We start from the raw sequence: 71,815 nt of genomic DNA on the forward strand, positions 1-71,815 counted from the left end.
AGGCATCTGGTTAGGAACGCTAATAAAGGAACCCGTATTGTAAAGTGTTAGCCTCATCTTGTGAAGTTTAGACTTGTGTGATACCTAAAAGGCAGCCATATTGGATTTTAGGAACTCTGGCTTTTCAGCTGATTTTTTCCAACCGAATACTTTGAAATGTCTTTGTTTGAATGCAAATGGCATGCACAATATCTCATAAACCGTTAGAATGCTGTGAATTAATTTAAATGGAATTCTGCATCAGGAGCTATTTACTTCTGGGTCATCAGGCGTTGAAGTCCTGCTAGATTTACTGAATGACTGCCAAAATAACTAACACATAATGAATGGCAGTGTGAGCATTTATGGAGCAACATTGTATGAAATGTAGGAAACTGGCACTCTTTTGATAAAGCTGCAATAAACACTAGACACATCTGCATCTTAAAGGCCTCTTTAGTGGCAGACCCTGGCTTGAATGCGTACCACCAAGGCTGAGTTCCATTTTCAAGAGGTTTTGCTCTTAAAGTGAGCGAGCAGCTTTCTGCTCTGCCTCCCTGCTGGTTGAAAGTGGAATAACAAGTGTCATAAACAACCCTGCTGTAGCTAGCGCTATACAACGAGCTAACATTAACATGACTAATGCTAAAATAAACCGTAAAGGAAAACAATCCACACTGTTGGACTAAAATGTTATTACTTACAAGTCCAGTAGCAACAAAGCCAGGTCACCATTAGTCTGGGATTTTGTAGCCTTCTTGAGCTCCCTCAAAGTAGTGTAGGCCGTGCCGATGTTAAAAGTTAAAGTCCCAGTAGCTGTCACACACACTGATGTGTGTGCAAAATGTGTTCCCGCATCTGACCCATCCCCTGGTGGAGCGGTGAGCTGCAGCCACGCTCGGGAACCATTTGGTGTTTTAACACCCCAATCCAACCCCTTAATGCTGTGTTTCAAGCGGTAAGGCATTAGGTCCCATTTTTACAGTCTTTGGTATGACCCGACCAGAATTTGAACCCTGATCTTTGACACTCATACCACTAGGCCACTGAGCTGGTTCACTCTGGTTTTAGCTATTTGCTTCATCTCTAAAGACATTACTCTCTTACTTTTACTTCCAGGCGCCACCACGATGCAAACACAGAAAGCCAACTTCTTCATTTTCTTCTTCTTGTGCTTTTTATTAAAGATCGACAAACAAAAAATAGCTAACCACTAGCATTACAGGTAACAGCTTTAAACCAGGTAAAGAGTGCCCCCTAGATTACCTACCAGCTCTGCAAAACTATCAAGTGTGTTTTTTGGTCAGCAGAGGGCTGCAGAGTGGTGTTAAGTATGAAACCGGTCAAGTTTACGTCTCAGCAATCACTGAGATTAATGTTAAAGCTCTAGCTTTGAGTTTAAAAATATATCTGTTGTTCCTTTAACCCTTTGATGCATGAATTATGAAATCTTCAACCATGATTTTTTTGTTAAATTTTTTTTTCCATTCACCTTTACGTATGAATGAAGCAAATTTCAACTTTTTTTTGTAACATTTAAATTCCTAATAATTTATTACACGTCCACCTCAGCGTGCGTTCTGATCATGAAATGGGTTGGCTTGACTTGCTAGAGTCCAAATTGGGGGTGGGGGGTGGGGGTGGGGGGTCTCAAATGCGATAAAGTCTTCAACAGCTGTGCTTAATAGCAAAAAAGAAAAAAACAAACAATTTTGAGTAGCTGTCAACTGTAGTGACCATTACGCATCAAAGGGTTAAACCAGTATGTACAGGAGCAGAATTGGGATGCAGCCATGCAGCTCGGTCTTTTCAGCCAAAACGTGGCCTTCAGTGATCATTTATCAATGGTAAATGGCCTGTATTTGATATAGCGCCTTCCAGAGTCCTGGAACCCCCCAAGGCGCTTTACAACACAATCAGTCATTCACCCATTCACACACATTCATACGCTGGTGGGGATGAGCTACAATGTAGCCACAGCTGCCCTGGAACGCACTGACAGAGGTGAGGCTGCTGAGCACTGGCACCACTGGTCCCTCCGACCACCAGCAGCAGGCAAGGTGGGTAAAGTGTCTTGCCCAAGGACACAACGACAGCGACAGACTGTCCTGCAACCTTCCGATTACGGGGCGAGCACTGATTCCTGTGCCACCGTCGCTTTGTTGATTTGTGAACAATTGTAACGGCTGACAGACATTTCTATTTTTAGCTGACCATATTGTGCTTATGTTTGCATAATAAGTTGTTCTAGTTCTGAAATATGACACTTTAAGTTGATTTAGGGTCTGAAGGCTTTGGGGCTACTCTGGGATCCAGCTAACATTCATCAGAACTGATCTGAGGACGTCTACGACTAAAACCCTTTTCCGTGGGATCTGCGCTGACTGGTCTAAAGTTTTTAAAGCTGTAACACATTGTTGCGACTAAATCCTATAAAGTCATTTACCCAATTAGATTCCTGTTGTCGTGCATCGCAGCTGAGTGGGTGACAGCTTGGATGTTTCCTGTGTGGGCTGCTGGAAGGATGAACAAGCCTTCGTGTGTTTATTAACGCACAATGCAGCTCGCCCCATCCAACCCCACTGCTCACCACCTGAAACACTCTGACCACGTTCACCGCAGTCTGCAGACTCCAGCTTTCATCCCATCACACGCAGGCGTGCGTGTGTGAACCTGAACGCCCTTTCCCGTGACGTCACCGAGCTCCATGGCAACAGAGAGCCAAGATGCGAGAGGGGGAGAAGAACGAAGAAATGCCGTCATAGGAGAGGATGAAGGCGTTATAAATAGCTCCTGATGTTTTCTACGTGTCCGACGGCGGGGGTGGGCGGGTCCTCTCGTGGGCTGCTGAGGTGTTTTGATGGAAACATTGTGTCGTTGTCAAGTGGCAATTTTAGAGTGACGCAGTCATCTGCGGCCTTTGGGAAAGACTTCTTGTCAGTGAAAGGCAGGTTATTTCTGGGCTTTATCAAAGTGACAAGTGTAGCAGAAAGCACTGCGATGAACGAGTGAGTCACGGCAGGCACAGACACTCTTATTGGCTCCTTTCATTTAATGTCTTTCTCATTCTCGTGTCCTCAATCATTCCCCTTTCTTTATCCTTGTGATTAGTTTTAATTCCCCCAGTGCTCTCGTTTGTTCCGCCTCTTCTTAACTTCCTCTGATCCTGCATTTGAATTTCTGTCTGGAAGCATCTCCGGACTTTCTGCCGTTGATTTTTGAACGTGCATCTAATTGTTTAAACCAGTGGCACTCATCCTCAAACTTGGGTTCCTCCATGTTTTATGATGCTTGAAAACTTTTTATTTATTTATTGGTGTCTAGATTATTTTTAAAACTGGATTAATGAGCTCTTTTGTCTGTTTTTTAAATATTCGTTATGCCTAAAAGATTCAGTTTGGAACACTCAAAAGTCACAGATGTATCGATTTAATGACTATAAAAGGGATTTTTTTTGTTTTTTAGGTCCTGAAAACATTGAATCCAACATGGCTGCCCTAGCAGGAACATCCAGATCACTGTTGTCCTCCATGACTCTCAAAGGAGTTTCCCAATTGGCTTTATTATTACTCAGAGCAAACCCCGGCAGGACACTAACTGACTTTTTGCAAGTCACAGCCGTGTGATAGAAGAGATAACAGATTTGTTTTGTTTTTTATTTGAAAGCACAGCAGTCTATCATATTTGCTTCATTTTCTTTTGCCCTCATGGATAAAATACAAATACTTCTAAATGGTCCAGATCTGTTTGGTGTCTTCAGCTGATCAGATCGTTCTGCCTCAATGACGGATGCTACTCCTGCTGCCAAACCAGCTGAACCAGACTGGCGTAATTGCGATTGTGGGTGCCATCTTGCCATGACAACACTGAGACAGTGTGTATTCAGCCCGGAAAGGGATGTTCCAGTTTGAGTGATTTGTTCTAATAAACCTCTAAATGTTCAGGAATTATAAAATACACGGGCAGGAAAAGAGGCTAAGCTTCTCGGGCCCATTTCTGGTTCATTAATACAGCAAATTTCATGTCAATTTCCCAGGATTATTAGAAACATAGTATGTCTTTTATTTATTTATTTATTTATTTTTAACTGTGTCCTGTCTGGCTGTGAAGCAAGCAGAATTGATGTCTGAATGCTGGTGACAAGCCTTACAGATTTACTCTCAGGTGGAGCATTAAAGCGTCTGCTTTTAATGTCACGCCTGATACTTAAAACTTTATTGTCATTGTTTTTGAATGCTTTGTAATTCTGACCAGACACGGAGACAGAGGTGAAAGAGAAAGGAAAATAAAAGGTGGGGGGGGGGGGGGGGGGGGTTCCACAAAAATAAACAATAATGAACAAGAGTCTGCTTCTAGACCTGCAGAAAAAGACAAAAAAAAAGCAAAAGGGCAAAAAAATGGGACTAAACAACAATACAACAAGATCAAGCTATCACTGCGTCAACTTGATGAAGAAATATATAATCAACATTGCTTAACTGAAGAATCACGATAATAAATCACAGTGCATTAAGTGCCCACCACAGTCTTAAGCCCTGTGTTTAATGTGCCCAAGCCCATACTTTTGAGAGCACCATGTGAGCACCTGTGTGTGTACACGCGCTTGTTTATGTAAGGTTTCTCTATAGGAGCGTCCAACAGAGAGTGTGAGGGACCACAGATCTGCCCCCCAAAGATGCACAGGAGACGGGGGGAGCTCCAAGTCCCGGAGATCCAGGCGCTGCCCCAGAACACAGGAACCCAAAGGAGACTGCAACCAGAAAGGCCCCCGCCCCCCTCGAGAGGCGCAGAGGATCGCCCCGGGGGGCCACAACCAGCAGCTGGCAGAGTCCCGGGAGACATCAGCAGCAAGCCCTCAGGCCCGCCCGCAGCCTCCCACCCCCTAGCCGGCCGAGCCCGGGACCCAGCGACCCGGGACCCAGGGGCGACCACCCCCGCCGGGGACCCAGCAGAGCCCAGGGACCCAGACCCCACCAGGCAGCCACCGGGATCTATCAGGCAGATGCCAAAATCTTAAACCCCCAGACCCGGTTGCCACGAACACTCAGGCAGACCAAGGCACAACCCCTCACACCAGGTGTGGCAGGGGGAGGGGGGACGAAGATCTATATCATCAAAAGAAGTTCCAGGAGAGGGGAGGAGTCAAAGGCCCCACCTGACATATACAGTCATACACAAACACAGTCACACACTCCCTCCCTCATGCTCACACATGCACATACAACCCAAGACTTACAAAAATGCACGCCGGACACTCACTCATGCTCCCCATACACACCCTATTCACTCTGGTCCCGGTACTGCTGCACATTGGGTACAACCATCACCGGTAACCAGAGTTTGACCCTTTCTGCTGGGGTACTGATGAGCAGGCTCCCCCGCCCAACGCTGAGCACAGCAATCTACCACCCCAGACCCCAACCAGACGGCCAGATCTCCCTCCAAGCCTCCAGCCCCAGGAAGCCAAGCAACAAGAGAGGTGGCTAAGACCCCCTAGTCTCCCTCCGCCTGCTCCAATATGGTGTTGTGTGATCATGAGGTGTATTCCATGGCTGTGGTGAGTGGGCAGTGCGGGCATCATCCAGCCTATGCCAGCTGATGTCACCGCACCACCCCACTTACACCCTCAGCCCTCGGTGTCTAAGTGCGGTTTAAAATTGGAAGTGGGCACCGGCTCCCGGGAGGAGGTTGGGATATCCCCCTGCCAAATGCCGTTGAATGTGCTCACTCCCAAAAAAAAAGAAAAGAAGCATAGTATCTCGCTGTACTGAAGCTCGGATTTTTTTTATTTTTAATTGAACTATAAACTTTGGAGCCTTCACCAACTTCAGCTATCTGAATATTACCGGCTGAGACTAACTAAACTGTACCTATCCGCAATTTACCAATGTTAGTTGACTTAACTTGCCACCTTTAGCCAGATAAACTTTACTGACATCTTTTTTGTTTAAGCTTGTGTCAAAATTTCCAAATAATGCAATATAGAAACTCAAGATTAGGAGAAATTATTAACTGAAGCAAAATGTGAAGAAACCAGAGCTTTGTGGAGGAGCGTCTAAACGTCGAGATCTCTGGATCTGTCACAAAATACAACATAGTCTGAAATTCCACCGAGTATCATAATACTATGAAGAATCCTCTTGCAAAGGCTTGCGTCTCGGCCCAGCCGCTCCGGTCATCACAGGATCGTCGGCTAGCAGTGCCTACACCACGCTCAGGACAATCCAGACTCTTCTCATGCATCGTTCCACACATGTGGAATGACCTACAACGCACTACCAGAACAGGGGCTTCCTTTTCAATTTTCAAGAAACTCCTGAAGACCCTGCTCTTCAGAGAGCATCTTCTTAACTAGCACCCTCCCTGCACCCGTCCCCCCTCTCTACCGTCCAATCCTTGTTCCCTCCTCTCCATGATTGATGTCAATGTTGTTGTTGTTATTGTTGTTGTTAGCCTCAAGGGCAACATGCCAATTGTCACTTGTAAGTCGCTTTGGACAAAAGCGTCTGCTAAATACATAAACATAAACATAAACATACTAATGGTGCAGCTCCCTCCCTTTCCCTCCTTCCCTGCCGCATCATCATTGGCTTGGTATCTATGGTAACCAAGGTCAGCTTCCCTGTCAGCCTCCTGGACTCCATGGAGGACATTCTCTACCATCCTAAACAGTTCCTGTCCTTCCTAACATGAATTATTTTAAAAAAATAATAAATACTGTATATAATATTATATAATAAAAATATATAATATTATCCTTATGTTAATACAGTGTTTCAATTTATAGATTTACTTTAAACAATTTAAACCTGAACAACTTTGACTTAAGTACCACCACCAACTGACCAAATGTAACAGCTTTAGCTAGGTAAATGTACCTATCTGAATGTATGTTTTATCATCTTTAGAAATCCAAAATGTGTTAAAAGATCAACTTCACTGAAAAATCATTTCTTAATGATTATTTCTGTTTATAACCGGTCACACTGAGTCTTTCATGCATGCTGAACACAAAAATAGTCTCCTACACCTATCTCCTGCATTAGCTTCTGATAAAAAATAGACGAAAAGTGAAACTCTAGGATTAGAACATCCTGACAGACCTACGTCACACTGTCATCTAACTCATTCACTGCCAATGACGAATAAAGTCGTCATTGGCATTTTTTTTACTGTGTGGGCATCGGAACGAGCCCCCACACCGTGAGAACGAACATCTCAGCTCTAAACCTGATCTTCATCTGCATACGTCACACGTCACGTGATCAGGAAGCAGAACATCCATGTGTTAGGAGATCGTTTTCGGCCGCTGCTGTAAAAAAAAGTGAGGTGCGAACTAGAAAAGCTTCTGCCAATCACAATTCAACAACGGATTATGAAAGAACGGATAACGCTCGAAACGCGTGGATTCTTCCTGATGTAAGAGGTGAGTCTCCGCTTTGTTTTGGTTGTTTTGGCGTCAACATCATCCTAGCGCGCAACGTTCTGTGACTCTTAAAAAACAGTAAAAACAGTGAGAAACGCTGGCAGCAAATGAGTTGACAATTATGGACTCACCCATCATGGCGATCACGAAGGGAAGGTCTGTTATTGTTGATTTAGTGATCAGAAGACATCAGAGAATGTCTTGGCTAGTAGAAGCTAACCATTAGCATTAGCAACTTCATGACATGGCAGAACTCTTTTGCAGGCTTGTGTTATTTGTAGAGATAAAACATCAGTGTTGTTGTTAGCCAATCGGAGGAGACTGGACAGCGTCACAGCGTCACCGCCATATTGAATGGATCCCTCACTCTACAAACCCAACTGGAGTCAATGCAGCTATGCCTATTTTTTGTGCAGATGCAATAACCGGCGTATTATTGAATACAGATCATGAGACATTGAATATTCTAGCCTACCTACTGGGATTTTACATTTTTTATTTGAATTACATTTATGTTCTATTTATCATGCCACACCATATGTCTGACTAAGCATAATAAAATTGTGTTTTTTAGTTGGGTAAACATCTTCCTCGGTGGAAATAAAAGCACTGGTGGCATATAAAGACCCATCCAAGATGGCGGCCGACCACTACAGCAGCTTCAATAGGCGACGCCGGTCCACTGGGTGTCTATGATGTCTGTGGCAGAATCCTGCCGCCTAAAGCTCAACCCTAATCTGGTTTACTTCTATTTCCTGAAACAGATACTCAGGAGCTTTTTTTCCCCAGAGTACGACTTATAAGGCATTCATTCCTACTTGAGACCACAGCAAATGCACTGGTAATATGAGTAAACTTTATCTTTCATTTTATCAGCTATTTTAATCCGTTATTTCATCGTACTTCATAAAACTAAACAGTAAAATTTAAAAAAAATTATAAGTTATTCCAAAAAAATCATCAAATAAAGTTCACAGGAATAACTTGAGATAAATATAAAATTCAGCTTTTCCAAGCAAAGGTCTCACGTGCACATAAACCACACGTGCACGCATAAAGGGCACATGCACGCGGAGTTTAAAAGCAGGTTGCTCTCAGTCTTGTCCTCCAGTATGAACAGTGGCTCTGTGAGAGCGGCCCTGGAGCCTTCGGTTGTTTCGGATTAAACTGTTCATTTCCACCCTCTTAACATTCCTGTGCCCGCTGCAGTAAAACAAAAAAACACTAGTCACATGAACCTTTTATCAACAACTTCAAACATCACATTACTGACCCAAAAATAGCACGCTGCTTTCCTGCAGGGACTGAATTTGACTAATCAGCACCTGTCTGGGGTTTTGTAAACAGAAGGCGTTTGTGTTTAGTGAAAAGGTGATATTCGCTCAGCAAGCTCCGCCTCTGTCAGATCATCAACTTGGTTTAATAATGAGACACATTTGGGAGGAATTTATGTTCAACTTGTGAAACATTCTTCAGCTCTTTTAACTCCGGCCCTTCCTCCGCTAAGTCAGCAAGCATGTGGGCAGCAGCCCTCTGCTGGATGAATCACTCCTTATTCAACAGATCAAGTCATTACTGTTTTCTACTACTTTCTGAAGTTAATAAAAACCGCCCTCAGACCATCATATCACAAGCTATTTCCTTTTTTAGAAAAGCAAACGCTTTAAAAAAAACAACGAAACTCCTTTTTAAAAACATGTTTCTAGATAAATTGGTGCAGATTGTCAGTTTTCCATAATTCTGGTTCTCCTGAATGCAATTCAAGCACTCAAGGGTTCTATGTAGTAAACATGTTAATGTAGAGCTTTTAGATAAACGCACGCCCTCTGTTGTGTTTCTCAGCAAAGCGATATAATGGGACAAGGAGAGTGCAGCGGCGTGTTCAGACCTGCTCTCATGCATATTTAATCCTGTAAATGGACATTTAGAGACATTTCCAGAGGAATCTGACACCCAGTTACAGAGAGAGACTCCTACAGAGAGAGGGGGAGAGGAAAAGGGCACATAATCAACAGGAGTTATCAGCCACTCCCCATCTGGCTTTATCTTCTTTAAATCATTTCTACGTCCACGTGCATAAAAGATGCTTTAACCGTTATCCGAGTGCTGAAGGAGGGCACGGTGACCAGTGGACAAACCTGTGCTCAGTTACTGCCACATGAACAGACATTACCCTAATCCAGCTAATCACCTACACACGCCTGTCTTGATTGAGCCACTTTTTAAGCAGATGCTCCGGTTTAAAAAGTAATCTTGGGTTTCTCCTGCCGCTGCTTCCTTCCTTGGCTTACTCGTGGCTCCCTCTGGAGATCACGCAGCATCACTGCATCAGCTGATGACAGCTTGGTTCCCAATTTCCTGAGCTGTAAAATCATAACGGTCATTATATTGAATCGCTGTCACTTCCTTCATTTCCTGCTTCTGCAAGACACAGCTGTCACAAACACTTGGTGTCGACAAAGCTCTGTGTGACGTTTCTCACCTGGAAGTCACAGATGATCTCATGCATTGTGTGCATGTGTGTGTGCATACACACATGCCTCAAACACTGTATTAGACCCTATGACCCACATGCACATAAGATACTGTAAAAATTTCTCGTGCATAGAATATCAGATTTTTTTAATTGCAGCTTATCTAAAAACAATTTTAGAAATGTAAATAAAACTGAAGGTTTGTCAAAGCAAAGCGTATAAAATGAACATTGAGCTTAAATTGATTTGAGTTATTTTGCCTTTTGATAATTTGTGATTTTATTGTTTCTGACATCACTTCCTGTTTTACTTTGCCAGTTTCTGAATTTTCTGTTTAATGTTCTAAAACCAGGTGGTGAGTTAAAAAAACATGAAGGAGAAGACGCAGCAAGCCCGTGCAGCACCAGCTGCCCTTCGGTTTTGTTTCCTTTACTGTTTGTTGGTCAAAAATTCACTTTTTAAAAAAGTCATTCATCGTTTCTGGAGATTGTTTAAAATTCCTCTGCAACTAAACACAACATTGGTCCAAATGTGAAGGATTCAACATTCAGAGTTTAGGATTTTGGCTTCATACAGGACTTGTATGTTGTAAGACCTGACTTGACTTGTGACTTGCATGACCTGGGGGCTTGAACTCACACTTTCCTGTCTGAGGACTTAATATGGACATCTTTAGATTTGACTTGAGACATGCATGACTTTAAACCTGAATTTACACAACACCCGTATGTTTGTCTTGGAACTTGACTTGACCCTTTTGCGTCTCAGGACTTGACTCGCTCATTTTTAGATTTGACTTGACACCAGGGGCGGAGCTATGGGTGGGCCTGGGGGGGCACAGGCCCACCCAGTTTGACAGAGTGTCCACCCACCAGGGGCAGGCAGTAGCTTGGTGTTGCTATAGCAACACCAAGATGTGGCCAAGCAAGCAACTGTTTAGCAACCCCAGTTATGCTGTAACAACAATTACAATATAAAATTATCACTTTAATGAATATGTACTTTTTTCACTGTGTAATAAAAATACTTTAACTTTAACCCTCTGATGCATGAATTATGAAATCTTCAACCAAGATTTTTTAAACAATTTTTTTCATTCATCTTTAGGTGTGAATGAAACAAATTTCAACAAATATTTTTTGTAACATTTTGTTAATTTACAAATAATTTATTACATGTCTACCTCAGTGGACAGCGTGCATTCTGAACATGAAATATGGTGGCTTGACTTACTGAAGTCCAAATGGAGGGGCTCAAATGCAGTAAAGTCTTCAACAGCTGTGCTTAATAGCAAAAATAAAGAAATAACAATTTTGAGTACCTGTCCACTGTAGTGACCATTATGCATCAAAGGGTTAATATCTGGTATTAATTTTAATCATATTATGAATAAGTATTCCAGTTTGCTTATGGAGTTGTAATTTGGTCTTTTACATGAAAAAAAGCGAATTGGCACCTGCTTAATGACACTAAGCTGCAGAGAAAATATTCTGACGCCATCCCTGCCACCCAGTGAGGTTCATGATTTTTTTTTCTCAGAAGCGTCCTCCTGCCCTGGACTTCTCACAGCTGAACTGCAGATGACATCATTGAAATTGTCAGCCGTGTAAACTGAGAAAGGACTGGGTGTGAGGGGAAGACCGACGCGCAGCACGCAGCGGTCACGCAAGGACCTTCTCAGCAAACATTCAGACGTTTAATCAACGTTGAAAAGATGTCGGGCCGACTCGTCCCGTCATGGTTGAAAAATAGTTCCAAAATGAAAGTTGAACCGACGTCTTTTCTGGACGTGAATTACACGTAACAGTTACACATGTAACTACAAATCTGAGTAGATTTTTGGGAAATGTTATGTTAATTTATTTTTTAAATTTGGACCGTCCTACCGTGACTATTTTTGGCCGTGGACACGACGTTGCCATCGGACCAATATTTGTTGGGATGCTATGTTGAACTACACGTAATTAACTGTAGGCATGTACAAATGTATCTGAATGGATTTTTAAGACAAGTTTTTTACAAATTCAGGCCGTCCTACCGCGACCATTTTTGGACTTGGACACGACGTCTGTGTCGGACCAATGTTTGTTGGGTTTTATCTGATGCTTTTCCTCACACTTACGTTAATCCGGTAAAGGAAACGAATCGTTTCATCCGGGTATCTCGTCGGGTCTGCTTTATGGTAAATGGTAAATGGCCTGTATTTGATATAGCGCCTTCTAGAGTCCTGGAACCCCCCAAGGCGCTTTACAACACAATCAGTCATTCACCCATTCACACACACATTCACACACTGGTGGGGATGAGCTACAATGTAGCCACAGCTGCCCTGGGGCGCACTGACAGAGGTGAGGCTGCCGAGCACAGGCGCCACCGGTCCCTCCGACCACTGCCAGCAGGCAATGTGGGTTAAGTGTTTTGCCCAAGGACACAATGACAGCAACAGACTGAGCGGGACTCGAACCTGCAACCTTCCGATTACTGGGCAAGCTCTTAACTCCTGTTCCACTGTCGCCCAGTTCGTCGCTTTAGTCCTCTAAGACCATTCTATTTGGTTCTGTTCATTTTATTGTTGTTGTTAGCTGGACCGGGGTTCTGGTGGAAGATCCCGGAGGTGATGAGTCGTCCCGAACCGCGTCGGCTCGTCGCTGTCCGTGGTCCTGAATGAGGCCGAGCCCTTGAGAGCCGGTGAGGAGAAGGGGCGTGGTCGGAGGTGTATGCTGCTTAGTCAAGGTGTGTGTGTGTGCGTGTGTGTGCGCACGCGGGCGCTTGGATCGTGCTTGCTGATTATTCCCTGGTGGAGGGTGCAGTTGCTGAGAATCATCTGATCTGATCTCTGGTTTTTCACCACCTCCCGCTGAATCCTGAGCTATCTGGAGCATGAAGAACAGTCAAAAATGCTGATTTTTGAAACATGCGGTGACCTCTGGCAAGTTGCGGTCTTTTGGATCTTCAGCTCTTAGCTGATAGCCTGCAGCTAGGATGCTGAGACGAGCACGGCAGCACGTGCGCCTGGCTGAGAACCTGTCCAAGGTCCTAAAAGTTCACACGACAGAGTGTGCAGGTCTTGGCCCAGAGCGGGAGTCCAGCGTCGATAACAGGCCTTAAAACTGAAATTTAACAGAGATCCATGGAACAAGTATCTAATATATAATCTTCTATCATAGGATTATTTGTGGCTTGAGAGATTTTATTAAAACATGTAATTTTGACGTGCACGCAGCGCGCATCTCATTTGGGATTTGAAATTAATAATTTTTAATTATTAGATTTTTCTAGGCCCACCCATTTGCTACGTTCTGGCTCTGCCACTGCTTGACACCCAGATTGAACTTGACACTTCACTGTCTTAAGAGTTTACTAGTACATACTTGGACTTGACTTGAGGCTTGCATGTCTTAAAACTTGAATTGACAGGGGACCTGGCACTTGACTTCACTAGAATCCTTCGTGCCTTGGTTTTGACTTGACTCGATACTTCCTTGTCTCGGGACTTGACTTGAAATTTGCATGTTTTAGAACCTGAGTTGAATTGACACCGGTGTCTTTTGGAATTTGACTTTAGTGCATGTCCTGGAAATCAACATCTTGCATTTCTTGAGACACATGTTTGTGTGTGCGAGTGGAAAGACTTGTGACTTGTGAAGCTCTGACTTGATTCCACTCCTGGTATTTGTACATGAGTTGCTGCTGCCTTCCTTTCACAATCCACGTAGATTTCTGCTATTAAAAGGACACGTTTGTTTCACTCCACTCCCTCGTGCCTCGTGCCTCTCCCCATCCGGTTGGTTGCCCACATTGAGAATCACGTTGGCATATCTCCAAACACACAGAGCGATCATCGTTTCCAGACATCATTTGGAGTCTCGTCACGAGGATGCCCGCAGGCAGCTGCTGTGGAGGGAAGTGATGGGAGAGAGTTGTGGCTCCGAGAACATCTGAGAGAATCATAAAGCAAATTACAATGAGCTCCATTTCTGACACACTCCAGTAATTTTGAAAACATAAGTGGATTAAGCTGTAGACCACTCTGGCTCGAGGCGGGGTGGGGATGGGGGGGGGGGGGGGGGGGGGCTTTGTGGAATTTATTTTCAATCATCCTGGTGATCGATCACTACCGATGCTACCGCTGAGAAGAGACGGGGATCAATATCAGAAACTGAGGCATGAATCCCTGCTAGAGGTGAGGAGGAGTGTCTGAATCGATGAGACCGCATCTCATCCTCGGCTTTGGGCCCTCTGCTGTGTGGCTAACAACACAAGGAGGGTATAAAACATTTTGGAGATTAGAGGTTATTTAATCCTGTAGTTTATCACAACTTTAAGTTTGTGATGTCCTTGTAATTTGTGTCATCACCAGATTGTCGATGCTTTTTCCTAAACGTACCATGAAGGTGAAAGGAGTCTGTAATTAGTCTGTCCCACCAGCAAATGGCAGCATGGATGCTTTACAGTCACTAAATTCCTCATTTGGATTTCTGAAGATATTTAAATATCAGATTTGAGACAGAGCTTTTTCTATCTGTGTTTCTTTTTTGTATGTTTAATAATTCTAGCAGAAATCAAAATAAATTGACAGTAAATTTGCATATTTATAAGAATGATTTATGTATGAATCCTAACTTTCCCTTCACAAGCCTGATCTCCGATGACTTCTTTACCCCATCTGGAAACATGCTTTTTCTGAACATCACTGAGTTTGAACCAACCCTCTTCTACTCGAACACAGAAGTAACACAAAGCATTCCTGAAAGCTAATTTAGGATGAAAGTATTATTAAAACAACGTTTCTATTTAGTTTGTGCAAAGTAGTAATATTTAAAACATACCAAGGCTGTGCAATCAGCTGCATTTGTGTTTTAATGTCATTTTTGCTTCAGTTGATCATGGAACAATGTGTTCAACTAAGAAAAGATTCATGAAACTATGTTGTCCAAATCTGCATGCTTTTATTTTGTAATGCCCTCCAGCGTAGAGATGACAGGGTTGGTGGAAAAACATGCTTCCGTTTTCTGATCTACCGATTAGGCTCAATTGGTTGAGGTTTTCTAATGTCAGACTATTGCAGCATTTTATTACACTAACCTTAACATTTGTTATGATGGTCTAAATTAAAAATATAAAAGTCATTTTGCACTTACAACTTTTCCCATTTTTTCATTTCAACCGCCACTACACAGCACAACTCTGCCACCTGCTGGCATAAATCAGGTCCTGCAGTTTTAATAAATGATAGTATTTTCCAAATCAATCGTTCATTGTGATAAATGATCATAGTTATGATTTTTTTCATTAAGCAGCACTTTTATGGTTAGTTAGTTAGTTAGTTAGTTAGTTAGTTAGTTAGTTAGTTAGTTAGTAATGTTTTCAGTTTATTTCTGTTCTTAAATGAATGCCAATTTCTAACCCAAAGAACTGCACACTACTTCTCCTGCTGCTGCAAAACTCTTGGCCATAATGCTGCCACCACCATGCCTCACAGTGCTTATGATTAACTTGAATGATGGTGCTTAATTCTGGCGCTGGTATCTTCAGATTTTAAAAAGCAAAAGTCAAAAAGGTTACGGAAAACATGACAAAACTTAATTATATTTTTTTTAAGAAGATGTTTTTATGAAATGGAATGTGATGAAAATGAGATGTCATTTTTTTAAGGTGACTCGGAGGTTAGGAGTTTCCTCTGCAATTGGCGGGCTGCCAGTTCAATCCCTAGCTCTATTAACTATTTTCACTAGGTTATGGTAGGTTAGCATTGGTTATGGTTAGGGTATGGGTTAGCCATAGTGGAGACAGACGTGTGTGTGTGTGTGTGTGTGTGTGTGTGTGTGTGTGTGTGTTTTGTGTGTGTGTGTGTGTGTGTGTGTGTGTGTGTGTGTGTGTGTGTGTGTGTGGGCCTGCGTGCGTGCGTGTGTGTGTGGGTGGGGGGGGGGGATGATTTCGTTTTCAACCTGCTTGTCGACACTGTTTTTTCATGCTTCGCTGGAGCAAGACAGGAATGCATGTTCTCCTCATTGGAGCAACCCAGAAACTTCTTACACACACACACGCACACACACACACACACACACACACACACACACACACACACACACACACGCGCGCGCGCGCGCGTCAAACTCATATCTCTGCACTGAGTGCATGTCGTTGTTACTCCTTCCTCCTCCTCACTCACACGTTGTTTGGGAGGCGTTTGATTTTATAATCTGCCTCAGGCTGTAATGACTTTGTGATAAGCAGGAGTTACTTGTGTAAACAATATGGATTGCCCTCTGGAAGCAGTTTACACACTGCATCGCCTCTATCGGCCCGCCCGAGCCAGCTAATGTGCTGCTGGTTTCCAGTGGGACTGCCAGATGAATGATTAGTGGTGAATAATCATCCCTGCCTACAGGTAGAGGTTAATAGCCTCCAAACACTTCCTGATAAGTGGTCTACTTAAAATGTGAATTACACAAATTCCTACAGGCAAGTCTGTAGATTTCTTTGGCCTCACACTTCCCAGCTCTCACTGGAAAACCAAGAAAATTCCGGATTAAATTGTTACCAAAACAGCCATAATAAAACGATGACCTTCAATTGTGGCTCCTGGGCCTCACCTGACCTGATAAACCCTTCCATCTGGCCAACAAAGCAACACAATGTGACACCTGTTTATGGTATGATTGCTTCATTCACATGAGACATCCTGGAAATCCTGAGATTTTAAGTTTGAGTTTCCATCCAAGTGTCAGATTTATACAATCTCTTTTCTTTAATTCACCCTTCAACAAGAGAAAAGGCAATTAAAGTGTTTGTTTTTTTTTGTTGCCTTTTTAATTACTTTTGTGCAATGCATGTTTAAATCAAGGAAAGAAAAGCTATTTTTGAATTCTTCTGCCGGAACCGGAAAACCGTGATGCCAAAGGACACAAGATAGCGCTAAACGCCAGTCGCCATTTTCTAGGTCCAAATATCTTTAGTTGTCCGTGACTTAAAATGGTGTTTTTCTTTTTGGGACTCTGGCAGTTTGTCCTAAAGTAGAAGTGGTAGCAGCCGGCTGTTTCACCTTCTCTGATGTTATTGATTGGAGAACCTCTCACACCAGTGGTTTTCTCTTGTTAAATACACAAGTGTGTAACGAGTGGAGGACCCAGGGAACTGCAGCGGTTCAGTGAGGTCGACAACCAGATAGTCCAACTATTGATGGAGGTCTTAGACAAATGAGAGAGAACCACTTTATGATTTTATGATTAAAAATCTCCACAATACATTCACAGCTAAATGGTGTTAGAACGTTAAGAGGCAAGAACAAACTTTTTAAGCTTATTTGTTTTCCAAATTTGCCATTGTACTTTGAGTTGACATTTCTAAAGCATTGTGAATGTTGTCCATGCTGAAGAAAGTTGAGTAAGTCAAAAAGGAAATATTTATCAGAAACATTGATAATTAATGGCTCAACTTACATAGACAGCCCAGAAAAACAATTAAGCTAACCCCTTTGTTTGTGTTGTCCACATAAAGCCTTATCTCGAACCTCTAGCACATTTCTGACCCTTTTTACTATCAGGTGAGCTACATTGCTGTTGGCTTGTATCTTTTATTAAAAGCAGAGAAACAAAGCAAACCCCGGAGCAGCTAATGATTTTCTTTACACTTTGTACATCAACGTTTGTTAAAGGCGTGTTTTTGAGCTCTGCTGTTCGAGGCAAATTGAAAGGAGCTTGTGACCATAATTATCTCTTAATAGGAATATATTTATGCCTGAGTTTGGACCCGGTGTCAAGCTTAGGAAATCTATCTGCAGAAAGAAAGTGCACGTCATTAATCATGGTTTTCAAAAGGGAAAGGAAGTGTTCTCCTAAATCCGATGGCTTGCTTAATTTTCCAGTAGAAGCAGGAACAGCAGTCGCCCGTAGCGAGACTGACGGATGATCATGATTAGAATCAGTAATGGGCTTTCACACAGGGGCCAAGAGTTTTAGAAAAGTGGAAGCAAATGACTGTATCTGTGTCAGTTTGCTAACTCTCAGCTGTCAGGAAGCCTAAGATGAGGCTCTTTTATCCGTCCCTGCTGGTCCAAACAGCTGTGATATCAGTCTGAGTCACCCCTCTGCTACGGACTCCTTGCAATATGCGATAATCTCTGGATTACTGTTTCACGATTTGCTAAAATAGCTCACATCTTCTGCTGGAGAAGCTCTATGAGGGAGTGAAAATCTAACAGTGTCTTTATTGTGTGGGCATGGCCTTGAGTTCTCTTGTGACTGAATGAGGTTATTTTTTCTTGTCATCTGTTGAATCGGTCTTCATTATTACTGACAAATCACATAAAGCTGCAGCCTGCAAGACATCTCATATTGGCTTGGTTTCAAACTCGAGTGAAACATTAGGAACTGCTCACGTCTCTTTCCCATTTTACTTTGTGAATGTTTTAAACCCACCCACATCTTTCTGCATCTGACTGTTGGATTGAAACAGAAAAGGGTAGCTATGGAGATGGGAATATACGTGTTGGGTCTACCACTAGAGGGCAGCATAGGAGAGGAGAGCGTTAGGAGAAAGAAGTAGTAAAGGGAAGTTAAGATGGATGCCTGACTCTGCTACATGTGACGCAGGTTTGAGGAAAGCTTGGAAAAGGAAATCTTGCCTACTCGTGCCACGTACTGACACAACTGCCGACATTAACAGTTTGCTTTGAGAATCTGAAAATCTCATCTTTGTTTTTTTGCAGATGATGTGATTCTGTTTGTGTCTATCAGCCATGACAGTCAACGTGAACAGGATTGGTAACAACCAGGTGCAAATGTGGCAAAATGGGTCAGTACTACGTAGAATATTGAAAAGTTTAAATGTTGCAACAATGCCACCCTAGAGCTGGTAGACTCCAGGGAACTAAAAGGAAGTAGGTCCGGGGCACCCACAGAGGAACAGACTGGTTTTTAAATACAATAATGGCCTTTTTCACAATTCATATAAACACATACATACACTCAACAAGGGTTTCAGTAGATACCTAAATCATTGCAAGCAAGCAGTATTTTTGTGTTGGAGTAAGACCTTACCAACGTATGCCCATTAGGGTCAAAAAGCCCCGGGGAGTGCATACTTCAGCAAAATGACAAGAACTTCAGACTCCCTTCTTCACTGGCAACAAAAGAAGAGGTAAATTGTAAAGGTAATGTATAAAACAACAACGTTTACGAATGGGGAAAGTTTTGTAACCGTTTGTTACAAATCGGGAAATGCTTTTTGTCCTCATGGGCTCCTATAGCAGGAAACATGACATCTAATATGGTGTCACCCAGAGACTTTAGACCTGCTCCCATGGATTTTAGACCAGATTTTCATGGATATAATTTATTATTTTTTCAACAACTGGGCATCATTTACTTCATTTTCAACATGATTTTGATGGATGTTTCCAGAGATTAATGGTAAAAACTTCACATTGTCACGTTAAGAAGTTTTCTGTTCTGTTTGCTCTATTCTGGATGAGTCATGCATGTGAAAAACAACAATTGCACAAAACATTTTGACAATAATATGCATAATGCATTTTCTAACAAATGTACCCAAAAATAACTTAATATTCCACATTTTACTGTCACTACTTAGCATTCTGTATTAATTTACACCATACAGGAGGGGCTTGGAGATTCCCCTGGAGGAGCTGGCCCAAATTAGCCTGGCAAGCCAGACTAAATAAATGTATTGTTTAGTCTGGCCATGCTCCATTGACGGCTCTCGGTTGTGGGGCGGGTTCTACCGTTGTCTTTCAAATGATCTCCGCATTCCACTGGACAATCAATGTGACATACTCTTGTTTCACTCTGTTGCATCATCCCACCCACCAGGCATATAGAGGGCCCTGATTGGCCCACAAAGCAGATAAAGCTTTGTGATTTGTTCACTAAGCAGATAGAGCACTATGATTGGTCCACCATTATGGACCAATCACAGCTCTTTATGTGTTTGAAACCCCTCTAGAGAGCTGTGATTGGCTAGCCAGAGTCCTGGTAGGAGCTGCTGAGGTTCCAATGGAGCATGCCTAGACCATTCTTTGCAAAGCAAGAATTTGGTCTAGTTCACTAGGCTAGGCCCAAATGGCTGGGGAGAGGGAAGTCTGGGCCTCCCTGCTTAGGCTAATGCCTCGGCGACCCGACCCCGGGTAAGCAGCTGGAAATGGATGGAATTTACACCAGTCAAGTCAGGTAGGAATGTCTTAGCATGCCGATGAAATAACAGAGTGATGTAACTTAAAGTGGTGTAAAGGCTTATTAAATATTTGCTTGAAATTTTGTTGATTGGGGCTGTGGTTAGACACAGCATTCAGACTAGCCGTTAGCTCATCAATCTTGAATCATATGACACCTATATTACTGCTGAGGTGATGTGAAGGATCCCATAAAGATTTATGAACGACCAGTACAAGATCTCCTGGCCAACATTTACACCTACCATCTACCATGTGAATGCTTGTGCATGTGGGTGAATGACTGGTTATGTTGTAAAGCACCTTGGGGGGTTGTAGAACCTTAAAAGGTATTATATCAAATACAGGTCATTTATCACAAAATGTTAAAGTTAAAACATGTAATGTCAGAAATATTAAAAGGAAAAAAATAAACTATACTTTTTGTTTTTTGTTAAAGGGGAACTAAGCAGTATTGACTTGCTATTAGCAATTAGCTCAGGGGTGTCAAACTCAAACTCACACGGGGCCGAAATGAAACTCTGGGACGGAGTCGAGGGCCAAACTTAGTATTTTTTGGAAAATTGACGGCAAATTTCAACATTTTCTTTATCAACATATATGCAATTTTGAACCTTTAAATTTGGAAACAAACTTATTTCTGCATCAACACTGAATGTGGAATAACCAAATTACACACGAGCAAGTCAGTTTTAAATAAAAGGCATCAGTGGTATTCATTACTTGTGGTATAATCAGCATTTTTAAAATCTATTCAGGATTTATGTTTTCTTGTTTATTCATTTTTCTTATTTTTTATTCTCCTTTTTTTCTCCTGTAATACGTGTCATCACTGCTGCGACATCTAGCTTTCCCCACTGAGGAACAATAAAGGGATTTTCTATTCTATTCATCTATCTGCAGCCTTTCCACTTCCTGTTTACTGTAGGTTAAATATTTTCTCACGGGCTAACAACAAAATAAAAATATCATTTTATCTTAAATGAAAACGCAACATCTCACCTGTTGACTTTCATGTTTTGGAGCAGAAAAAGAGCATAAAACCAACATATTTAAAGCTCAGTTTGCTCCACTGGTTTACTGTGATGCTCACCTGTTCCAGCCAGATACCTGCATCATGGGGTTGATCTGAGCCGAGGAGGAGACTCCTGTTGTTTTGTTCATCTTCATCATAATAATGACTATTGTAGCTCAACCGAGCTTCTTCAAAATAAAGAATGAGACGAGACTTTGTCTTGCTGAACTCGAACTTTTAGTGAATTAGAACACCTTACAGGAAAGTTACATGTCTGCTCTTAGCGCCAGTTTTTTTCTCTACTTCCTGGTTTTTCTGTTAAGCCTTCTGGGAACACGCTAAGTCTCATGGGTAATGAAGTTTTAAAGATTACACAATACTGAGCCTCTTAACTAATTTCAAATCAGAAATACTGTCTCATAACACTAAATAATCAAATTAAATAATATGTCCTTGGTGAACATTCAAATTCAACATTTCCATGAACTAACATAATAGTCATTTCTATTTGTTACTAGCATTAATAACCCCCCCCCCTGCTCTTATAATAATTCACAAGAATGACAACATTAGATGACAACAGGTGCTCACATAGGTTTGTGCTGATGAACATGTCTGAGCAGCTTGACCACGTTGTTGTGTGTCGGGGAGGAAACACAACCACAGAGTCGTGCTGGTTTGAGCGTGTCGCTGCTCGCTGGAGTTATATCAGCTCTGTCTGGACGTCAGTTGGAAAGCTTTCTCTTTCAGTCGTGAGCACATTACTGAGCGGCTGGAATCTCCGTTTCTGGGCTTCAATGTCAGAAAATAGCTGAGTGAACTCGGTGCTGAGTGAGAGGAGTGTTTAGTTTGTCCGAGACAGCGGAGCTGCAGACACCGGCAGCAGACGCTGGAAAAAACACAAAGGAGGGGGCGCGTCGGCTTTGCGGTAAAATCGGCCAGCGAGCCAGTTTTAATATATTTTTGATGTTTATCTCGCGGGCCACATAAAAATGCTCCGCGGGCCGCATCTGGCCCGCGGGCCTTGTGTCTGACACTTGTGAATTAGCTATTAGCACCCCCTAGTGTCCGTTTGTAGAACTGAAACTAAAACCTATCTCCTTGATGTGCATTTGTCTTTTTAACACCTTAATCTAACAGCTGGCATGTCTCCTCACCCTCCCTGTGTATTTACAAGAGTGTTTCATCACTTCATGTTCATGTTTGAACAACAGGACCTGGAGGCTGTCCTACATCAGAACCTGTGTAGAAAATGTCACAGTGTCCAAACAGATTTGGATCTTCCCAAATAGGAAGCCCTGGATGACATCAGAGGTCCAGGCTCTAATCAGAGCCTGCAATATTGCGTTCAAGTCAGGTAACAGCAACTTGTGCCGCATAGCCAGAACTAGTCTGAGGAAGGGCATTCACCAGGCAAAGAGAGTCTACGGGAGGAAAATAGAAGACCTCTTTCACAACAACAATCCCTGGAAGACGTGGAAGGGGATTCGGACTCTGACCAACTACAGAAGCCACACTCTGTCCAACACTGGCAGCAGCAGAACACAGGCAGAGGAGCTAAACAACTTCTTTGCTCGTTTTGAAACCAACTCTACTTTCACTACAAATAAACTCACAATATTGTCCTACAGAAGTTGTTTATTTCTGTTCCATTGGTTCAGAATGGTGGAATCGAACTCTCAGACTGTCTCTTCCTCTTCTTCCTCTTCTAAAGGCAGAGCTTCTCGGGGGTAAGCATAAGTCTCCATATTTGTAAGTCCAGATATCACGCAGCAGCTCAAAGCGCTGCGGAACACGTTCATGCTGCAGATTCTAGTCCACCGATTGGTTGTAGTGCTGTAGAACTCGGCATTGAAAGTGGTGGAGAAGCCATTGAAGCCTCCAACAACGATGAGCTTGTCTCCGATCACTTCCAGGCCAAAATTGCTGCGTGGAGTAAGCATAGGTGGCGCGTCCACCCAAGTATTGGTTTGCGGATTGTAGGCCTCAGCACTGCGCAGACGTTCAGTACCGTCAAAGCCGCCGACCTGTTGGGAGTAAAAGTCTATTATGTCTGACCTAATTGGTGGCTTTCGATCATTTAGAAGTTTATTTTAGATGTTTTCATAAAAGAAAACTTCTAAAATACTGCATTTTCACACTGAGTGCTTTGTATAACAGTAATTCCAACTCTGACGACAGCCTAAAAGACTGGGGGTAGCCTGTGTGTTAGTAAAGCAGAATGAGGAGCCTGAATGGAGGACGAAAGGAGAAAAAGCACTTACTGCATAAACACGATCTGCAAACGCGATGACTCCGACACCACTGCGCGGGCTGCTCATAGGGCGGATCAATGTCCAGTGGTTGGTCTCTGGTGTGTAAAACTCTGCTGACGGCAGGCAATCGTGTCCGTTGAATCCACCACAGATGTAGATCTATTGACACACACAGAAACAGTTTCAAATAGATAATTGAGTTTCTATAAAATCCGTTAAACAGTTTGTTAACCCTCTGGAGGCAGGCGTTGCAGATTTGCAGCATTAAAACCTTCCTACCCGGTTACTCCACACACGTATTTCATGAGCATTTTTTAACTCAGAAGTACCCCTGAAGGACTTAGTTGTTCGTCCTGTTATCAAAACTCATTTTGAGCCTAAAAGGGTTAAAATCTTCAAAAAAATATCTTTCCTGACAAAAAAAAATCATAATATGTTATAGTTCTGCTTATGGCTGAGGAGCAGCTTTTAGATTAGTGACTGAATAAACTGTTGTCATTTTTTTCTATATGAGTTATTTCAAAGCAACCTTAATCCATTTTCCTCTTGATGCCCATTCAAGCTGTTCAATCTGATCAGATTTAAACTCTTTTTTCTGGAAACTAACAGCTCATTTAATATTACACATGTTTCAGTTCCACTAAAGCACAGCCACACACCTTTCCCTGAAATGCGGTGCAGCTGGCATCACTTCTTTGCTCACGCATGGATGCAATTTGATGCCACTGGTTGGTTTCAGGACGGTAGTACTCAGCTGTATCAAGTCTTGTTTGTCCATTAAAGCCTCCCATTGCATAGATGAGCCCATTCAGAGCGCTGACACTCACGTAGCACCGGCGATGATACATTGGTGCAACCTCCATCCAAGTGCGGGTGATGAGATTGAACCTGCGGACGCTGTTGAAATACTCCACTCTGTCAAAGCCACCGATGCAGTAAACAAATCCATCTAAGAAAACGGAGCCGTGATAGGCACGAGGACGCTCCATGGTGTTTTCCACGGTGGTCCAGCGTTGAGCCATGACATCATAAGCTTCTAAAGCATTGGTTGGATCACCACCACTCCAGCCTCCAATGGCCAGGAGGATGGCGGGAGGCAGGCGAGGACGGCTGAGGGGGTCGTTGATTCCAGTAAAACCACACTCAGTTAGCAAGATAAGTTGTTGAAGTCTAGTTGCACGTAAAACGATGGACATGCAGGCTCCATCTTGCTTCACCAGCTCATTTCCCAACACGTTGTTCCATACGTACTCTGAATCCATTGTGACCAGTCTGATCTGTACACAGATGAGAAGACAGACTCTAGATTACTTCATGAGCTTCAGCAATTATTATCAAGTATCCAGACACATATAACTGGTGTTTTATTAAATTACATGTTATTTGTCGTCGTCTTCCTCCGCTTATCCGGGTCCGGGTCGCGGGGACAGCATCCCAACTAGGGAGCTCCAGACCGTCCTCACCCCGGCCACCTCCACCAGTTCCTCCGGCAGGACCCCAAGGCGTTCCCGGACCAGATTGGAGATGTAACCTCTCCAACGTGTCCTGGGTCGACCCGGGGGCCTCCTGCCGACAGGACATGCCCGAAACACCTCCCCAGGGAGACGTCCAGGAGGCATCCTGACCAGATGCCCAAACCACCTCAACTTACTCCTTTTGATCCGGAGGAGCAGCGGTTCTACTCCGAGTCCCTCCTGAATGTCCAAGCTCCTCACCCTATCTCTAAGGCTGAGCCCGGCCACCCTACGGATGAAACTCATTTCGGCCGCTTGTATCCGCAATCTCGTTCTTTCGGTCATTACCCAAAGCTCATGATCATAGGTGAGGATTGGGACGTAGATCGACCGGTAAATCGAGAGCCTGGCTTTCTGGCTCATCTCCCTCTTCACCACGACAGATCGGCTCAGCGTCCGCATCACTGCAGACTCCGAACCAATCCGCCTGTCGATCTCCCGATCCTTCCTACCCTCACTCGTGAACAGTGTGAGCAAGTTGCTGCCTCCCTCTCCTGAGGCGCCGGACAGTTTGCGAGAACCTCTTTGGTGCCGATCGATAGTCTTACTCTGTGGTCTCACCAAACTCCTCCCATGCCTGAGATTTTGCCTCAGCAACTGCCACTGCTGCACCCCGCTTGGCTATCCAGTACCCGTCTGCTGCCTCTGGAGACCCACAGACCAGCCACGCCCTGTAGGCCTCCTTCTTCAGCTTGATGGCTCCCCAAACCTCTAACGGGGGTTGCCACCACGACTGGCACCGGCCACCTTGCGACAACAGCTAGCAACAGCCGCCTCAACAATCGCAGAGTGGAACAAGGCCCACTCGGAGTCGATGTCCCCCACTGCTCTTGGGACGCAGTCAAAGCTCTGTCGGAGGTGGGAGGTGAAAACAGTCTTGACAGGTTCTTCTGCTAGGCGTTCCCAGCAGACCCTCACTATGCGTTTGGGTCTGCCAGGTCTACGCCCCTGCCATCTGATCCAACTCACCACCAGGTGGTGATCAGTTGACAGCTCCGCTCCTCTTTTCACTTGGGTGTCCACAACATATGGCTGCAGGTCAGATGATACGACTACAAAGTCTATCATCGACCTGCGACCTAGGCTGCCCTGGTACCAGGTGTAAAATAGTAAAATGCTAAATGGCCTGTATTTGATATAGCGCCTTCTAGAGTCATGGAACCCCTCAAGGCGCTTTACAACACAACCAGTCATTCACCCATTCACACACACATTCACACACTGGTGGAGATGAGCTCCGATGTAGCCACAGCTGCCCTGGGGCGCACTGACAGAGGCGAGGCTGCCGAGCACTGGTGCCACCAGTCCCTCCGACCACCACCAGCAGGCAACATGGGTTAAGTGTTTTGCCCAAGGACACAACGACTGCGACAGACTGAGCAGGGCTTGAACCTGCAACCTTCCGATTACTGGGCGAGCACTTAACTCCTGTGCCAATGTCGCCCCAGTGTACTGATGTATCGATGGGCATCCTTATGTTCGAACATGGTGTTTGTTATGGGCAAACTGCGGCTTGCACAGAAGTCCGATAACGAAACGCCACTCAAGTTCAGATCAGGCGGGCCGTTCCTCCCAATCACACCCCTCCAGGTCATGCTGTCATTGCCCACGTGAGCATTGAAGTCCCCCAGCAGGACAATGGAGTCCCCTGATGGAGTACTATCTATCACTCATCCCAGGGACTCCAGAAAGGGTGGGTACTCTGAACTGATATTTGGCCCATAAGCACAAACAACAGTCAGGACCCGTTCCCCGACCCGAAGGTGCAGGGAAGCTACCCTCTCGTCCCCCGGGGTAAACCCCAACACACAGGCAGAGAGTCTTGGGGCTAACAAAAAGCCAACCCCAGCCCTCCGCCTCTCACCCGGAGCAACTCCAGCAAAGGAGACTGTCCAACCCCTCTCAAGGACTTGGGTTCCAGAACCAATGCTATGTGTTGAGGTGAGTCTGACTATATCTAGCCGATACCGCACAACCTCTGCCACAAGCTCCTGCTCCTTCACCTCCAGCGAGGTGGCGTTCCATGTCCCAATAACCAGTTTCCTTGTCCAGGGATCGGACCGCCAAGGCTCTCACCTCAGTCTGCCACCCGATCCACACTGCACCGGACCCTTAATGTTCCTCCTGCGGGTGGTGGGTCCACAGTTGGATGAGCCCATGTATCTGGTTCGGGCTGGGCCCGGCCGGGCCCCATGAGCGAAAGCCCGGCCACCAGGCGCTTGCTCACGGGCCCCAACCCCTGGCCTGGCTCCAGGGTGGGACCCCAGTAACCCTCCGGGCCGGGTACTCCGACTCTTTGTTTTTACGTCCATGAAAGATCCTCTGAACCGTTCTTTGTCTCACCCTTCACCTAAGACCCATTTGTCATGGGAGACCCTACCAGGGGCACAAAGTGCCCCAGACAACATAGCTCCTAGGATCATTAGGGCACTCAAACTCCTCCACCACGATAAGGTGACAGTTCAAGGAGGAGTCCATGTTATTTGGCCCAATTTAATCTTCGGATAAATGTTTAAAACTCTCGTTGAAATCCTACTAATAACAGTTCATGAACTTGACTGCATGTGATTTGTTTATCACCGTCAGGTTAGCACAAGCATCTCTGTACTGTGAAGAACATTAATCTAACTCTAGTCATGGAAGTGAGTGTACCTTAGACAAAAGGACACGAGTGTCTCTCTGACGTTCCGCGGGCGAGTGGGATACCCATCTGACGACGGACTCAAACACGGCGCTCTCCTGTCTCACCATCAGGCTGTCGCTGCTGATGATGTGTTCGACTTCTGGCATGGACAGCTCCAGGAAACTGCCAGAGAAAGCAACCTCCTCAAAGTGGTCAAGGATGTAGGAAAAGGCTGCAGAGCACTGCTTAGGAAGGTAGTACTTGGATGTAAGCTTCCAGGTGTTAATGCAGCTGTGTGGGGACAGTCGTGTGATGAGATAGTCGCTGCAAGCTTCAAGTAGCTCCTCATAGTTGAGATAGTCAACCACTTCCATAATTTTGCCTACGTTGTTGTCTGTGAGGACAAGGAACCCAGTGTAAACGAAGTCAATGATGATCTTCATTGTTTCAGCTGACGTGAAGGGCAGCTCGTAAACCCTGTCTTCTGGAGGAGACCACTGTGTGAAGAGGGATCTGGAAAAAGACACATCAGTGAATTACAGTTTTCACAGAGGCAATAAAGGTTCTTATGTTCATCTCTATTAACAGTCCTCTGGAAACAGATGATGATTTTTATCTAGTTATTTACAATAGTATAAATAAATGAATCGGAATGGTCCCTTTTGTTAAATCACAAAAAAAACTGATTACCTATTTTATTTCTAAAGCTGAGTCTAATTTTAAAGAGGGAATATACCCCCAGGTTTCTCATTTTAATAGAAAATGCTTCTGTCAGCTTTCAGCAGCTTGCAAAGATTTCCTGCTGCAAGAAGTACAAGCATTTTCTGATATAACAGCTGACTTAAACCCCCTATCTCACTGGTCTGCAACTGCCAGTAACCTGTTAGATATACTAACATGCAGATGGAATCACATTCCACGTCAGAAATAAATCACAACATCTTAATTCTGTCTTTATTTCTTGAAAATTAATCCTGATTTAATCAGAATATTTCTGCACAAACTTGAAATCATGTTGGGTTTTTGCATTCAGTGCACCAAAATGAGCCCTCGCTGTTCAAGGGCAACAGCATATCTTGCAGTCTGAAACCTTATTTAAAACTTTGCAGGTAGATTATTAAAGTTTTCTGAGATTTGACAACACGATGCAAGTTTTCAGTGGCTTTGGCTTTACCTCTGTGCATCTATCTGAGAAAACAACAACAACAGCATCAAACTGTGGACATGAGAAGTTGACAGTTATGCACTGTCCAAGCGTAGCAAGTGTTCTACTCTCTTGTCTAAGTGATGCAGGTTATTTCACAGCTGAAATCAAAGAAATCTGTATGACCCACAGTTTCTGAAGCTTAACTTAAAATTATTGTGTTGTTCCAACCTGAGAATGTTCCAGATTTGAATCGTATCGTGTTGTGTGACGTTAGCCGGTACCATGTGATGTGGCTGCACCGCACATGAGAATCTCAGCCACACCTCCAGCTGGCGCTGAATCAATTCCCTTCGCAACTCACGAGCCAATACTAAATGAAACGGCCCGGTGCCTCCATTTCCTCTATTTCCTTTGGTGACGGAGAGAGAAACCCCAACGTCCTCTGCTGCCCGCAGATAAAAGGAATAGGAAGTGACGCTACCATCAGCGTCAGCTCTGAGGAAATTTGCAGCCGTGAACGAAACTGTCAGCAGCAAGGTAAAAAAGAAACCTTTTCTGTGTTTTAAAAAGAACCAACAATGCAGTTAGAAAAGCAACGCAGCAAGAACACACCAAAGATGTTGAAAGAAAAATACGGACAACAAGGAACAAAAGACTAGAAGATAACGACCAGAGGTGGAATGTAACGAATTACATTTACTCACGTTACTGTAATTGAGTAGCTTTTTTGTGTACATTTTAAGTCATTTTTAAAATCTGTACTTTTACTTTTACTTGATTATATTTTTTAAAAATAATTGTAATTCACTACATTTTAAATCGTATCCGTTACTGAGTAAAAATAAATAGTAGTCTTAATGAATGAAAAATATTACGTGTCACAGCGTCGGAACAGGGAGAGACACCTGCATGAGCGCCGTGTCTAAACAGGAGGGGTGTACACTTTTGATATTGAGGACAAGCAGCCGTTTTTATCACAGTCTTGCACAAAAACATCAGTTCAGTCCCTGCGATCAACTCGCTGTTGACCTCCTCTCTCCCTCCTCTCCTGTGGGTTGGAACCCGCACCTTTGTGCACCGGTGTGACATCATCCGAATTCTGCTCGGTTCGGTAACCAGACTCGGTTCCGTGTTTGAATTGTGTTTCCCTACCGGTCCGCACGGAAGCGGCAAAATAACGTTTAGCGCTCATAACAAGCGGATTCTCAGCACTTTGCTCATAAAACAGAAGACCTGCAGGCCTCTGTGAGCTAAAACATCCTGATACTGTTCAGGTGTAAACATTGTGCTCCATCCCTGTGTTTGAACTCAGAAGATGCTTCTTGATGCCACAGATATGTGATCATTTAGCTTGTTTCTTTATTTTACTCCAGAATAAGAGATTAAATTATCACAAAAGCAGTTCAGTGTAGTTAAATTAATCATTCAAAAGATTCTAACATGCTGCAGTGTGTGTGTGTGTGTGTGTGTGTGTGTGTGTGTGTGTGTGTGTGTGTGTGTGTGTGTGTGTGTGTGTGTGTGTGTGTGTGTGTGTGTGTGTGTGTGTGTGTGTGTGTGTGTGTTACACATATAGGACTGCATGAGACAGCGTGGTTTCATCAAATCCATACATCTTATTTCCTGGTTGAAGTAATGGTGAACAAAAATAACTTCTATTTCATAAATGACGTCTCAATAGTGTCTATGATAATGTTTTATCTTATTCTGTGCCTGTCTTTGGTCTGGGAGGTGTAACTTATCATGATTCAAGCCTTTTAAAACATGTTAAAGTGTTACAAGAGGAGATAAATGCATGAATTTGAAGTTCATGTTTGGAGACCAACCTTCACAGTTTGGAGGCTCACGCTGGTGAGGAGACACCGTTAGTTCTAGTAACACCTGGGCTCCCAAGGCCTGTTCTGACAGGATGGACGTTACGGGACCCTTAAGGATTCCAGTTGGACGATTGGAGGATTATTTAGGAGGATTGGAATGAACAAACTGATTTCAGTGGTGAAGGGTTAAATGAGTGAGTGAACCCACTACCAAGGATGAACTTTGCTAACTTTAAAAATCAGCTGCTCTAAATAAGCATGAAGGTCATAAAGGAGCTCTGGGATGGACATGGATAAAGAAACTGTTGTAAAAGTAATGTAGGGCACATCAGAACACCCCACCATACACAAAATGTCAGTAATCAGAACATTGTATCACCGAGCAAACATGGTAACAGAAGAAAGAGACCGTAAACAAGAGGACAAACACATACAACACGCTTTTAAGACCTGCGGATACCCGACATGGGCAATAAACAAAGGAAAACAACAAACAACAACAGAAAGAATAGAACAACCAAAGCAAAGAACCAGAAACCCAGAAAGACAAGAGCAACAATGAAAAAACACAACATAAACACACCAACAAAACCATACACAACAGTTAGAAACAGACTAGTGCACCCAAAAGACAAGATACCTGCTGGACTTAAATGTGGAGTCGTTTACGAAATCCCATGCAAACTCTGCAATAAAACATACATAGGAGAAACCAGACGCCAACTCAACACACGAACAATAGAACATAGAAAGGAGTGCGAGAAAGAAACAAGTCGAAAACACACAAGAGCAGCAGAAGAAGAAGCAGAAAGCACAATAAAGAAGTCAGCCGCAACAGATAGCAGCAGCAGCAGCAAGGTAAAGAAGAAACCTTTTCTGTGTTTTAAAAAAGAACCAACAACGCAGTTAGTAAGCATGTTGCCGGTTCTCCGTCCGAGTGAGGTGTGTGTGTTAAGCCCGGTTTACGTTCCTGCGTCAGCTCCACGAGGGGAAGATGCACACACACTGACAGAAGCGTTTTGCTGTCAGACTTCTCCGTCTCCTGGGGAGTGTTGCAAAGCAATTCCCCGCCAGGACAACAGAGCTTCTCTGGGGTATCCTGTCATGCATCCAGTTCAATACAGTGCATTTACTATTGTGTTTCTATTGTGTTTTTTTTTTTTTTTTGTATTTCAGAGAATTTTTAACACGGACAAATTTGTCTGTCATCCTCCACCTCTTCATGCGCTCGCCACCTCTAAACGCACGTTTCTCCTGTTGGTGCTTTATTCAAACAGGAGGTGTGGGCGGTGTACAACTCTTGAAGGGGGATTGCTTTATTAGATTAACTTGTTTATTAAACTGCGTGTGATGCAGTCTTTCCCTTTAATTGATTTACGACTCAAATAAAACAAAATATTCTATTTCTTCTTCCACAAATTCACCTGCTTTGTCCTAACATCTGGGGATCAACTCACCGGAAGTACGGTATACAGCAGAGGCAGTTCTTGTGGACTTTAAATTCCACATCCTGAAATTTGATGACTGCGTCGGTTAACTCCTCGTCCAACCGGAGTTCATTGAACACCGGCATCATCTTGGGTGAAGACTGGCCTTCTTGAGTCATCTTGGTGTGTTACAACTCTCTTGAAAGTCTCTCTAATTGTTGATTCAAGTCTGGGGACCTGAGTGAGAGCACAATTTGGTTTGAACGCACTTCCAGAGTAGAAACTCCGCATCTTTGTGATCAATAAAACTACAATTTACATCGACTGTTTACATTTAACAGTAATGTTCCCACAAATTGCTAAAATAATTTTCCTTGACTGTAAAAGTGTGTCAAATATCACCAAATATTCTACTAACTACAATAAATAACTGTTTTTGAGGCTGTGGCTTGTCACCATTTTTAAATCCCTCAAACATGAAATAAAATCATAATAATTTATTATTTAAATGATGGAAATAAAACTAAATCCATCCGGTGGTGCTACTTTGTGATTTGTATGAGGTTATTCGAATCAAAACATGGCATTTAACATTCCACAGCACTGGTCAAAGATGATTTAAAGCATTATTATACACATCCCCCATATTTTGTGTGTAAAGTGTGTTTCTAGTTCAGGTTGATGCGAGTTGCCAATCCAAAACATCAGAAGAACTTACCTTTTACAGGTAATTTTCATTCAGGTATGACCTTGTTCCTTCAAGAGAGCAGTGGACACCAGGTGAACGCTAGAAGGATGTAGCTAGGTAACCGAAAATAATTGTTGCTTAGTTCTGTAGATTTATTATTTTTTAAATTTGTTTACTTTAAACTTTGACTTAGTTCATTTAAAAATGATACATGAGTTCAAGTTTAGTGGCTTTTATTTTAATTCTTCGATTAATCAGTGATCAGTAATCATGCTGCAACTCTTACAACACACTTCTTGGAAAACAGACACAAAAGACAAAGGGAGCAAAATTGTTTATTTGCACTTCAAACAATCACAGTTCTGAACTCCTGTGTTTGCTGTGGAAAGGTTGCACCTTTATCGTTATATTTTCATTTCCTGCCAGCTCATAGAAAGAAAATAAGTTTCAAAATCTGTAACTGTCTAAAACAATCAGGCGTTTTAGGAAACAACAGTCATGAAAAATGTCTGCAAAATACTGGAGTCAGTGATAGAGTATTAATGATGCTGCTCATCGTGCAAATCGTGTTCTGTTCAAACCGAGAATGAATGAATGAACAGACTATTGATTCAACAGTGGTGAAACCCACACATCAAAGCAGCACATCAAGAAAAAGAATATATATACATATATATTCATATATATATATTATATGTATATATATATTCATATATATATATATATATGAATATATCTCTCTCACCCTCTCTATCTCTCTCAGACACACACACCTTAATCAACATTGTTTTGTTTCACTTTGTGTGGGAAAATTCCAAGAACGTTAAGAAAAAAATCAGTTTAATCAAATTAAAATTTAAAAATTCATATAAAGTTGTGTCTGGTTCTAGCATTTCATATTTTCTAGTTCCTACTGCATGAGTTCAGATGTATTAATCCATGCACTTAAATATTAATGTTCTGATTTGATTGAAAAACTTGTTCTGTAATAGTCCCTTTACTATTATGATCAAAAATATTTAATCTCAATTCTGAGGCTGCTCTGTAAATAGTTTTCAAATAAACAATACACATAACAACTTGTGGTCAATCCATATCAATTTCAGACTTAAAATAATATATTGATGTAAACCACACCCACTTCCGGTTAAATCACGCCCACTTCCGGGTTATGCCACGCCTGTTCCGAGTACAGATACAAATACAGATAATTTAGTTGGTTGAAAAGATACAGATACAGATAGTGGTGTACTCACTCATGCCTAATATATATATATATATATATATATATATATATATATCCTCCTGTCAGAGGAGAGGGGGAAATGACTTTTGGTGGAAAACAGTCATTTCATACCGTTACACAACCAAAAATGCTTTTGCGCTGATTAGGGGGTACTTGGCTGAAAAAATATTTCACAGGGGGTACATCAGTGAAAAAAGGTTGAGTACCACTGCTCTACAAATCCCTGGGATGTTTTTGTATCTCGTAACCTTTTTCTAAACAGGCTGATTTTCTCCATGGAGATTCCTGATCCTCCTTCCTGAGACCTACTGCTGTTTGACTCATGAAAACTCGCTCAAAATGATAAATGCATCAGCAGGTCATTATTTAGGAAGCTCCTGTGTTCACAGCCTGCAGAGAGATGAAACACACAAGGAGCAAAATCTGTCATTCTTTGTGCGATTCAGTAGTCCCTCTGCAGCTCTGAATCAACCATCTCATCTTCACCCCGTGTGGTATTTCACCCGGAGTTTACCCTCAAACAACAAAACTGGATTTAGTTCCATGGAGCCTCTGTCCACCTTTTATTTTAGCAGAAATCTGTCAAATATACTTCATTTCTTCATCACCAAGAGGAATGGTAGATGGACATCACACATAGAACTCTGCAGTTTCAGAGCTGAGTAGGTTGGCGCTCGATGTAGCTTGAAGGATTGTTGTTTTGTAGCTCTAAAGAGGAGAAATGGAAGCCAGTAGCTCAGGAATGCAATTTGCTCTCTGGGCTGCCAGCCTGGTGCCTCGTGACAAGTCCTTTTACTGTCAGCGCTCTAGTAGACCTTTGTTTTGTTCTATTTTTTTTTTCACTTTGGTGGCCAATCTTTCAGGGTTCGCTGTGCTGAATCTGCTTTTTGTGGGCTTTGATTTGCACGAGAGAAGCAGAACATCATCTGAGTTACAAACACATTCAGTTTTTTTGGATGTACGTTGGAGTTTTGTATTTTATGTTAAACAGAAAGGCTGAACTGACTTAAAATAAAGCAGTTGTAAAATTTCCACTTTTATCACAAACACTCCTGCAGCTTAGGTCTTATTTCCATCTACAGTGACCTACTGCTCTGCAAGGACACGAGAACATAAACAGGTCCTTGAAGAGGTGAGGGGAAACTGGCAGTGCAGGAATAAAGTGCATTAGAGGTCAAGTTAAGAATTAACCCTCCCGCTGTCCTAATGGGTGTGACACCGCGAGGAAAGTTGACCACTGAGCGGGATTGATGGTTTATCCCTTGAGGTCCACATGGCAGGGGTGAGGTGGTGCTCACTCCTCACCCCTGCCACATGCACCCAAGGGATAAACCATCAACCCTTCTCAATGGTCAACTTTCCTCGCGGGGTCACCCATAAAGACAGTGGGAGGGTTAAAGGAAGTTTAGCCTGCAGATAAACAAACAAACCTTTAAAAATCCCTTTTAGATTGTCCAAAAGCCCTTTTTTTGATGCGATGACATGAAATAAAACCTCAGACTGACAATCGTAAAGTTTTCAGACTGCTTTTGTTATGTGCCGGGGTGAGTACTCCTCTCATTTTCCCATCTTTGAGTTGTGTGTTTCAGGAGAGGGAGGCTCCAGCTGCAGCTGATTTGCAATCAGCGGGTCTGGCTACAAAAGGAGGATGGAGAACACTCCTCGACGCCGGATGATTACTACAGCTTGGTAGTTTCCTGCCCCCCTCTTGGATTTAGTGCTCTAGTGTTTCTAGGATTTTTTGTGAACCTTTGGATCTTTTCCCTGTGCTTACCCATTACCAGGTTTTGGAACATTTTTGGACTTCTGTGGCTTCTCTGGATTACGCCTCTGGTTTCCTGCAACTCCTCAGGATTACTCACCTGTGCCCCATAGGATTTCCGGATGCAGCTCTCACCGTTCTCCATTCCTCCCGGCCGGCCCGCTCCCCTGTTCTCCTGCTCTCCTCTCGCTCCCTCTCCTGGACACCCACTTGGATTCACCCCGGCACCCAACCTATCCCCCCTCATTCCTACGCTCCCCTACTCCCAGTAAGTCTAGACTTACTTAGACTTACCTTTCTGGACTCACCTGTATCTGCTCTCACCTCCTCAGACGCTGTGCTCCCGTTCTCGATCTCCACTGGGCTTTTCCAGTGCACCTTCAGTTCCCGTTTAAAAATTTTTTTTTTTTACCATGAGATCTGTGAGTGAGTGATTCTGCATGTCTTGAGTTAAACGCATTCCCCAAACCATGTAAGCTTTTACCAATCAGCTGATAATACCTGTTTATTTATCATTTTTACCTCCAGATTAGGAGCAAAACAAAGATCAAGTAATCATCAGTCATTTTTATATGTAGAGTGCACACTGTTGCATTTGTATGAATAACTGATTTTAATGCTCAGTTTAATGACAATTTTAAAACACATTTTTCCCCCATGCAAAAAAAGACGAAGACGTTTTTCTTTGAGATTCAAGCTGAAAACTGTTTAAACATAGTTGCATGCAGCAGTAAAGACTATTTAGTCTAAATGTCTGACACTGAAGACTCAAACACTGGAGGTAGAAAGTTTTGCTGTTGAGACTCGAGAAATGAAACAGAAGACTCTGGAAAACGAACTTAGTCTCGGAGACTCAGTCCATAATCCATAAATGAGACTTCTGGAGCTACGTTTCATTTAGTTTTTTAAGTTAAAGTTAAAGTTCCAGTAGCTGTCACACACACTGGTGTGTGTGCAAAATTTGTTCTCGTTTTAGCCTAGCTGCAGACACGGCTGCGCTCGGGAACCATTTGGTGTTTTAACCCCTTAATGCCTAGTGTCAGGCGAGTCATTGGGCCCCTTTTTTTTAAAGTCTTTGGTATGACCCTACCAGGATTTGAACCCTGATCTCCCAGACTCAGGGCGGACACTCCACTAGGCCACTGAGCTAGGTGGGAAAAGCAGCTGTGACCAAAAAAAAAAACTGATCTGCATTAAACTAAGATGAGGAAGAGAACTTCTATTCCACATCACATCAGATTCACGTTCGTTTCAAACTGCAGCAACTTTCTCCTGCAAGTGGGTCGTTTCACAGAACGGAGGAGAGTTTTTATCGCTGCTCGACACATTTCTCTTATATGACTTGAGAGGACATATCTGAACAGTAAAATCTGATTCCTTTGGGGTGTTTTATATCAATCTTTCCAACATGGCTTTGATCCGAACTGCTGTAGCTCTTATTTGATGGACACCGTTTGGCACTTCTGCATAGAGCAGCTATTAAATCCTGCAGTCTAATAAAACCCAAGGCAGTGTGATGTGTCTGCAGAGATTCTGCTTAAAATCCTGATTTTCTGTTTTTCTGCATTCATACTTACAGTCCTGAGCAGATATGTTTCATGTGAAACGTCCAGCAATGGTCAGTTTTTAGGTACAGTTTGACCATTCAACATCTGGTCAAAAAGGAGACACGAGACTGCGTGTGTCCCCTCTAAATCAGCCTGCCTTCATCCTACCAGCTGGAGCTCAGAGCCTGCTGCTCTGAACACAGATAACGAAGTGTCAATAACAATGTTCCCCGAGGTTCAAGCTTGAACTTATCGTCCTACAGGATTCTTCATGCCTCCAAATAAGTGAACACTGTCATGTCTGTGTCCTGCATCCCCCCCATTTGCCTTCCAGTTTCCCCACTAGGTTCTTCCTCATGTGCCTCCTAGTGTTCCCCAGCCACTTTAACTATTTTCACCCCTGTTAGTGTTTCTCTTTTGGGTTTCTGTTCTTCAGTTCACTCAGCTTTAGGTCTCTGTGGATTTAGTTTTACCCAGTCGTTTCCACTTAGTAAATTGATCTCACCTGTGCTCACTCCCCACTCACCTGTTGCTGTTTCCCTGATTGTTTTCCCCTTGTGTATAAAACCCTGTCTGCGTCTCATTATGGTGTGGGTGTATCGTTGTTGTGTCAGCGATGCACTTGTTTTTCCCCCCGCTTGGTCTCTGGGAGATTTTTTGTTTTTGCCAATAGGTCCCTCTAGGTTCTTGCATTTTTGGATTTTGGTTACATGGACATTTGTGCCTAAAAATAAAGGATTTTTACGTTTTTTCTACCTGCCCTATGTCGTCTGGAGTCTCTGCTTCTTTTGGTTCTAACCACCTCCTGGCTCCCGTGACAGAATGAACCCACCAGAGAGGACCCAGCAGACCTACCAGATGTACCGATACTATGGAGACCCTGAGACCTGCTGGGCATTCATCCAGGACTGTGCGGGGTGCTTGGACTGGAGTTCCTCGGAATTTAACAAGGTGTCGTTCCTGGTGCTTTGCCTGGGAGGCAGAGCCCTGCGGTGGGCCGCCCAATATTTGGACATTCAACCCATAGAAGAGGTCTCCTTTTGGCCCATCGCAAAGGAGCTTCTGGTGACCTTCAGCCGCAAATCACAACAGTCCTCCACACACCCCTCCACGACTCTGATCTGCCGAACCTCCATCCCCTCACCTGGTCCTGACAGCACTGCCTCTGCGTCTCCGGTGGGCTGTCACTCCTCATCTCCCTCTGCTTCAGCTGGCGCCATCACGGCACCTCCGATGGGCCAAGCTACCACAACCTCGCCTGTTCCTGATTGCGCTGCCGCATCTTCTCCGGTGGGCTGTCACTCCTCCTCTGCTTCAGCCGGCGCCATCGCAGCACCTCCAATGGGCCGAGCCACCACACCCTCGCCTGTTCCTGACAATGCTGTTGCATCGTTTCCGGTGGGCTGTCATTCCTCCCCATCCTCCGTTCCCACCAGCATCATCCCCGCCTCTCCGATGAGCCGGACCTCTCCACCACGACGCAACCGCCGCCGGCTCCATCCGCCAGCTCAGTTCAAGGCCCTCTCCAAGACCGTTCTCCGGTCCGGCCGGTCCAGGAGGCTACGCCTCCAGGGTCTCCGCCTGCAGTGTCTACACCTGCAGGACCTGAGCTTGCAGGGCCTAGGCTTGCAGGGCCTATGCTTGCAAGGTCTGCGCCTGCAGGGTCTACGCCTCTTCCAGAGTCCACTCTGCAGTCTCTCACAGAGACTACGCCTGCAGGGACTATGCCTGCAGGACCTCCAGAGTTTTCGCTGCAGTCTCTCACAGAGACTACGCCTACAGGGACTACGCCTGCAGGACCTCCAGAGTTTTCGCTGCAGCCTCCTGCAGTGTCCTCGCCTGCCGAGGGGAAAGTGTCCTCGTCTCCTGAGTCCCTGTCTCCAGAGCCTCCCTCTTCGGAGTCTCCCTCTTCGGAGTCTCCCTCTTCGGAGTCTCCCTCTTCGGAGTCTCCCTCTTCAGAAGCTCCCTCTTCAGGTCCTCCCTCTTCAGGTCCTCCCTCTTCAGGGTCCCCCTCTTCAGAATCTCCCTCTTCAGGGTCCCCCTCTTCAGGTCCTCCCTCTTCAGGATCCCCCTCTTCAGAGACCCTTTGTCAGCCTCCTCCTGAGTCCTCGTCTCTTTGGCCTCCTGAGCCCCCTGTGTCCCGTCTCCTGGTTTTCCGTCGCCGGTCCCCCAGAGCCTCCTGGTCCTGTCTCCTGTTTTCCCCCTCGTTTGGTCTCTAGGAGGTTTTTTTTTTTTAATTTTTGTTCGCCAATAGGTCCCTCTAGGTTCTTGCATTTTTGGATTTTGGTTGCATGGACATTTGTGCCTAAAAATAAAGGATTTTTACGGTTTTTCTACCTGCCCTGTGTCATCTGGAGTCTCTACATCTTTGGGTCCTACCTCCTCCTGGCTCACAATGTGACAAACACTCGCAGCCCTGATTAGTTGCTAAATCAAAGAATGACTAAAACTTATAAGCTAGATAATCAGTAAATAAATGTTTGTTTATTGCTACTTATAATAATTATAATGAAATAAAATGCTTTCATTAATCTGTGCTCAATGATTGAATGTTGAAATGAATGTTATGTTGTGATCACATTGATTGATTGCATGTTTACTTGACAAGGTCATCACCATTTGCACTCACACAAGAACAAAGTAAGGTAAATCCCATGACACATAAATAGTCCCTTACCCAGATCAGAGCATCCGGTATCAAAGAAGGTGTGTTTCTGAGATTCTTGGTAATATTCCTCAAACTTGTCAACCTCTGGTTGGCTACACAATCATAACATGAGAACATTAAAACCAGATCACTCTGGTGATTCATCAGTTCTAGAGAAAGCTTCAGATCTGCCACCTGAAGTAAAACCCTCTTTAACCATCAACGCTTTTGACACGTCGTCAAAATCTTTTTGCACCTGCGAAGCTGATACTGCAAACAGTTCCCGCATAACAAGCTGATATTGTTTAGACTCCTTCAGAGTCCCAGATGCGCGGTTCCATCCGTCTGTCGTGACCCGAAACATCTCTGGACTGGAGAAGTCGGTGCTGTTGTCAACTACTGGATCTTTGGCCAGAGGTCATCCGACCTCTTACTTCGGATCCACCAAGAGGGTCTCCGAAACGGGTGAAGTAGACACACAGATAGCGTCTGATGTGGTTTTGATAATAATCAACTTCATAGCTTAACACAAACCAAATTATTTTACATCCAGAACTCAGCTCTCCTAGGTACGGAAGTTCTGACTAACATCACATTCACACATAGGTTCATACATCACATTTAGTTCCATCCATCACCGTAAATGCTAGTTAAACTGTCATGTTTTAATTGTTGGTAAAATGAATTCTTACTTTTATAAACCTGACTCTTTTCTGAATCAAAACAAAGTGTGTACAATCCCTTAATAGATAAAGAATCCTAGAATCTTCTGATTAACACAGTAAAGACCAAGCAGGGTTGATATTCTATATTTAGATAGAGTATCACAGCTTATTGGTCATAAGTAGAGGTAATATCTATTGAGCTCTTAAAGCACTCAATTTACCTAACCCTACACATGGAATCTTCTGGTGTCAGTGAATAAATGTGCACCCATCCGGAGTCGGAGAGCCAGGATTCTCTTGCCAAGTGTTAAATTTAGCACGATTGTCAGGATTTGGTCAAAAAGGAGAAACTGATTCATCCTGGTGGATTATTTTGTTTTCCTTTCCGAACAAACACAAAAAGATGCTCAGATTGAAGCCAAGACGTGCACGAGAATGATAAAAATGAAATGTGTCAAAATTCAAGATTCTATTCAAGGTTGGCAAACAAAAATGGGGCTAACTCTGCCAATTTTACAGCCTTTGAGCCAAGATTTGATATTGTAGCAGCTGATAGTCTTTCCTAAGACGCACTCTGAAAACAAAACTATTTACATAAGACCTCATCTCCGATCTTTGCCACTACCTGTTGGTGTGTGTTAGCAAAGTCTTGCATGGTTCAGTAGACCAGGTGGAATGGAACTCCTTCAAATGCCTGAAAATTTCTTAAATATCTGCTATTTTTGAAAATAGTGGCCTCTTTGCTGCTCTTCTTGACTCCACCTTTCCCTTTATCCATCATGGAGCAAGCTTCGACCCGGTAGAGCCCCGATCCTGCAGCTAGATCAACCGAAGCCTTCTTCACGAACCAGTCTTTATTTAGATGGATTGATGATTGCATTTTTTTTTTATCTTTAATGTTGTTCTTTTTTTCCTCTTCTTTGTTGCTCATAATAAACATCCCAAAAGCAACCAACCCCACAAATCATTTGGCAGATGCTGTCGTGTTCTGTGTCCCTTTGGTCCCTAGCCCCCTCCAGGTTTTCCTCAAGTTCTCTTAGGCCCTGTCCACATGTAGCCGGGGATCTGCCAAAACGTAGATATTTTTCTACGTTTTGGCCTGTCATCCACATGAAAACGGATCTTTTTAAAAACTCCGGCTAAAGTGAAGATCTGCGTTTTCTCCGTTTTGGGTGTCTGCGTGTGGACGGACAAAACCGGAGTTTTAAGATCCGCAACGTCACTTTCCGCGACAAAAAAATGCTGACATCACGTGTGCGACCTGTGTTTACACTAGCCAACATCATGGATGCCCTCAGAGCTGCGCTCGCTTTATCAATTGTCCAAGCGCTTTCTGCTTGTTTGTTTTTGCAAGCGGAATTACTGCTCCTTGTGGAAGACCACAGACGAAGGACGAGGCTAAGAACGGGGGAAGTACTGCCGCCTACAGGTCTGGTATGTCCTTAACAACGTATTTATCCGGGTACGTGTGGACAGAGTTTTTTTTTTAAACGAGGTGGTGTGGATGCAAGTTTTTGGAGGGGCGGATATTCGTTTTTTTTAAAAACCCCGGCTACGTGTGGACTAGGCCTTAGTCTCCTTTAATGTGTGTGTGTGTGTGTGTGTGTGTGTGTGTGTGTGTGTGTGTGTGTGTGTGTGTGTGTGTGTGTGTGTGTGTGTGTGTGTGTGTGTGTGTGTGTGTGTGTGTGTGTGTGTGTGTGTGTGTGTGTGCGCTCCCGTCCCCAGTTAGGTCTGGTTTCCTCCCCTGCTCCGTTCTGCTCCTCCTCTCTGTTATTGGTTTCACCTGTGCCCAGTTCCCCACACACCTGCTCCTCGTCTCCTATCACCCCAGCCCTGTGCATATAACCCTGTCTGTGTCTCCATTGTTTGTCGGTCCATTGTCTTTGTCAGCGTTGTTTTTGTCCCCCTCTAGTTACTACAGATCCTGGCTCATGTGTGAGCTTTTGTTTTTGTTCTACAGAACTTAAGATTTTTGACCTTGTGTCCTACAGTCTTTATTTCTTCAATTCTCATCCTAATAAAAGGATTTTTTCATTTTAATGACCTCTCCTGCCTCGAGTTGTGGTGTTCTGCATTTTAAGTCCAATCCTCCTGTGCCTGCGGCGTGACAGATGCTACTGACAGCTGCAGGAACTGGCTTCTTCCTACCATTCTACATCACTTTGCAGCATTTTGCTTATCAAGTGTTTCAATCAGGTGACAAATAAGAGCGATCTGGGTTTATTTCCTAAAGGTACAACAGCTAGAGAAAAATCTGCATATTTTATTAAGGAGCTTCGAGTGGTTGTCTACAGTCCAAAGATGGTGGCAATGACACCTCCCCTGCTATATAAGATCCAGTCTGCTCTCCAACCAATGCCAGATTATTGAACGCTCTCGCCTGTAGATCTTCCAGCCTTCCTTCCTGCCTGACCCATTGATCATCGACTTTGTTTCCCTCCTCCACCTCGCTTCACGTCTGGCCCTCGCCTGTCCTCGACCACGTTTCTCGCCTGCTCCTCTAACCTGTCTCGTATCATCCTGGTTCTGACCGACACCTGTCCTCGACTCTGTCTCCAGCCTCGCCCTCCACGGGTAACGCTACATCCTAGCTTTTGCTAATAAAGACTTTTGAAGTGCCTTACTGTGCCTCGGTGTCCTTACGGGTCTTCAAGTCCAGTCGTTACAGATAATTCTGGGTTCACAGTTCCTGGTTCCATTTTCTGCTGCCTTTATCCTATTTTGAGGAGCTAATTTGTTGTTCTGCAGCTTTTAGATCAAACTGCCTAACTTCATAAAGTGATCTTATTCGTTTTAAAGGTGTGGGAAACTCATTTAATTAATACAGAAGTCTCTGGCAGGAATAAATGCCTTACAAGCCAAACTCGGGGCAAAAAAGCCCAGGATTGCTTGGATTAGCACAGATAAGGCTGCTGCCATAGAGAGTGGCAGCAGGATTTGGATTTGGATCTGCAATACTGATTTATCTCCACAAACAACACAAGCGTTTTTCAGTGTGGTGGAGTCGCTAATGCTAACGGTTAGCTTTTACATGTCGGGACGATCTCTGCTGTTTCCTGGATGCTGAACCAGCGACGGCCTTCCCCGTCGTGAGTCAAGATGGGTGAGTGTCTGTGACAGTGTGACGTAGTTCTGTCAGGCTTTCCTAATCCTAGAGTTTCACAGTCTGTTTTCTATCGGAAGCTGATGCAGGAGATTGGTGTAGGAGACTATTTTCGTGTTCAGCCTGCATGAAAAACTCACAGTGACCAATTTATAATCAGAAATAATCAATGAAAAATGTTATTTCAGAGAACCACACCTTTAAAAGCTGCAACGTAAGTAAAACACGCTATTGCGACACATTTCTTATTATAAGTTATTCATTTGTCATCAGTGTGAGTTAGTACCTGAGTTTTTAAAGCACTTTCCTGTGTTTTATCTGCCATCCACGATAGTCCTGCTCAGGTTTGGGGTTTTATATATTTAAGCCTAAGGTCAGATCTTCTGCTTTCTTAAGCCTCAGCTGCAGCTTCGTCTTCCTAAAATCCCAGAAGTCTGTTTAACATCTTCACCATTTAACTAAACACATTCAGAGCTGCAGCTCTGTCGTTTGCCTTTATTTTACAGACAGAAATAACCTTCTAAACGTGTCTCTTTTGGATAGTAATATTCATTCACTTGATCATCTTTTAATTTCCTGCATTTGAAAGGTTTTCATACATTTTTCCCTTTGATATTTTGACCTACAAAGGCATGATGGGAGTGTGATACGTGGATTATCCCAGTGACGGTCTCCTCTTTGGCTTGGGCTGAAAGTTAATCACTCCTGCAGAGCGCATTTCTCTCCCCTGCAGCAGTGGAGCACACGATCTGCTCCTCACACTGACACGACTGCAGTTCAGAGGCTTGATTCATGGAGTAGCCCCTCTTGAAGGATCCCCACAAACAAGCACCAAAACCACGGACAACTGACCTCGTCCAGCAATTAGACCCGTCCCTCAGACAAGTGCTCAAGGTGAGAATTAAGGAAGGATTAGGCGTCCTGGATGAGTGAGCACTGAGGCGCTGCACTGCTGACACCCATTGAGGATCACCACATCCATAAGTTGGACTCATATATAAAAATAAATCATCATTTTCTGCAGCAAAACCAGTAGAATATTTAAAAATCCTGATTAATTTGTCGTTTTGAATTAAGCATTTTTGAGTTTGCATCACATACCAGTACCAGTACCAGTACCAGTCAAGAATCATGCAGTTCCCACATGCAGCTCTGATTTTTAGCTTCTTTGATGCATTCCAGTTCCTCCTCCTGATGCACAGATGTGCTTTATGGGATTTTCTTTTAGCATTGTCTAATTAGGCTTTTATTAAGAACTTCCTTATCTCTCCCTCACACCTCTGACCAGTGGAGGCTGAAGGAATGTGTTAAAACTTTCTCAGTTGGGAAGGGAGTCCCGGCCCCCCACCATTCGTGAATTACGTTGTTGTTTGTCTGAGTATGCGCTTGTATCGAAGTGTTTTTTGCATATCAGAGCTATCCCCTGCTGGGGTAGGTTTGAAATGCATCTTGTCCATCTATCCCAGGGGTTCCCAAATTGGGGGTCCCCACAAAATTGCAGGGGTTCCCCACAATTTTGTCTTTGCTGAGATTGTGAGGTTAGCAAGAATTTATTTGTAAAAAATTACATTTATACACTCCCAATAACACACCCTACAGTAAAATCAGAACTCCATTTATAATTTACAACTCTGTGTGTCTTTATAAAGATGGTAAATGATCACATTTAATGTGTGTACACATGTAGCAGTTTTGGTTGGGGTCCTGGCTTGTCTTGGATACGAGCAAGGGGGTCCTCAAAAAAATAGAAATTGGGAACCCCTGATCTATCCATCCATTTTCATTTGCTTATTTTGGGTCATTTTGGTCACAGGAGCAGCAGCCTGAGCCGAGGGCGGCCCAGACTTTCCTCTCCCCAGCCACTTGGGCCGGCTCCTCCGGGGGTAATCCTAAAGCCGGGCGGACACTGTGCGATGTTTTTACTCGTAGTATTCAGCTCCATCTCAAACTAGACTAGACTGCAGACTAGATTCAGAACCAAAGTGAGGGAATGTAACATTTCTGTAAATGGTGTAAGATTGTGGAATGCCATTAACAGGGAATTTAAAGAATCAACTTCACTAGCTATATTTAAAAAATGTATAAAATCTAATGTATTTAGTAATTATGAAAAGGTGAATTATAATGTCAAAGATTAGACATGAAAATATTAGAAAGTGACTGAGGTTATATTGTGTTTGTTTGGCGGATAATTTTGTTTCGTAAAAAGGGGCAGAAATCATAAGATTTTTTCTGCTATCTGCTCCTTTTCATTCAAATGTTTTTTTTCAATATGTTAATGTATGCTGTATTTGTTTGTGTTTATTTTATACATTGTGAAAGATTTTTAAAAAATTGTGCTTTTTGGGTCACAGCCGCTCACAGCGGTACTTCAACAGTGCGATACAACGCTCAGCACTTGCTCCAGATCTTGTACATTTCTGCACGAGGGGAAAATCAGCTCAAAAAAGTCAAAAAGTCTCACAGTGTCGGCCCGGTTTAAGTCTTTCCCCGGCCTGCTGAGGAATAGTCCCTTCACTGTGTCCTGGGTCTTCCTTTGGGTCTCCTCCTGGTTGGGCGTACCCAGAAACCCTCACCAAGGAGGCATCCAGGAGGCATCCTAACCAAATGCCCGCGCCTCCTCAACTGGCTCCTGTTGATGTGGAGGTTCTCTGGATCTACTACTAGCCCCTCCCGGATGACTGAGCTTCCCACCCTATCTCTAAGGGAGAGCCCAGACACCCTGCTGAGAAAACTCATTTTGACCGCTTGTATCTGTCATCTCATTCTTTCAGTCACTACCCAAAGCTCGTCACCATAGGTGAGGGTAGGAACGTAGGTCGGCCGGTAAATTGGGAGCGTCGCCTTCCGGCTCAGTTCTCTCTTCACCACGACAAGTCGGTACGACGCCCGCGTCACTGCAGATGCAGATGATCCTCTTGTCACCCTTTTTTATATCTGTACAGCAGCTGCTCTTACAGCCTGCCCAAACCGGTGATTGTTTGTGCGTTTCTTGGTGGGTTTGTGTTGTGAAGGCAGATTTCCTTGTTCCAGGAAGCTGGTTCAATGACAATAAAGCTGTTTCCGATTCTGATGCCTTAACATGGATTGAGTGCAGCATTCAGATATCTCAATGCAACAACGTCTGAGCAAGTGTGCAAGAGCAACTTTTTGCATTTGTGCAGAACGTTTGTAAAGCATCCAGCTCATCTAACTCTTTAATGGTTCATTTTGAATGCATGCAAGTATTTTCTAAAAGGTTATTTTTTTCCTTATTTGCACCTGCTGTGCTAGTATGTTTAAATGAATGTGGTGTTGCTATTCATTGGTGAATAATAAACGTGAAGGAGAAAAGGCTGCCTGTGCTCTACAGCAGGGGTCACTGTTGAGCCAAATCAGGTGGTTGTCTGTCTTTTCCTTCCTCTTTTTCTCCCACTGTCAGAGAAAACCTCAAACGACAGCACTGGAACAATGACTTAATTTAATATCCAGGTCAGGCGAAACCTTCTGATCTGAGGAAAGAGAATATTTATTGATTGTGGGAGAGTGAGATGCAGTGGTGGCAGATGCTAATGGATAGATTTAGGATCAATAATTAAGATTTGAGACGGATCTAAACGACATGCGTATGGTAGAGAGCAGAGATGGAGCTGTAGCGAGGAGAAAGGGGAAAACTTTAAAAAGCTGTTTTTAATGTGCACTTTGCTTCCAAGATGAAGAATTTTTGGCTTTCTGGGCTTTAAAATATGTCTTTTGGACTCATGCTGCTGTTTCGCCATTCTCTGTTGATTAATGGAAGCCTGGCGTTCCTTTTCCTAACAGAGCTGTAAACTAAAAAAGGTTCATGTTCAGGATGAGGTTCGCTGGGGGTGGGGGGGTGCTTTGTTAGATGTTTTGCCAACAGGTGAAAAAGGCTGAACCATGTTTAACAAATGTTTAAGCAAAAATCTTCGAATCTCAGTAAGATTGTGCTTCAGTTAGGTGGTGAGGACGAGCGTCTGTCACTAAACTGTTTCCACGACAAAGTAAAAGACAAACAAGTTGGTTTCATTCAAACAGAGTAAATTACAGTGTTGTGACGGAATTCGTGCCACATTTGGGAGTGTTGGGAGTTTAGAAATGGTGATTTTATTTTAAAGCAACATCAGTGCTGCTGATTTTATTTTCCTTCCATTCCACTGCAGCAGCAACTCTTCCAATATTACAAATGCTGTTCGTTTGAAAGCGTTAGACCCATGTCTGCGTATGCTAATGCTGATGGCTGCACTGTGGCAGCCATCTTGAATTTGGTTGGTTCCAATGGCTAACCAGTTACAGATGTTTATCTAGTTATTGTTATCTGTGGTTTATTACTGACACTGCCTCAGAGAAGGACTAAAAACATTATGGCCCACCTTTTAGATCAAAGCAGTAATAATGTACACATAGACCACTCAGGGGACTGCACAGTGGTGCAGTGGTTAGCGCTGTTGCCTTGCAGCAAGAAGGGCCGAGGTTCAAATCCCGACCTAGGGTCTCTGCCTGGACTTTGCATGTTCTCCTTGTGCATGCGGGGGTTCTCTCCGGGTGCTCCGGCTTTCTGCACAGTTCAAAAACATGACTGTCAGGCTGATTATTCCTCTAAAATTGTCCTTAGGTGTGTGTGTGTGTGTGTGTGTGTGTGTGTGTGTGTGTGTGTGTGTGTGTGTGTGTGTGTGTGTGTGTGTGTGTGTGTGTGTGTGTGTGTGAGCATGGGTGTTTGTCCTGTGTGTCTCTGTGTTTTCCTGCAATGGACTGGCAACCTGTCCAGGGTGTACCCCACCTGCATGCCCAGAGACAGCTGGAGACAGGTACCAGCCCCCCACGACCCTGCGAGGATAAGCGGGTAAAGACGATGGATGGATGGATGGATGGATGGATGGACCAGACAACATCTGTGTAATTCATTTTTTTTAAATTCCCAATTTAAACTAACAAATCAGTTGGGAAAGAATCTCCTGCCCTTCTTTCCAGTCCAACTCAACATTTGCTGGATGAGAAGTCACTATCTGAACCTCCTCCTCGTAAATCAGGTGGCCGTTTATCCAGTTTCCATGACAGTGATGTAACAGTTACCCCTCACTGCACGGGAAACGGGATCTTTGAGGAGCCGCTGATCAATGACGGCCTTTTAAAGAGGATTTGTGAGCAGAATACCGAGAAGGCCGCTGGTAAAAGCTAGATTTGGGGGGTGTCAGTGGGGCAGCAGCAGGTTCACGGAGACAGTAAAGACGTTGGTCTTTCAGCATAAACTCCTGGTCCAACACGGGTTCTTGTTCTGGTGAGACGCTGGTTTGGACCCCTCATAACAAAAACACTCGAAACAAACAGCTGTTTAGCTCCGAATGGCAAGAGCTAAAACAAGATGATGTAAGTCTGCTCAAATCAATCAAATATAAAAGTGTTTCAGCTTGAATAAAGAAAAATGTTTTGTAGAAGTACAAATGAAGACAAATCTGATTTTCTGACAAATGAATAAAGAAAATGATTGTTTCTTTATTATATTCTTGGAAGACATCAAGTGAAATCCGTGCGTTGTTCGTGTTTCTTGAACAAATAAATGATAAAAATATTGAAATTGTCTCTCATTTCTTGTCTGTATAAAATATTCAGTTTATTTTATACAAATGAAAAAATAGATGTCTTTTTCTGCCTCTCCAGTTTTTTTTCTGTTTTGTCTTTTTTATTTATCATTTTTTATGTTTTTATTATATACTATTATTCCCAGTTAAAACAACTTAATTCAATTTCAAGTGTTGTTTTTTAGCTTGATACATTATTCGATGACAATTTGCTTTATTTTCCTTTTTTGTTGCACTCAAAGTGTTTTGAGTGTTTGGAAACCAAAGTTTTTTATTGTTATAATTATATTTTTGTTTCATTTTCATCTTTTCAGTCTCCTGCCTTTAAAACATCATGTTTTCTATTTTTAGGTTTCTCAAAGCTTCAGATGTGAGGCGCTTCATATACTGTAAAAACAAAGTCGTTGTTTCTTACGGTGATTTTTTGTCTTCATCTGTAAGCATGAAGAGTAAATGTCTTTACTTAAATTGATTATTACAACTATTTCAAGACGTTCAAAGATCCAATCAGATGGCACTATAATAATTTTATTTTTCTTAATTAGAGTCCATATTTTGTGGCTTGTGCAGTACAAAGGTGACAGATCATTTGCTGCTGTGGCCCCCAGACTCTGGAACTCTCTCCCCCTGAGCCTGAGATCAGTGGACTCAGTGGTCTCCTTTAAAAAGCAGCTGAACACTCACCTGTTCAGGCTGGCTTTTGTGTGACCTTCATCACCCTCTCCTTGTTCTGCTCTCCACACCTATTCCACCTTCCTCAGGATCCACTGATTTCCCTCTTTCCTATTCACTCTCTCTCTCTTTCTTAACATTTTTTAATCACAATTGTCTATTTTTGCTCATTTTAAACATATTTTGAATAATTTTCTAAATTCTGTTTTATATTTTAAATTTTTTGTTTTGGTGAAGTACTTCATGACTTTTATCTTGAGAGGCGCTATGGAATAGATCTTTTCTTCTTCTTCTTCTTCTTCTTCTTCTTCTTCTTCTTCTTCCACACCATCACTGCCCACACATATACAAGAAAAAAGCTTTTGAATAAGACAAACACATAAATAAATGTTATTCTGCAAAGAAAATGTATGTTTTTGTGATATATTCTCTAGTAATTCTCTGTTTTATCTAGCTGTTTGTTCAGTGGCCACGCTCCAAAGCTTCCACGAGTTTTCCTCAGTACGCTGATAAAAATCAGTGTGTCAAACCAATCAGATGAAAGCTGCAGACAAAGATGCAATTCATAATTAAAAGGACTCTGAAACATAATAAAAACGTCAAATGTGGGAAGTGAACGACGTTGATGTTCTTGGTAGACATTTACATTCTGCAGCAGTAAAACGCTGCATGTTGCCATAAAGATCTTATTGTTTGCTACGATTTTATGATGCCGGTCACATGACCGACAGCCGCAGGTTATAAAGTGAGAAGGAGTAGAGTGAAGAATGAGCAAGGCTCTGGTTTAGATTCAACATATTTTCCTTCGGCATCAAGGGGGAGTTCAGTCAACAAGGATGCAACATAAATAAACGTAACATTTTTTACACTGAAAAACATTTGAGTTATTCCTGATTATAATCGGTCACTCTGAGTGATTCATGCAAACTACACCGATCTCCTGCTTTAGCTTCAGATAGAAAACAGACGGTGAAACTCTAGGATTGGAAACTCCTGACAGATCTACGTCACACTGTCACTAACACTCATGGACTCACCCATCTTGACTCACAATGGGGAAGGCTTGGTTTAGCGCCCAGTAAACAGTGGAGAACGTCTTAGCTACTAGTAGCTAACTGTTAGCATTAGCAACTTCACCACACAGCAGTACTCCTCCAGGCATGTGTTATTTTTGGAGATAAAGCATCAAAGTTGCAAAGTCAGTGGTAGAGTCAAGCTGCTGTTGTCCAATCAGAGGCAAGCTGCCCAAATATCGGGAAATAAGAGTCAAAATCCTGCCTTCTGTAGCTCAGCTCTGATATGGCTCACTTCTAGCTCCTGGAATTAGTGCACCGGTGTTTCTTGCCCTCCAAGTATACAAGGCGTTAGTTCTACTAGAGACTACTACAAATGTATTGATAAAACTATTGTTCCACACCTTTAAATAAATAGAAAAACTTGTAAATGTGCAGCCACTTGGCAGAAACTTGTATTTAAGGTCTCTCCTTTCGTGGTGTTTCATTACCCGCCTCAGCTGGTGTGTCAGATCAGCTATGTGATGATATAAGATGCTTGTGAAGGTCCATCAAGCTGTCACTCCAATTTCCCATCAGTAGTGAGATTGACTGGCTTTGGTGAAGGAATGATCTGCGGGACTGTTTTCAGGCTCTGAGGCACTTAAAAGCTCGGGGCCTGGTAAAAGGTGCTTAGTAGATATTATGAGAGGGATGACTGAGGATGCAGAGGTGTTGGGTCCTGGTGCAGAGACCGGGGAGATTTGTGAAGTGGCTGACTCACGGAAGTCCATCTACCCCAGAATTCAGGATAAATGAAAGCCGACAGGACATGGATGAAGAATCAGATAGTGGTGCGGGGAAACAGATGTCCCAACGCCGATCACAGCTGATGGATATGTGTAAAAACCAATTCCCAACATGAAGGTTCTGCTAAAACTATGCAGATCTTTTAGACTTACGGACACATCATTTGTCTTTGATCACAGCAGAAAATTCACATGTTCATAACCCCCAAATTCCACTACCTCCGCTCCGCTCCGACACGAACGCCGGAGCAAAATCGGTCCCGTTGTAGTCAATCAGAGCAATTCCACTACTGCGGCCGTCCTCCGGCAGTGCGCCGCCCTCTGTTCCAGCGTCCGGCAAAAATAGGATCGATCCTATTTTTGCCGGTCGCCGGAGCACCTCCGCAGTAAATGGACAGAAATCACAACCGCCCAGCAGGAAAAGGAGCAAGCACAACTTCCGTTTTTCACAATAAATCGATAAACAAAAGGCATTTTTTGTTTCATATGCACAGGTTTAACAACTTTTAACAACTATCAATGGCGGCTGAAGTTTAAATGCACAAAAGTAAGCCATAAATACAGTTTCTACTATCAAAGTAGTCACACTTTGTTGATCCAAACACTGCTGATCTCTCAACACAAATGATGGGCAGATTAAACAGTTCGTTTTGATGCTTCTCCCACACAACGGGTGTTTGGATCTAACTTCCGCGTTTATTGCTCGGCCTGTATCACAAGATCTCGAAAATCCCGCGCATGCCTGTTTGCCCACCTCAGGTCTCCGCACCGGAGCGGAGCCGCTGTAGAGCGGGTACCAGTAAAAATTGAGTTCGGAAGCGAGCGGCTGCGGAAAGCGGGGGCGGACCGGAGCGGAGGTAGTGGAATTTGGGGGTAACCAAATGCAAAACTCCTTTCTTCTCTTGAATTTCAGGGGTCAATTTTTAAAGGTGTGGAACACTGAAATACCACATATTTTTGATTAGAATTGGTCACTCTTAGTTTTTCATGTAGGCTGAACATGACCATAGTCTCCTAAGCCTATCCTCTGCATTAGCTTCTAGCTGCTTTTACAGGACCAGAGCGTTTGCAAAACGTGATTTGCCGCGGCTCCCTGGGGAGGATAAAGGTCGTTTATAAGACCAGACCGTGGCGGTAATGTGGCGCAATCGTGGCAGTTTTATAAAAGATTAGGTGATGGCGGCATAAAGGGGGCATGAGGGCGATCTCTGCGCTGCCGCAGACTTCTGTTTATCTTGGACATAACTTATTTTTTATTGCGATTGAAGCCGTGATCGTTAAGTATTTTTTTAACAAGCAGCTCCTGAAGGTGTCTGTCCCCATCAGTCCCTGTGCAGTCTCTGGTGATCTGACCTTCAGCTCTAACAGAGAGGCTCATGGAGCTCTGCGGTGCTCCAGTTTGTCATCTCAGCTGATTTTGTTCAAAAAGCGAACCTTATTGCCTGTGTTTACTTTCATTTTCAATAAATTCGCCAGCCGGAGCTCAGCAATAACTCCCCACGTCATCATGACATGTGCCTCTGTTGCGCCAGGGCGCATATGACAGACCATTACCGCAATATTACTACCAAGCGAGGCGGAACGAATGCCGCAAAATTTGCTCAACGCCATGCCGGCATGGCGCATTTATAGACACACCATTGCAGTAATATTACGCCGATTTGCCGGCATGGTGTGTCTTGTAAAAGAGGCTTCTGATAGAAAATAGAAACTCTAGAATTTGGAAATCCTGACAAATCTACGTCACACTGTCACTAACATTCATGGAACCACCCATCTTGTCTCGCGACGGGGAAGGGTGTTGTTGGTTTAGCGTCCAGGAAACTGCAGAGAATGTCTCAGCTAGTAGAAACTAACCGTTAGCATTAGCAAATACACCACACAGCAGAACTCCTTCAAACTTGTGTCATGTATATGACATTGTGTTGTAAGACATTAAGGTGTCATAAAGACAAGCACACAGCAAGGAGATAAGATTCCCTGCTGGTTTGACCACAGAGAATTAATAATGGATACAAGGGGGCATTTAGAGACTCTGACATGAAGCACACAGCTTCCCACTTCCCACTGAGCAGTGGTGCTGCCGTGGACTCCTCTCCCATTCAAGAACGTTCACAGCAGGCAGTTAGTCCATGCACTGCAGCTCTGGTCCAAGCTGCAGTTAGAGAAGATGTTTACCCACTACATCCAGACTGTCAGTGAATTACGCTGTTAGCTGATTCTATCTGCACTAATTAGAGGTTCCCACTAGCAGTTAGGTCTGAGAGTGACTTAAATTCAGCTTGCCAGTCAGTCTATAGGTGGGTGTGTATGGTTGGCTCAGCTCGAAACAAACCACAGGGAAGAAAGACCGAAAAACCACAAGAACAATGCGTGGATAATGCCAACGTAAATGGAACGAGTCCACCCGGCCTGGACCAAGCTGACCATGGTGGAAATGCACCGTTAGGGATTTCTTGCACAGTGTTTTGGAAACATCTTTAGATAAATAATGACAAGAACTCTTGTGTTGAAGATGCAACTAATTGCTAGCCTGACAAGCCATCCTTTATATGTGAGTATATAGTCTGGCCACGGCCCATAGACAGAACTCAGTGTCATGGTTCTGCCTTCTCTCTGCTTCTGCTGCTATTTTCCCTTCATTGTTTGCAGGTGAGCGTGTTGGGGAGCAGCAGCTGCAGCTAATTACCATCAGCCTGGCCAGAGGATTTAACCCTTACCTCACATTAGAGCATTTTTTTGTGCTGACACGTGTATTTTTGTGAATAACTTTGGCTATGTTAATGCAATTTATCTAATTTTTATGGAGGATGTGTATTTTGGAAGGAATTACAAAAAAAAGTTTGAAAAAATATTCAACCTACTTTATTAAAACGTGGAAATCATTTTGTACAGTTAAGCACATTGAAGCATTTTTTTGTGCCATTGACTTTCATGTAAATCATATATTTTTAATTAGCATAAATATTGGCATAATTTTAAAAAATTATGATTGTGCCCGTGTTTACAGTCTCATCACAAATGTAAGAAGCAGTTTTTACTGTTTTTCACTACATGGCATACTTTCTCCATATATAGCAGGGCAATGGCTGACCCAGCATTTAAACTGAATGATTTAGCTGTATTTCTTTACCTCTGACTGCCCATTATAATACATATTTTGCAAAAAAATGGTTTGTGTGTTATTTAGAGATGCCATACAATAGTTTGCATGTGTGTGTTCTGAATTTTTGGTAATTGTGCTTTTTCAGTGTTCTTTCAAAAAATAAGCCTGACTGAATGTACAAAATTAGCTTATTCTGCAAAATAGCATTTTGACATGTGTTCCTTTGTGTGTGATTGTTCAGGCATGCGTGTATGTAGGTATCAAAGCACTTTACAGATCTTCAAAGGACAGATCTGTGATCATTATCTGGAGTGGTTGAGCAGGTGTGGGCCATGGGAGTGTAGGGGGGGGGGGCACAGGTTCTCACACTCTGTTGACTTCATGAATATTCATCAAAGGCATGCTATATATCAAAAATCAAAGGATTTTCTGCTAAATTTCAGATACTCATTCACAATTTTACTTTTGCAAAATGTTATTTCAATAAGTACAAAGCATTTGCATGGATGAAAGCTAAGATGAAGGCTGAAAAACTTCAAAGGCATACATTTGTTTTTCAAAACAAATTCCTGCAGAATCGAATTTTGTTTACATTCAGTAGGGGCAGCTTACACAGGTGCACCAATTGACTAAAAGTACATATATGAGACTCAGATCAGGATTCATTTCTTTGAACCGCAACCATGAGAAGAAGATTCAATGTGAATGAAGCCCTGGAGGTGTTTCAGCAGCTTGAGGAAGAGGGAGAGTCAGCCTCATCCTCATCCACGGATGACAGCTCTTGTTCGGATGAAGAGGCTGAAGATCAGGCCTTTACCCCAGGGCCTGATTCAGGGGAAGAAATGGAAGAAGGTTCAGATGAGGAGGTGGTTGCTGCAGAGGAGAGATGGGACCATCCTTTGTGGCAATCAAAGAGCGGGATCGCCTGGTCCCCGACACCCGACACCAGGATCCCCTTTCGGGCTCCAGACGTCCGCCATTGTGGGATCACCCGCCTCGCTGTCAGCTACATCCAAACTATTGAGGACAGCTTCGATTTTTTTTTAACTACAACAATCCTAGATGTAATAATAAAATACACCAATATAGAGGGAAGAAGAAAATATGACGATTGGACAGACGTTGACCGCGTGGAACTCCGGGCATTGTTTGGGTTGCTCATCCTCGCTGGTGTGCACCGTTCCCGTGGGGAATCATCTGCCAGCCTCTGGGGGGAGGAAACGGGGAGGCCGATATTCAGAGCCACGATGAGTTTGGGAAGGTTCCACATGCTGACTGCAACATTGCGCTTTGATGACCGCTTGACCAGGGCAGCCCGCCGGTTGGTGCAGCAGGACAAGCTCGCTCCCCTGCGGGAAGTGTGGGACCTCTGGGCGGCCCGGCTCCCTCTCGCCTACAACCCCGGTGAAGATGTCTGCGTTGATGAACAGCTCGTCGGATTCAGAGGTCGCTGCAACTTCAAGCAGTACATGCCCTCAAAACCGGCAAAATATGGCATCAAGCTGTGGGTGGTGTGCGATGTGGCCACTTCTTATGCCTGGGGGATTATTCCCTATCTGGGCAAGACGACTCGAGACGCCCTGGCAGAAAGGGGGCAAGGGAAGCGGGTGGTGCTGGAACTCACGGAGGGTCTGAGCGGCCGCACTGTCACCACGGACAATTTTTTCACCTCGCTGGTTCTTGGAGAGGAGCTGCTAAAAAAAAATCTGTCTTGTGGGAACAGTTAGGCGCAACAAGCCAGAGTTGCCCCCACAGCTGCTCCAGATGAAAAGCAGAGCGGTTCTGTCCTCCCTGTTCGGCTTCACCTCCACCGCCACCGCGGTGAGCTACATTCCAAAGCGCCGGCGGTACGTTCTGCTCCTCAGCACCAAACACCATCAGGTTCAGATCCAGGAGGGACCGCAGCAGAAGCCGACCGTAATCATCGATTACAACCGCTGCAAAGGGGCAGTTGACAACTTGGACAAGGTAATTTATTTATTTTATTTTGTTTTATTATAATTCACCAACCTAATTGCATATGTAATTTATTTATTCATTTATTTTTATTCCAGCTCGTTGCAACATACAGCTGCCGCCGCAAGACCAGACGTTGGCCCATGTCGCTCTTCTGCAACATGTTAGATGTGAGCGCCTACAATGCCCTGGTCCTGTGGCTGTCTGTGGAACCGGCCTGGAACCAACAGAAGAGGAGCATCCGTCGAAGGCTGTTCTTGCAGGAGCTTGGGACCTCCATGGTGAGACCAGCCCAGGCGAGGCGCACTCGCTTGCCGCGGTCCAGCAGCGCTGCAGCTCTGTTGGAGGTGCAGCAGCAAGTGGAGCCAGGTCCAGCCCAGGAGCAGACAAAGAAAAGATGCCACCTTTGCAGAGGGAAGAGGAGCGTGCATGCACGCTTTTGCCATGCATGTGGACAGGCTGTGTGCAAGGAGCACTCAACAGTTGTGTGCTCAGCCTGCAGCTGTTAGCTCACTCCCCTCTGTGTTTCTCTCTCTTTCTCTCTCTCTCTCTCTCTCTCTCTCTCTCTCTCTCTCTCTCTCACACACACACACACACACACACACACACACACACACACACACTTTTTCTTTGTTCGTGTGCTTTAATAAAGTGTTCAACTGGTCATCTTTGTAAGTGCATTTTTTTGTGCTCTAATGACTTTAACGTGAGTATTTTAGAAAATATGACATTACACAAAAACTACAAAGTGAGCAAAAAATATTTTTATGCCTATTTGTGACACTCCAAGGCTGTGACAACTTACCCACAAAAAAGGTCATCTGGACATAACACACAAAAAATGATTTGATTTTTTCATTTTTTGTACAGTTTTCAAACTTCGGGTTTTGCTAATAAATCTAGCAATGAAGGGGTTAAATCTGAGAAACACACACATATTTTATTATATTTTGTTAGGGCTGAAGCCAAGGATGAAATTCATGTAAAAAAATTGGGACTTATGAAATATTATATAATATTTCTATGGGAAGCTTTCTAAGTGCATTTTTTTGTGCTCTAATGACTTTAACGTGAGTATTTTAGAAAATGTGACATTACACAAAAACTACAAAGTGAACAAAAAATATTTTTATGCCTATTTGTGACACTCCAAGGCTGTGACAACTTACCCACAAAAAAGGTAATCTGGACATAACACACAAAAAATGATTTGATTTTTTCATTTTTTGTACAGTTTTCAAACTTTGGGTTTTGCTAATAAACCTGGCAATAAAGGGGTTAAATCTGAGAAACACACACATATTTTATTATATTTTGTTAGGGCTGAAGCCAAGGATGAAATTCATGTAAAAAAATTGGGACTTATGAAATATTATATAATATTTCTATGGGAAGCTTTCTAAGTGCATTTTTTTGTGCTCTAATGACTTTAACGTGAGTATTTTAGAAAATGTGACATTACACAAAAACTACAAAGTGAGCAAAAAATATTTTTATGCCTATTTGTGACACTCCAAGGCTGTGACAACTTACCCACAAAAAAGGTAATCTGGACATAACACACAAAAAATGATTTGATTTTTTCATTTTTTGTACAGTTTTCAAACTTCGGGTTTTGCTAATAAACCTGGCAATGAAGGGGTTAAATCTGAGAAACACACACATATTTTATTATATTTTGTTAGGGCTGAAGCCAAGGATGAAATTCATGTAAAAAAATTGGGACTTATGAAATATTATATAATATTTCTAAAGGAAGCTTTCTAAGTGCATTTTTTTGTGCTCTAATGACTTTAACGTTAGAAAATTTAAACGTTGGGTAAGGGTTAAGGAGCGGTGCTGCCACACCTCAACGCCGGTTGATACTCTACTGTTGGGTACATCTAGCCACGTCCTCGTCTGTGCCTTGACTCGAAGACTCGTTTACCTGAACTAACCCAGCTCTACATTCTTGTCTGTACCAGCCCTGGATTCCCTCCACCCGCCTGAGGTGTGATTTATCACAGCGTCGTTCAGCTTCCCTGGCCTCCTGCTCTCCACCGCTCACCTGCCTTCCTGGATCCAGCATCTCCTCCAGCGACCATCTCCTCCCTGCATCAACCTGACTTGCCTCTCCCTCCTGCCCCTCGTCCTGCTCAACTCAGTAAGCCCGTTCCTCTCATGATTATTCATCTCCTGGTTCTCAGTTTCTAATCACTCTCACCGTTGTTCTTCTTAGAGTCGGAGTTGCCTCGTTTCCTGTCCCGTTTGGATCAGCGCCCTCAGTTTTCGCTTTGTTTTCTTTATAAAATAAAGATTTTCTTATCTCTTACCTTATCCCTGAGTGATTCTTCATGTGGGTTAAGAAATTACCACCCATCATGACACTCAGTCGTGGGGCGGGATGTACGGTCGTCTTTCAAACTGTCTTTGCATGCTATTGGACAATGAACATGACATACTCACCTCTACAGATGTCAGCCAACAAGGTTGTCTGCCATACTCCATCAAAGAAGATGTAAAGACATCCTGTTTCTAATTAACCCTCCCACTGTCCTAATGGTTGTGACCCCGCGAGGAAAGTTGACCATTGAGCAGGATTGATGGTTTATCCCTTGAGGTCCACGTGGCAGGGGTGAGGTGGTGCTCACTCCTCACCCCTGCCACGTGGACCTCAAGGGATAAACCATCAATCCTGCTCAATGGTCAACTTTCTTTGCGGGGTCACCCATGAAGACAGTGGGAGGGTTAAACTTAAGTACCTCTATCTGCCCTTGACTCAAAGAAAAGCCAAAGTCAGAATAGTCAAAAGTTGATGCCAAAGCCGTTTCAAACGAGCCGTCTGTGTTTTAGTGGCATCATGCCCACTAACAGAGTGCTGGGATTGGCCCACCAAACTAATAGAGAGCTGTGATTGGAGCCATCACCATCTTAGTTTTGCTCAGTCACACTGACGTCCTGCCCACCTGACTAAGCGCTGTGATTGGATCGCTACCGACGTCAGTCAACGACGCAGTCCACCAAACATCATGGAAGAAGCAGGGAAGAAGATGGAAATGCATAATTTTTCCAAATAAGCATGATTGACCAGCCACAACCCTGGCTGGGGCTACGGGGGCTGCCGGGGTTCCAATGGAACGTTGCTAGACCATCAAGCTAATCTGAATTATTTTTCTTCAGCAAATGACGGTCTACATTCTAGCCTTCTAGGCTATTCTACATTGGGGTGATGGTGGCAAAGGAGTTAAGTGCTCGCCCCATAATTGGAAGGTTGCAGGTTTGAGCCCTGCTCAGTCTGCCGCTGTCGTTGTGTCCTTGGGCAAGACACTTAACCCACGTTGCCTGCTGGTGGTGCTCGGAGGGACCGGCGGCGCCAGTGCTCAGCAGCCTCGCCTCTGTCAGTGCACCCCAGGGCAGCTGTGGCTACATCGTAGCTCATCCCCACCAGTGTGTGAATGTGTGTGTGAATGGGTGAATGACTGATTGTGTTGTAAAGCGCCTTGGGGGGTTCTATGACTCTAGAAGGCACTATATCAAATACAGACCATTTACCATTTTTTTTTAGGCTAACTAATTACCCTTTTGAACTCCAGGTTACATTCATGAGATGTTAAACTTGCAGATTTACCTCCATGTTTCATCACACTGGGTCGTCCCTCGGTCCTTCTTCCATTTTTCTTCCAGAGACGAGTTTGGCAATGCGTGAGATTGTGCTGCTCATCTCTTAGCACTTCTTTTATATTTTATACGTAAGGGTCAGGCACCAGGATGGAGGCAGGGGTGGACCAAATCTTTGCTGGGCTGCAGAGTCGAACAGATGGCGGCCAAATAAACAGGTCAGAAGCCTCAGATGGATTCAGCCTGAACAAGACAGAGTGGCCACTCCGACGGCGGAGAGAGGACCGCTTCTGTTCCATCACTCAGCTCTGTGTGGGGTGTGACGATGTGAAACAACCGACCAAATTGCTGAGAAATAACTCTGCTGAAGCTGGAATGGGATCATTCGCTCACATGGAGTCGATATTCCCTTTTTCATGGCCACCGTAGAACGATTTGACTTTATTCCTGAATGGCTTTAATTATCTTTTAAAGAGGCATGTCATTACCGTTACATCATGTAGAGCGGTGCAGCGATCCCAGGGGCGGCATCTTGGGCCGAGCCAATGGACTCCCATCTGCTGTTGTGTGGATGGAGCTGATGGCTGAAGGGAACGTTTCACCGCATTTTGAATCATCCAAAGAACGGAAGCTGCTCTGTAGCACTGTGTTGTGGTTTTTTTTTTTTCAAGCAGATATGGTTTTATTGGAAGAAATTCTCCAAATATCCCCCTCTAAGCTCATTGTGGCTGGCCGGAGCCCACCCATCACATTTCACACAGTTTAATCCCACACAGCTTTCATATCCCAATCGAGCTGTTGGTGTTTTTCCTTTTCCTCCTCCCCAACACTTATTCTGCCACACGCTGAACATTCCTCTCCTCGTTCAAACACTGCCTCCAGAATTCCTGCCCTTGTGAAAATACTCCCCATCTCTTTTGTTTCCTTTCTCTTGTTGCTTTTCATTTTCGCTCAGTTGTCGTGTGGAATAGGGGGAAAAGAAGGTCCAAAAGCTCCATTTAGTTTGATATTTTGCCCACAATAAAGTCTGGATGTGTGGTATTTGCCATTATTTCTTCTTTTTGAGTATTAATCTGTTTAGAAACATCAAACTGGATTTATATGGTTTATAATGTTCATATTACTCCTATTGGTACACTTTTTTCTGCAGTGCGCTTAAAGGTATTTTCCTCTAAACAGCTTTTTTATTGGTTTTGGACTTTTTGTCACACATACATTGTTCAGATCACAATGATCTGTGTGAAAACCAAAAGGGAACAAAGCTATTCAAAGCAACCTGGCCTTGTGTGGAAACAGAACCTGTCTGACAACATGAAGTTGGCTTTAAGATCTCAAAAAGCAACATATCAAGCCTCATTCAAGAGCAAAAGCACTCGGACACATTTAAAACCCTGCATGCCTCATTTGGTTAAGGCATGCGGTCTTGGTTCAGCAGTAAGAAGGAGACTAGGGCGCTAAAATGTCCTCCATGAATCAGTTCCAAGACAAAAATCTCTGCTGATGAAAACAGAACAGCGAAGGCCCGTCACACATATATTTCAAAGTGTGGTTGACTGAAAAAACATGTTTTAATGATTATTTTTGATTGTAATGAATCACTCTGAGTTTTTCACAGGATGAACATGAAAATAGTCTCCTACACCTATCTCCTGCATTAGTTTCTGATAGAAGATAGACGATGAAACTCTAGGATTCGAAAATCCTTACAGATCTACGTCACACTGTCACTTAACATTCCTGGACTCACCCCATAAAGACTTGCAACGGGGAAAGCTGTTGTTGCTTTAGCGTCCAGGAAATAGCAGAGAATATTTTGGCTAGTAAAAGCTAACTGTTAGCATTAGCAACTCCACCACACAGCAGAACTCCTTCAGGCTTGTGTCATTTGAGGAGATAAAACATCAATGTTGCAGATCAAATAGAGTCAAGGGTGTAGTCACGTTGCTGTTAGAAAATCAGAGACAAGATGTCCAAATGTGCGAAAATAAGACTCCAAATTCTGTTGTGTTCTGCCTCTCTCCCTTCCAGCTGACTCCTCCATGCTGATACAAGCGTTTCTGTGCTTGTTTGTCCTCAAATGCAAGAGACCACTGCAAATGTATAGATTAAACAAGTGTTCAACACCTTTAAAGACAATAAGATGATTCTCAAGACTTTTGGAAAAATATTCTGTGTCTCTTTCCACCTGCAGTTAATCTAACACTAAAACAGCATCATAGTAACACTCAGATTTTAGATTTCTTGGCCAAGTAAAAGTACATTTACAAGGAATTTGTCTTCGGTAGATGTTCGCTCTCTAAAAACATACACCAACCACAATAAATGAGAATAAAAAACACCTAAAAACACATAAGAACATGTATACCCACACACATGTTCATTTACACACACACACACACACACACACACACATATATTCATATATACATACCCACGCATGCATACACACACACACACACACACACACACACACACACACACACACACACACACACACACACATCCATAAGCATACTGAATTAGTATTAAAAACTATAGTAAAAGGATGGTAAAAGAATCTACAGATTCAGGAGAGAAATGGCTGAAGGAAAGAAACTGTTCTTGTGTCTGGTGGTTTTTGTGTACAGTGATCTATCGCGTCTGCCAGATGAGAGGATTGTGCATATATTTGTTAAATAAATATGTATGCCAGTTAGTACCTGCTAGCCACCAAAGCTGCAACTACTAAGCAACTAACCAACCATAGATAACTGCTTTGGATATATTAAAAAAAAAAAACATTTCAGATATCAGCCGGACAGCTACAATTAGTTGGCTTACATTTTAACTGGAAAGTAGCCCACAAAGTAGCTGCCATCCTTTAGAAAATACCGAGCTGTATTCTGGGAAATTTGTGACCATGCTACAGGCCAGGCTACAAGACACCTCCCTTGTATCCTTGCTCAGCTAGCTAAACGGCTAACAAATGGAGAACAGACGCTTTAGTAGCACACGAATATTGGAACAGGCCTTGGAGGTTCTTGATGACGTATCTCCTAGGCAACCGGAGCGGGGCCAAGACATCAAGATAAGATTCCTTAACATTGAGAAAATCAAGGTGAGCCACATCATAGCTGAGCTTCAGACGACAGGATCTGGAGTCTTACTTCCTTATATTTGGACATCTCACCTCTGATTGGATAACAGCAACTCAACTCTAGCACTGACTCTTGTCTCTGCAACTTTGATGTTTTATCTCCACAAATAACACAAGCCTGGATGAGTTCTACTGTGTGATGGAGTTGCTAATGCTAATGGTTAGCTTCTATTAGCCGAGACGTTCGCTGCTGTTTTCTGGATGTTACCTTCTTAGTGACCAGATGGTAGAGTGTGAGATCGGGGTTCAAATCCCAGTTGGGTCAAACCAACGACTTTAACAATGGGACTCAATACCTCCCTGCTTGATACTCAGCATTAAGGGGTTGGATTGAGGGGTTAAACCACCAAATAGTTCCTGAGCGCAGCCACAGCTGTTACAAGATAAATGTTATTGTCTTTATCCTCGTGAATTTATAATTAATTAAACAGGTAAACAAGTAGCACATTCTATGTTAAAGAAAGTCAAATGTTATTATCAGGAGAGGGAGAATGTTAAGTGGTTGGAAGCAATGCGCCAGATAAATTATTCCCTAAGTACCAGATAATTCCCTTAATAAATTTACAGCTGATAATAAACACCTCAAAGTTGCAAAAGTGAACATGTGTGCATCTTTTACTTCAGTTCCCAGAAATACTTTTCACTGTTACAGTAGTTTCCTGATTTTCTTAGAATTACATCATAAGTACTCACTCTGCTTTCTCAGAGGTGGATATTTAGGTCAAAACAGAAATAAATAACTTAATTCCCTGAGCTTCAAATCACCGATCCTTATACACACAAACGGTTTTCTGGAAAGCTTTTAACATGCATGGGTTTTCTTAACCTTCAACTAAGGATATAATTTCTTAGAGAACTATCGAGTGAAGGGTATCAATAAAACGTCAACCTCGTTTTGATGTCTTGTTTTTCAAAGCACTTTTCTAAAAAGGTCCAACAAATTGACAAATTATACAAATAATCGTGTTTTTGCAGGAGAGGATTGCACTCATCAAAATGTTATTAGAAAAATGATAAATATAATTAAAATTTATCTAGAAATGCCACGTAGAAGAGAAACTGTGACAGAACTTTATACATTTTGCAGCAAAGCAGTTTAATTATTCCTAAAAATAATCTTGCAACCATACAAGCTCGCTTCATAGTCCTTTCAGTTTTAACTTTTTAAAAAACATGCTGTTGGGATAAACACAAGTATCGCATTTTCAGGCCTTCTTTTTTCCCCTTTATTTTCAAAGAGGTATTTTTGAGTTTAACTTGTATTCTTGATGACACAATGATTACTTTTGAAATCCAAAAAGCAAGTGAAGATACATTCTCTGATGGTGTTTGAAGACATTACATCTTAGATGTGAAAATAAAATGGAATCGTGGGATTTTATTTTAAGATGTCAGGTATAAAATGTGTTTGCATTAACTATTTTTGAAAGCATGCTGTTTGTTAAAAAACGTTTAAAACTCATGTAAATCACCTTTTTAAAGTGAAATAATGTGGTTTATTATGCCTCTCTCCTAAAGATGCATTTTCCCGTTTTTTTTCCTATGAAAAGTTAGATTTTTGGGAAAACCCTTGCCTCTCTCCTCCTCCAAACGTCACTTCCGGGTTAGCTAAATTGGTCGGAGCTGGATGTTGCCTTCAGGTGTTCTTTGTAAATTTTATCTCTTCAACTTTTCAAGTTGTAATTTTACTTTTAATCCCATTTGAGTCATTAGTTTTAACCTAGAAAGTAACTTGTAATACATTTATGGAATGAATACCACATAGCTATTTGCTAACCAGTTATTTATCTCCTTTGAAACGGATCTTGACTATTTGTTAAAAAACATACTAACTATTGTTATCAATAGCTGATTGTTGCTAGTTGCTACAAGCGTTTTAGCTCAAATGAAAGTTTGAGTAACACTTAAGTTCCTCCAGTTCATGTTTTATGTCCTCGCAAAGACGCTAGTTTAAGGCGTTCATGGGATTTTCCGTGTTTGCAAGAGGCCCTGAAGGCGTCACAAGTTGGGCAGTTATCAGAAAGGCAGACTGATGATCCAGCTGCTGCTCGCTGACATGGAGACAACTGCTGCTGCGTAGCGCTGAAACTCCGCTCCACGCAGTCCTAACGGTCCCACCGTGGCTCCTAAACTTCTTCCACGGCAGCACCCATGTAATTCTTCCTCCTTCGAGTCATGTCCAGGAGCCTGAAGAAGAGGAAGAACCACTGGACCAACAAAGTCCACGAGAGTATCCTTTGCAAGAATGAGGAGGGGGACTTGGGGCTGGAGCTGAAGGGCGGCGCGGAGAATGGACAGTTCCCGGTTATCGGCGAGCTTCTCCCGGGCAGAGCGGTCTGCCACAGCGGGAAACTCTTCGAGGATGAACTCCTGCTGGAAGTCAACGGTACCCCGGTGGCTGGCCTCACCACCAGGGACGTCCAGGCTGTGGTCAAACACAGCAAAGACCCCGTCCGGCTCAAGTGTCTCAAACAAGGTGAGGCTTCTTTTTCTGCTGCACGGTACTTTACTTTTCTTTCAAGCAACGACTGAAAATATTCCAAAATGTCACTTTTCGTAATGTTTTTGCTGTTGCACACATTCCTCCAGCCTCTGGGTGTTGGTAGCCCTCTGTGCAGTCCAGTTTCCATGTTTGTCACTGATGCCTGCGCGTGCGTGTGCAGTTACAATCACAGGCAGGCAGCCAAACGTATTCAGTTACTCAGTTATGATTTTCAAATTGTGTTTATAATTCATAATTACTATATTGATGCACATTTACGTGCAAACACACACACACATTGATATTCCTAATGTACAAACACACACTTCCTGTTTAACACAAATCCACATAGTTTGGTTTAGTCATTGCATATTTAATAGCTCTTTAAGTTACCAGCTATTCATTTCCGTGTTGCAATGCAAACCAAAAACCTGACATTATTCAATATCCAGTAAGTCATTACATTTGTCAGTGATGATTTAAAAGAACAAATCTTCAGTTTATTTGAGTTTTTTTGCTGATGCAGTGAATGTTTTACAAAGTTTCTGCTCATTTACAGTCCAAGCACCTACTGACATTGTTTTAGTTCCTCAGCCCTCGACTGTCATTTCGCTGTGCAATCTGCTCTGCTTGCCATTTTTCTGCCCCTTTATGAGTTTACTTTTTACAGCATTACCCAGATTTTGCAGCTATTTAAGCATGCACCCTGTGTTACTTTATTTGTGCCACGGCAAGCCGGCTGAATTAGATTTGTAGGAATGTTGTAGAGGCATTGGGATACATTTCCCAGTACCCGTTTCAAAAATGATGGATGTGTCACAGAAAATGAAATGATCAACAATGATGAGGTCGCAGAAGTCTCCTTGAGCGTCATAGAGATGGGGTTTTGGAGTCGGCGGAGCTGCAGATGTTGTGAGTGTGTTGTCGAAGCCGATGCATCGTGTTTATTCCTGTTTGGATGTGAATTGAAGCTGTCATGTGGGATCGCCATTTGGGATGGAAAATCAGCAAAACCTTGTAAGAAGCTTTGCATCAAAATATCTTGCTTGGGATTTATTCTCAAGACGGCCAAGTTTATGTCAGATTCATATAACTTTTCTTTCTTTTCCAATAAAATGTTTAGGTTCCAACGACTGCTGAGATGATTGATATTCTCCCACTGCTCTCCTTGTGTCTGCTCGATGTAGGGCTGCACAATATATAGAAAAATTATCGTCATCGCGATAACAGGACGTGCGATAGGCCCATCGCAAAACACGTCAAAAACAGCGATAAATGTTTGGTTCAAACATTTCCATCTGTGTCATACATCAGCTTTTTGTAAACCAGCTCTGTTTTTTACATGGAAGTATTATTTGACCAATCAAATGTAGCCCTTCTGATATGCGGCCAATCAGATGGTTCCGTTTACGTAATACACCCGCCCCCTACATAGACCCTTTTGGAAAGCAACAACCGAACTGAGTTTGCGGCGCTGTTCCCTTGTTCGTCATGCTGGCTCAGAGCAACGAACGCACTTTGTGCTGATGTTTCTGGATTCAGCGCTGCTTTCAAACGTGAACGTGACTCCGCTCTGTGTCGTTAATCATTTTTACCGGGCTGACTCCGACACGTGCCGGTGAACCAACCTACCTTCATGTCGCTAGTGTTAGCCCCAGGCTCCGGTTAGCTTCCAGCTAAAAGGCTACAGCTCTCTCCTCCCAGTCCCACCCTGCTAAAGAGGGCCTGGAAAAGTTCCCCCACACATCAAAGTGATTTTTCATTTATGAGCTTTTATAACCTTGTTAATCAGGATAGTTGATTTGCTGCTGCACATAAACTGTCAGTCAGAAGCTCTGCTAGCCGGTTGTCTTAGAGGAGCTAGTTCAATTTGTTAGCTTGTTATCAGAATCATAGTTGCAGTTTCATCATCTGAGCTGCTTTTTAAGATCTAGGTAAACTTGTTCAATTTGGGGTTAAAAACAAACATTTTCACATATTTTCCATGTAGTTTTTTGCCAGTTCCTCTTCTGAAAGGTAGACAATTGTTTTTCTCTTTCCCTCAGAAAATCTTAATATTCTCCTAGTTTGGCCCAGCACAGTTCACTTCCCAATAGCAGCAACAGCCTTATATCATAAGTGGAGAAAATGTTCAGTAGCAATGAGAGAATTTGCTGTTGCATTTAAGTGATGTTAACTATTATTTAACATTTAAAGTAATTTTCTGATTTTTTTTTTATTTATTCAAAAAACCCTGGTAAGGGATGTTTTTCTGTATTTGGAGCATCAGAAAAAGTTTTATGGTGGAGGTGATGTTTTAAAGTCACTGAGAAACTGCATGCATGCAGTTTGTTGTTTTGCTGCTAATACAGTAGCAGGTGCAGCTGCATATGTTTTCAATAAAAATGTTATGTTGTAATGGAATTCATGCATTAGTTTTTGTTTGCTTTGAGCCCAGAACAGACGTCACACGCCAGACGACATCAACACTGCATTTGTTCATTTATCGTGAGTAATATCGATATCGCAATATTAAGCACTGTTATCGAATATCGCAGGTTTTCCTAATATCGTGTAGCCCTAGCTCGATGGGTTGTTTACAGTCTAAATCTTGTTTTTGATATGATGGATCAGTAAATGCTAAGGGGGGTAACACTTCTGCCAAGCGCCTATAGCTGCTTGCTCAAATAAATATATTTTAAATCCAAGCAGAGGAGCAATTGCTTCTTTTATCTGCCTGACAAGATGAGTCCAGTTTACATTTTTATTTCTGAATTTATTTAATTAGAGATATGTTTATTTCACAGCCAGATTTGGCTGAATATTCTCAAAAGAATCTGCTTGTCCAGCCTCAGATTTATTTAACTTTCACACCTTAAATGTGTATATTTGATCTAGGGCTGCACGAAATTAGGAAAACCTGTGAAATGCGATAATGTTGATTAATATTGCGATGACGATAGCACTTGCGATAAATAAAAACTTAAATGGGTAACAAAAATAAAAGCAAAAGACGTGGGGAAAGGGAAAAAGAAAATGAACAAGAAAAGGCAATCAGTGGATCCCGGGAAAAGCAGAATCTGCAGAAAGAGCAGAGCAAAGCTAACTCAGGTGTTTGCTAACCTTCAAAATTAAGTGCCGTTCGCCTCGGGGGTGGGCTTCTAACCTATAAGAACCCACCCAACTGGCCAAATGGGTGAAGAGCTCCATTTGATTTGTTAATGAAACATCATGTTTACGTTTGACAGAATGCATTATGTGTAGCAAACATTTGAGCTGACCATTTATCGCGTTATTTATCTGTTCTTTGCGAAATGCATATCGCGCATGCTGATATCGCGATAACGATATATTTGCGATTATTGTGCAGCTCTAATATGATCCAAATTTGCACACTTGCAACCTGGACGCTCGCTTTTCTGCCTCCTTCAGTCTGGTAAACGCTACAGGTCAATCAGGACGAAAAGGGACTCAATAGGAGCTTTCACCACAGGTTGTTAAACATGCTCTACTTCCACCCTGATCAAAAGATAACTGCTCCGCCGACACTCATGGACATGGACACTGCACCTCATTTATATTTATAAATTGTATTTCCATTTATACTGCAATGCAACCAACATTCCTACCTCTTAAATGTATTTATTACAACCTTAATTATAGCTTCAGAAACACACCTAACCCCACTCCATGTGCAATACGGAGAGATGCCAAACTTTCTTTCATTGTTCTTGCAACAGTGACAATAAAGTTCTATTTTATGTTCGTGAGCATAATCTTGACGGTCAGCTTCACTGAAAAAACAATTTTTAATGATTATCTCTGATTATACCCTGAGTTTTTCATGCAGGCTGAACATGAAAACAGTCTCCTACAGCTATCTCCTGCATTAGCTTCTGATAGAAAATAGAGAAGCTAGGATTAGAAAAGCCTGACAGATCTATGTCCCAAACTCGGTGCATATGCATGCACATCTAGGTCGATCTAAAGCAGGGGTGTCAAACTCAAACTCACACGGGGCCGAAATGAAACTCTGGGACGGAGTCGAGGGCCAAACTTAATATTTTTGAAAAAGTGACGGCAAATTTGCACATTTTCTTTATCGACATATATGCAATTTTGAACCTTTAAATTTGGAAACAAACTTATTTCTGCATCAACACTGAATGTGGGATAACCAAATTACACACGAGCAAGTCAATGTTAAATAAAAGGCATCAGTGGTATTCATTACTTGTGGTATAATCAGCATTTTTAAAATCTATTCAGGATTTATGTTTTCTTGTTTATTCATTTTTCTTATTTTTATTCTCATTTTTTTCTCCTGTAATACGTGTCATCGCTGCTGTGACGTCTAGCTTTCCCCACTGAGGAACAATAAAGGGATTTTCTATTCTATTCATCTATCTGCAGCCTTTCCAATTCCTGTTTACTGTAGGTTAAATATTTTCTCACGGGCCAACAACAAAATAAAAATATCATTTTATTTTAAATGAAAATGCAACATCTCACCTGTTAACTTTCATGTTTTGGAGCAGAAAAAGAGCATAAAATCAACATATTTAAAGCTCAGTTTGCTCCACTGGTTTACTGTGATGCTCACCTGTTCCAGCCAGATACCTGCATCATGGGGTTGATCTGAGCTGAGGAGGAGACTCCTGTTGTTTTGTTCATCTTCATCATAATAACGACAACATTAGATGACAACAGGTGCTCACATAGGTTTGTGCTGATGAACATGTCTGAGCAGCTTGACCGCGTTGTTGTGTGTCGGGGAGGAAACACAACCACAGAGTCATGCTGATTTGAGTGTGTCACTGCTCGCTGGAGTTATATCGCCTCTGTCTGGACGTTAGTTGGAAAACTTTCTCTTTCAGTCGTGAACACATTACTGAGTGGCTAGAATCTCTGTTTCTGGGCTTCAACATCAGAAAATAGCTGAGTGAACTCGGCGCTGAGTGAGAGGAGTGTAGTTTGTCCGAGACAGCGGAGCTGCAGAGACCGGCAGCAGGCGCTGAAAAAACACAAAGGAGGGGGCTTCGTCTGCTCCGTGCTGACGCCGCAAAGCATCATGGGAGTTGAAGTCTTTGCGGTAAAATCGGCCAGCGGGCCAGTTTTAATATATTTTTTGATATTTATCTCGCGGGCCACATAAAAATGCTCTGCGGGCCGCATCTGGCCCGCGGGCCTTGACTCTGACATATGTGATCTAAAGTAATAAACTGGGAGCCTTTATCCTAGTTTACATGTCGCCGTCGTCGTCTTCCTCCGCTTCTCCGGGTCCGGGTCGCGGGGGCAGCATCCCAACTAGGGAGCTCCAGACTGTCCTTTCCCCGGCCTTCTCCACCAGCTCCTCCGGCAGGACCCCAAGGCGTTCCCGGACCAGATTGGAGATGTAACCTCTCCAATGTGTCCTGGGTCGACCCGGGGGCCTCCTGCCGGCAGGACATGCCCGAAACACCTCCCCAGGCAGGCGTCCAGGAGGCATCCTGACCAGATACCCAAACCACCTCAACTGACTCCTTTCGATCCGGAGGAGCAGCGGTTCTACTCCGAGTCCCTCCCGAATGTCCGAGCTCCTCACCCTATCTCTAAGGCTGAGCCCGGCCACCCTACGGAGGAAACTCATTTCGGCCTCTTGTATCCGTGATCTCGTTCTTTCGGTCATTACCCAAAGCTCATGACCATAGGTGAGGATTGGGACGTAGATCGACCGGTAAATCGAGAGCCTGGCTTTCTGGCTCAGCTCCCTCTTCCCCACGACAGATCGGCTCAGCATCCGCCTCACTGCAGACGCTGAACCAAGCCGCCTGTCGATCTCCCGATCCCTCCTACCCTCACTCGTGAACAAGACCCCAAGATACTTAAACTCCTCCACTTGAGGTAGGACCTCTCCCCCAACCCGGAATTGTTTACATGTACGTTAGAAAACCGAACTCTCAAAGAGGTTTGTTCCTTTCCAGTACAGTAGGTGGCGACATGC

At 43.3% G+C, this 71,815-nt stretch overlaps 3 protein-coding genes and 1 pseudogene across 10 annotated transcripts in view; 3 read left to right on the forward strand and 1 right to left on the reverse strand.

Moving 5' to 3' along the window:
• Positions 1-22,613: 22,613 nt before the first annotated feature.
• Positions 22,614-32,672, reverse strand: LOC107386441 (kelch-like protein 10). The gene is made up of 6 exons (XM_015960828.3): positions 32,585-32,672; positions 31,897-32,103; positions 27,508-27,991; positions 24,001-24,618; positions 23,351-23,500; positions 22,614-23,113 (listed from the first exon to the last, which is right to left on the reverse strand). Exons 2-6 carry the CDS (start codon positions 32,043-32,045, stop codon positions 22,766-22,768), a joined length of 1,749 nt encoding a protein of 582 aa, XP_015816314.3. The 5' UTR covers positions 32,046-32,103; positions 32,585-32,672; the 3' UTR covers positions 22,614-22,765.
• A 5,048-nt stretch (positions 32,673-37,720) lies between these two features.
• Positions 37,721-45,481, forward strand: LOC129160750 (uncharacterized). The gene is made up of 12 exons (XM_070553261.1): positions 37,721-39,158; positions 39,189-39,506; positions 40,076-40,221; positions 41,154-41,220; positions 42,808-42,933; positions 42,981-42,995; positions 43,249-43,440; positions 43,542-43,622; positions 44,326-44,418; positions 44,629-44,728; positions 44,960-45,057; positions 45,338-45,481. The coding sequence occupies exons 1-12, from the start codon at positions 37,932-37,934 to the stop codon at positions 45,479-45,481; spliced, it is 2,607 nt and encodes an 868-aa protein (XP_070409362.1). The 5' UTR covers positions 37,721-37,931.
• Positions 45,482-55,143: 9,662 nt separating this feature from the next.
• Positions 55,144-57,231, forward strand: LOC139071530 (piggyBac transposable element-derived protein 4-like; annotated as a pseudogene).
• An 8,118-nt stretch (positions 57,232-65,349) lies between these two features.
• magi2a (membrane associated guanylate kinase, WW and PDZ domain containing 2a) overlaps positions 65,350-71,815 on the forward strand; it is a 376,696-nt gene continuing 370,230 nt past the window's right edge. For 5 of the 8 annotated variants that reach the window (XM_070548075.1, XM_070548079.1, XM_070548101.1 and 2 more), the window contains exon 1: positions 65,351-65,847. In XM_070548075.1, the coding sequence (XP_070404176.1) occupies positions 65,547-65,847 (301 nt within the window). In that variant the 5' untranslated portion in view covers positions 65,351-65,546. Of the gene's footprint in view, positions 65,848-71,815 lie in introns of all 8 variants that reach the window. The other 3 variants (XM_070548124.1, XM_070548106.1, XM_070548092.1) reach the window with 2 other exon arrangements.

The sequence above is a fragment of the Nothobranchius furzeri genome, chromosome 1 (assembly GCF_043380555.1).
Source record: "Nothobranchius furzeri strain GRZ-AD chromosome 1, NfurGRZ-RIMD1, whole genome shotgun sequence".
In the NCBI taxonomy this organism is placed as follows: domain Eukaryota; kingdom Metazoa; phylum Chordata; class Actinopteri; order Cyprinodontiformes; family Nothobranchiidae; genus Nothobranchius; species Nothobranchius furzeri.

Bases quoted from the DNA above. Each gene is read 5' to 3' on its own strand.
- LOC129160750 (XM_070553261.1), top strand. From the start codon at position 37,932: ATGAACCCACCAGAGAGGACCCAGCAGACCTACCAGATGTACCGATAC. The intron at 43,441-43,541 runs GTTAGCTTTTAC...TGTCTGTGACAG, and splicing joins TGGAGTCGCTAATGCTAACG to TGTGACGTAGTTCTGTCAGG. The intron at 43,623-44,325 runs GTAGGAGACTAT...TTCATGGAGTAG, and splicing joins AGCTGATGCAGGAGATTGGT to CCCCTCTTGAAGGATCCCCA.
- LOC107386441 (XM_015960828.3), bottom strand. From the start codon at position 32,045: ATGACTCAAGAAGGCCAGTCTTCACCCAAGATGATGCCGGTGTTCAAT. The intron at 24,619-27,507 runs GTACACTCACTT...ATCTGTGTACAG, and splicing joins CTCGTGTCCTTTTGTCTAAG to ATCAGACTGGTCACAATGGA. The intron at 23,501-24,000 runs GTGTGTGGCTGT...GTGTGTCAATAG, and splicing joins GCACCGCATTTCAGGGAAAG to ATCTACATCTGTGGTGGATT.